Consider the following 72,089-nt stretch of genomic DNA (forward strand, 5'->3'; position numbering starts at 1 on the left):
ATCTGAAAATAATATGATCATGAAAAAAGATTGTAGCTGCTTCTGACCCTAACCTGCAAAACCTTAACCCGCACCTGATCCTACCTGCAAATTATATGTTGCCATTATAAGACTCACATCCAACCAGTACCCATGTGTTCTCACTCTGTTCACTACTTCTGTATGTGCCACTGATTCCGGCACAGGGAATCATCAGAAGCATTAAAGGTATGTACTTTACCATTCTGAGCCCCCTCCAGAAACTGCTCCAAGCCCATGAGGGGGACAACATCACAGTTTGAAATACATTGTCCTGCCTATATATATTTATAAATTTGTATACCAAAAAAACGAATAGGGATAAAATAAAAATAAATTAATAAACTTTTTATCCCTATTCGTTTTTTGGTATACAAATCCTGCGAGTGCCGTCACTTTATACCTTCTATGTATATTTATAAATATATATATAGGCAGGACAATGTATTTCAAACTGTGATGTCCCCCTCATGGGCTTGGAGCAGTTTCTGGAGGGGGCTCAGACTTAGTGCCGTCACTTTATACCTTCTATGAACTATTCATGCATGAGCACCCAGGTTTCGACTATCTTCAGGGTGTGTGGCCCATACACGCTGTTCTTTGTATAAATATATATATTTATATTATAACAGTGGTATGTATTTTCATGTACTGGACTGTTTTATGCAAAAGATTTTTAGTCAAGCACTATTCAGTTGTATGAAATGAAATCAAATGTGAAAAACCAGCTGTGCAAAAATGTGGGTACCCTTCTAATTTTGCTAATTTGAATGCGTGTAACTGCTCAATACTGATTACTGGCAACACCAAATTGATTGGATAAGTTTGTTAAGCCTTGAACTTCATAGGCAGGTGTGTCCAATCATAAGAAAAGGTATTTAAGGTGGCCAATTGCAAGTTGTACGCCTGTTTGACTCTCCTCTGAAGAGTTTATTAAACAATGGACTTTTGGTAGTGTGTTCCCCATGTTGATGTGTATATATACAATATATATATATATATATATATATATATATATATATATATATATATATATATACAATACAGTGGCGTAACTAGTTGTTACTGGGCCCCAAAATATTTTGTTACTTGGGGCAGCTGGGAAATTGACAATATGTCTAGCCCCATGTCAGATTTCAAAATTGAATATAAAAAAATCTGTTTGCTCTTTTGAGAAATGGATTTCAGTTCAGAATTATGCTGGAGCAGCACTATTCAATCATTTTGAAAATGTATTTTTTCCCATGACAGTATCCCTTTTAACACAAGCTCCCTAAATTGAGAACTGAATAGAAATGAGGACAAAGATGTCAATACTGTATTGTATGCTTACTCTGCATTTTACAAAAGCAAATTCTGATTAAAAGTATGGTTTGTTTGTTAAATAATTGTGATGATATACTTTATGGTCTTTGATGAAGTGGGCTGTATATTCCCATTTTCCATGAAAGGTCAGTATACATGGCCACTGTCATTCTGCCCAGCAAGCAATAACAGTATGGGACCTGTTATCCAGATAATGGATCTTTCTTTAATTTGGATCTTCATACTTTGTCTACTAGAAAATCATGTAAAAATGAATTAAGCCCAAAAAGATTGTTTTGCTTCCAATAAGGATTAATTATATCTTGCTTTGAATCAAGAACAAGGTACTGTTTTATTATTACAGAGAAAAACAAAGACATTTTTAAAAATTTGGATTATTTGAATAAAATGGAGTCTATGGGAGATGGCCTTCCTGTAATTCAGAGTTTTGTGGATAATGAGTTTCTGGATAACTGAGTGCTCTCCAATGGCGTGATTTTTATAACTCATAGTAGAAATCCTATAATTGTTAAATCATTAAAGACCGATTGTATGACTTAACAGAGATATTAGCTAATAAAAACTGGAAGAAGAAAGCATTATGAATCTTCAATTCAGCGGGGAAAGACACATCTTTTATGAACTATGAATTTTATGCAAAAACAAAAGCTGTAAAGCAAAAATCAATAAGAGAGAACTAGTAAACAGGAAATTTAATGCATCGGTTTTAAAGGCAAATCCCAACAATATTTACATAAATCAGCAATAAACTAATGTGGCTTGAGAGATGTGGGCCATTAAAAATGGAAATATTTTTGGAGTTGAACGAAAGAAACTCTGGCACTCAAGGCAAGTGAAATGCAGGGTTCCCCCTTGCTTTTATTTCTTGTGCAGACGTGCGACGTTTCGGGGTTACCCCCTTTATCAAGCATACAAACTGACACCAGTGTGAACCATATAAAGAGTGAACAATTAACATAATTAGCATACATAATTGCCAACATTCAGTTTGAAAGACAAAGTTCTCAACCAATGGCTTTATCACATGTGAGAAAAAAAGATTTTTGGAGTAACAGGAGCTGATTACACAACTCACAATGGGCACAGCCTAATTTAATACATTTCATTTGGTTTAATCCAGGCTATTGTATAAGTTTCTCAGACTCTCTCTCTGTCCTGGTTCCATGACAGATTTAGTGAAACAAATTTGCATATGCTAAAACATATTTAAAATGTATAAGATGAGGACGCTCTCTAATTCCTTTAATTTGATCTATTTATTAATAACCTGGAGAAGGCAAATGAAAGCAATGCATCTGACAGCAACCTAGAATCGACCTCACTTGCCAGTGACATCGATTTTACATTTCACAATTACTAGTGAATACAAAAAGTGCATTGCTAGGCACTGTGCAATGCCATAGTGGCCATGCCACTATCAAATAGAAAAAGATAAGCAAATCTTTTATGAAAATGGATCTAGTATACATTCAGCTTTAACAAGCAATGGGTCAGCGATATCCTGTGTTATATTAGAGCAATTCTAACAACAAAATCAGATTTATAAATAGTGCAGCAGCCCTTTCCTCCGACACTATCCCCTGGAGATGCAATTTAGTATTTTCACAGCAATTTATTTTTTTATCTACATACAGCATCCCGAAAATACAGACAACTGCAGATATTCAAATTGTTTGAATACCTCCAAAGTTTCCTCTCTTTAGAACCATACACCTCTCATGCCAAAGCAAACTTTCCCACGGTGTTTGATTCTCTGGTGACTAATAGTGACCTGCCCCAAAAAATGTATAATATACTCCGCTCTCCCCCCGACTCTCTCAGCTATATGTATAAATGGGACAGAGTTCTTCCACCCCCTATCTATTGAAGATCAACATGCATTTGGGACAATATTTGAAAGATGGTCATATGAACCAGACAAAAAGAACACATTTACAATATTTACAATATTTGGACTTTTTGGTATTATATCCTGAATGAACTTCACAAACGTTTCCCACATCAATCCCTTATGGGCCAGATTCAATCCAGTGAGAAAAATGTATCTTGTGGTTTATCAAGTGAACAGGGTCGGACTGCGCCAGTGGGGCACCAGAAAAAAACCCGGTGGGTCCCCGGCTCTTGTGGGCCCGCCGGGCCCAGGTCCGCACCCACATGTGGCTCTTAATGCCGCGACCCCCTTTGTCAGAGGTCGCGGAAGAAAACTTTGTGCGTGTACAGTAGAACCCCCATTTTACATCCCCTGATTTTAAGTTTTCCCTCATTTGACATTGTTGTTTTGTGCTCCCACCTATATATTATACATAATACATTTCCCTGATTTTACATTTTCCTGGATTTTACACCATTATTTTCTGGTCCCCTAAAAAATGTAAAATGGGGGTTCTACTGTATACACTGTCTGCTTACAAAACCCTTAATTTAATTGCAACCATGTTACTATCTTTCAATTTTGTGATATAAACACTAAGGGACAGGTTTATCAAGGGTCGAATTTCGAGGGTTAATAAACCCTTGAATTCGACCCTTGAAGTAAAATCCTTCGAATTCGAAGGTTTTTAGAGCAAATACTTCGATCGAACGATAAAATCCTTCGAATCGAACGATTCGAACAAATTTAATCGATCAATCAAAGGATTTTAATTTGATCGTAAAAAACTTAGAAAAGTGCTGGGGAAGGTCCCCATAGGCTAACATTGAACCTCGGTAGTTTTAAAGTGGTGGTGGTGGTAGGTAGTCAAAGTATTTTTTAAAGAGACAGTACTTCGACTATCGAATGGTCGAACAATTTTTACTTCGAATCGTTGAAATCGAAGTCGAAGGTTGTAGCAGCCTATTCGATGGTCGAAGTACCCAAAAAATACTTCGAAATTCGAAGTTTTTTTCATTCGAATCCTTCACTTAAGCTTAGTATATCTGCCCCTAAGTCCGTTTTCACTTAAATAGTAATGGCTAATGATTATAATAGTCATAGTTCAAAATCAAGTATTTTTACTTCAGCAAATAGCAATATTGTTAAGGGATGCATACCATATTTTATGTTCTATATACCTAGGAACTTAAATAAATTATAAGTTACTGAAATAAATATCTTGGAGATATGTAGAAAATATTGCTTCTCATTATGCATGCAGATTTTTGGTTAGAATGCCATCATCTGGAAACATCCTTACTGTTATCACACCTACAGACATTGCCATATTAACCAGGGGATGTGACTGAAAGTTTCTAACCTTACATTTTGCACAAACAATTAATACCGTATATACCGAGTATAAGCCGAGTTTTTCAGCCCCCAAAATATGCTGAAAAACTCTAGTTCGGCTTATACTCGGGTCAAGCGCAAAAACGGTCGCCGGGCTTATACTCGGGTCAAGCGCAAAAACGGTCGCCGGCGTCTAAGAATAGTCGCCGGCCTCTAAGTATAGTCGCCGGCGTCCAAGAATAGTCTCCGAGAATATTCGCCGACGTCCAAGAATGGTCGCTAGCATCCAAAAATGAGACGCCGGCACCTCCAATGGGAGCAGAAACCCTCAATTTTTTGATTGAAACTTACCAGAAGCTGCTGCATTTCTCACCCTCGGCTTATACGCGAGTCAATAAGCTTTCCCAGTTTTTGGAGGTAAAATTAGGTACCTCGGCTTATACTCGGGGCGTCTTATGCTCGAGTATATACGGTATCCATGACATGAACATATCATACAAAGCCTTTTATCTAACAACAATATCTGTATGTGTATGGCCACCTTAAGTTTATAAAAGATTATGAAAATAGAAAAATTGGGCTCATTTACAATAGAGAAGAGAAGCTTGTGGGGAAGATCTTATTCCCTCACTGAAATGTTAATTCTAGCAGATGAATTAGATAGTTTCAAGAAATTGTTGGATTCCACTGTAGAAAATAAGGAAATGCAAGTTTACTATTATGAATACTCAGATCAATGATAATCCAGGGTCTGCTCCATTTGCCCTTCTGGAAATAGGAAGATATTTTTCTCCTGCTGAGACTAAATGGTCAGTGCCTAATTTGTAATGATAGTGCACTAGACTTAGTTGTTTCTTAAATATATAACTAATACTTTTTAAGGTCAAGCACTTTTTTATGTGTGATAAAACTGCCAGCTCTATCTGAAGAGGATAATTACAGCTACCAGACATATCAGCACTTATCTTGTATCAAGTCTCATTTCTTCTGAATTAGGTATTGCATAACACTCAATGTTTGCCTTAAAGCCACTTAAAATAATTTGGCTCACAACTACCACATACTTAAAAACCAAAAAAGAAGTTGCTATAGCTCTGGTGTTATTTCATAATCCTGTAAATTAATAACAGTTTTCAAAAAGTCTCTACTGATAAGTCAAAACTCAAAAACAGGAAGCAAATAGTCTTTATAAATCAAATTGTATCACAAAGTGCTAAAAATATTACTTGTCTCAGTACCTGTTACTAGGCTGAAAACCATAGCTAGCATGCTGAAACCAAAAATTCATTTTGTTGCCAATCCACCAAATGGATGATGGCAGGTTGTTCCTGAGCCCATTCTGAAACCTAGGGCAAAAACAGGCATCGCCTGGATATCCTTTATCACAGATTCAACATGTTACCCAGGTTCCTCTCATTGTGCTGAGAATAACCTGTGTATAAAGGCAAAAAGAAAGGTGGTCATTTTTTATAATCTATGTCACTAGCAACACTTCTCTTTCTAGTTGTTGTACATTTTTAGTATGTTATAAAATGGCCAATTCTAAGCAAAGTTTCAATTGGTATTCGTTATTTATTTTTTATAGGTTTTGAATTATTTGCCTTCTTCTTCTGACTTTTTCCAGTTTTGAAATGGGGGTCACTGACCCCATCTAAAAACAAATGCTGTGTAAAGCCACAAATTAATTGTTTTTGCTACTTTTTATTACTCATTTTTCTATTCAGGTCCTCTCTACTCTTTTAACATAGTGCATACTTTTTTACATTCATGATTGGAAACTTTGAAGTAAGATAAAAGGAAAGCATCATGAAACTATGATGACTTCCAAATTATTTAAGGAATTAAGACTTTTGACCTTATGTTTTGTTCCATTTAAAGTACATGTCTGCTACAGACAGGGTACTTAAACTTTTTGGCAGGGATTGCATTCACTTATATGAATAGAGCTCCCTTGCTGTCAGATACTGTGCTCCCTCTATAATTACTTTGAGTATCTAGTACAGTAGTTTTAATCAGAGTAGATACAAACAGTAATAAATTAGGGGCAACAAATATAGAAATAAGCTCATGCAGACTGACCCATGGGGATTAAAGGAAAACAACCAATTGGCCCATGTGTCAGTAAGACCTTGTGCTAACCAATCCATTTGTATACTGTAGCTGTCCCACAGATAGAGGTTTATATGTAAACATAAGTGACTAGAAGTCAAGAGAGGAGTTAATATAGGCTTGAGAGTGGGCTGGTCGGATTTTAGTGGTTTTAGAGGAACTGAACTCACTTTCTCTAAAACCTTGAATGTCATGACATTTATTAAAAAATCTGAATGAAAAGAGTACGAACGGGGAAAAGTCTCAGAAAAGTCCTGAAAAGGGCAACTTTTTTGAGTTGTTGCACAATAACTACGGCTTTTTCGTATTGTAGAGACCTACTCTAGTGCTACTTCGCACCCTTATGCCAGACAAATGCCAAGGACCCTGGTCTTGGCTCGGCTTCACCAGTAGTGTGAACACCTTTGGGCTTCGGGAGGAGCCCTCAGCTTAATTGGGTGCCACCTGGACTTAACGAGGGGTACAAGGGGAGGTGTTCTGGCTGGCAAAGGGGCACGACCGGATAGCTAGAGTCTTTGGGCAGAAGGTCAAGGACAAGGCGTCTGGTGGAAATGGAAACAGGACAGACCAGGACAGGCAGATAACAGAATCGTCAGGCAGGCAAGGGGTCAAAACCAGATAATCAGACAGACTGGATAAGGCAGAAGGATGGTCAGACAGGCTGGGTCGAGGCAAGCGGATATCAGAATCAAGGGGTTAAGCAGGAAGAGTTGTCGTAGGCAGGCAAGGGTCAGGATACAGAATGCAGAGTAGTCAGGAACAGGCAGGGTCAAACACGGATAATCAGTCAGGATAGCAAATTCAGGAACAGGTAGCACAAAGGAAACCACAGGATATGAGCCTATAACGGGCACTGGCTACAGGTCTGAATGGGCCTTAAATAGGGATCCAATTGGCGCCAAAACGTGCACAACTTTGCGCCGTTGCGCCTTTAAGAGACACGCAGGCACGCTGTGCACGCCCTAGGAAACAAAGATGGCGCCGGCAAGGGCAGGACAGGAGGGGCGCAGCGGGCATCCACGCCAAGGACACGGTGTGGACCCCGCTGCCCACTAGACCACCAGGGTAAGTTTCTTACACCCGCCTAATGTTTTTAAAAATTAGTGGTGAGCACAACTTTCCCTTGTTTGTTATAGTTAAACAGGAGCAGTGACCAGCTCCATGTTGTAGCTCCCACCCTTCCCAACTATAGTCAGGTGATCCCACTGGTGGCCATTAAAACGGCAGCCATGTTTTAAGTTTTAAGCTTGAAAGCAGCAAGTAAGGTGCAGGTAAATCTTGGTCCCTGTGTAAAATGTATAATGCAAGAATCAGTTGTTATGACTCAGGAATGCTGCTTGTATGGCCAGCCCTCCTCCACAGTGTCGGACTTGGACACCAGGGGCCCACCAAAAACCTTTAGACCAGGGGCCTACTCTAATTATTATTTTATTCCTCTCCTCACTCAACCTCTATTCGCCTATTCTCTTTTCTTTACATCCTATAACCTATTATTCCATCTATTTAGTCTCTTTATTCTTATAGAAATAGGGAATGGCCATGAAATAAGCCAAATGTTTAGAAGCAGGAGGGCCCACTGATACCTGGGCCCACCGGGAGTTTTCCTGGTATCCCGGTGGGCCAGTCCGACACTGCTCCTCCATGTGCCTTATTCCATCATCTATATTTCATGTTCCCATTCCGATTAGAAGAAAAGAGTTTCTGCCTAAATATTCGGAAAGGGTATTTTACAGTGAGAGCTGTGAAGATGTGGAATTCTTTCCCTGAATCAGTTGTACTGTCTGATACATTAGATAGCTTTAAAAAGGGGTTGATATATGATATGCCTATGATTAAGGGCACAAGATCCTGAATCCGAAATTCCACCATCCCAGACCTGTCAAATTCATGTAAGTCATTTGGAGTGTCCCTATCCCCAATTAAAAGATATTGTGGTTTGATCTGGATTTAGCCCAATAATCCAATAAATTCGGGGGTTTTCAGGCAAAACCCAGAAAAAAATCAAGCGATTTGGCGGAAAAAGTCAGAAAAAATATGAGGCTAATTCGGATTTTAGTAAATAAGGACATCGTCTGACACTTTCTGTCTATTTAGCAACTACTGGGGCTGCAAGTGGCTGCACTTTGGTGCAATCACAGAGGATGTTAGGTGTGAGAGTGTGTGCATCAGGGAGCTATATGAGTACCCATGTGCAAAGTTTAAACCCAGGCCACTTATTGCTGTAGTTAAGTTGCTGTTGGAAAGTTCATTACATTATGGACTTTTGGGGGCCGATTCACTAAGCTCGAGTGAAGGATTCGAATGAAAAAACTTCGAATTTCGAAGTATTTTTTGGGTACTTCGACCATCGAATTGGTTAAATTTGTTCGAATTCGAACGAAATCGAACGAATCGAATGAAAAATCGTTCGACTATTCGACCATTCGATAGTCGAAGTACTTCCCCTTTAAAAAAAACTTCGACCCCCTACTTCGGCAGCTAACCTTAGGCTTGCTAACCTTTTTTTGATCGAAGGATTTTCCTTCGATCGTTGGATTAAAATCGTTCGAATCGTTCGATTCAAAGGATTTAATCGTTCGATCGATCGAAGGATTAGCGCTAAATCCTTCGACTTCGATATTCGAAGTCGAAGGATTTCAATTCGAGGGTCGAATTTCGAAGTATTTTTAACTTCGAAATTCGACCTTTAGTGAATCTGCCCCTAAGTATTATGCATTTTTAAGACCTGCTTGAAAGTTTTGTCATTCTTGAATTCCCCTTGATTAAGGCTTATTTCCAAAACGTCTGTGTAATTCTTATTCTGTGGCCAGTTTATCTGCTTCCTTTAGCAAATTCTCTATTGAATACATTAAGGTGGTATGTATTTAAATTTTTTTGCTATGCTTATTGAATTGCCATGTATGGTCTAAATTGCTGAATAGCTTTCTTTATGTAATGTGATTGTTTACTATTGTGAAAATACAATTCATTTTTAAATACCCCCGTGTTTGTGAGTTTTGTGTGTACGCCCTGTTCAGGAACATTGTATGTACTTTATTGCCTTGTATGGGAATATATTCTGGTTTACCGAAACTGTATCTATATTTAACAGACTACTGAGACACTAGAGTGCCCTCCATTGATTTATATTTGTGTATACAAAATAACTGCTTTTTCAGAAAAAAGTTTTATTGCATAAACTGTAGTGTCACAAACACTGAGCCTTTACATGTTTGCAATGTAAAACCCATGGTGCATTCTGTTATTATCCTCTGGTAATTTGTAAATGGGAGATAAACCCATTGACGGAATGAATGGGGATCAAACCGATAAAGAAATAATTATAGATCCCCCCTCTTAATATTACCAAACTGAATGGAGGTATTGAAGTCTTCTAATTACAGGGCTGTTGTGGCCATGTGATAATAATGGCTGCACAGCTTGCACACTTGCTGATCCTACTCCAAATTTATCACTCCTCTGTACCATCTATTCTTTTCCCAACATGTAAATCAAGTCATAGTTTGTAAATCATATAAAGGCTTAAAGGGCATGAAAAGGCAAAAAACATAAAATCCCATTTTTACTTTCTTTAATGAAAAAGAAACCTATCTCCAATATACTTTAATTAAAAAATGTGTTCAGTTTTTAGTAACCTGACTGTATGCAGTGAAATTCTCCCTTCATTTACTGCTGTGGATAGAAATTGTCAGATGGTCCCTAACTGCTGAGCAGGGAAACAATCATACTTATGAACAGCAGGGGGAGCCCTCGTCTTACTTCCCAGCCATGCAGAACTCAAGCAGCTTTGTTTATGACAATCCCTAAGCAGCCCAGATCACACTGAGCATGTGCACAGTCTTGGTCTTGCAAAGATTTTTAACAAAGTTACAAGATGGTGACCCCCTGTAGCCAACTTTGAAAGCATAAATTATTTGTTTGATTAGGCTTGTGGTGCAATAAGTTCATGTTTATATTTAGTATACAAAATACAGCATTTCTAGCCTTATTCTATTTTAGACTTTACATGCCCTTTAAGCTAGTTCATAATCTTAGAATGGCCAAACATGTTGATGATTAATTGTAAAATTATCTAGTTTAGGAGAATTCAGCCAAAAGCAAAATGACCCCTTATGTCTAAAAACTACTACATCATCAAGCTTTCACTGTAAACAATCGGATGTTAATTTCAACAAGAACAATTTTCTTTTTTGCCAAGATTATTATCATACTCCTTGCTCGGTTTGTTTACCCAAAAATACATTTTTAAGTAAACAGTTTAAGTGCATTCCTGAAATCACATGAGAGTTAGAAAGGGCAGACTAGGTAACGAAAGCACACAATATTATCTAGATTGGTTTCAATGAAAGATGCAAAACTTTATATCTGCATATGATATCTGGGACTAACACTCACAAAAAAATACTGGCAGAAAGCAAAGTAGAAGATATATTAAATAAGAGAAGAATACATATCCTCTAATCTAGATCTTTTATTGTAAACTAAGGATGTTGTCCTTGATGGTCCATAAGAAAGAACTGTGATTGGCTGCTAGAAATGTACCCAGCCATTTAGTCATGGAGAGGTGTCTTTATTTGACATGCACGCTTTCATACACTCACTCTCACACTCTTTAGATATGGAAGTCCCGTCTGTGTCCCACAACCTTATCTAAGATGATGTTTCATATGATGCACTGTAGTAGTGTGTCTAAGGGCCTATTTACTAACAATTTAATTTTGATTTTTCTTTCACAAATCTCTAAAAATTCATGGTTTTACCATTTAATAAAATGGATAATTTTATTAGCGGCAGATTTATCACATTTCGAGTTGTGTTTTCCTGAACAATTCTAGTTTCTTGAGGGTAGTTTTCAGTAAAAAAAACCCCAACAAAGTACCACAGAAGAAAGGAACTGCTAAAGAGAGTTATTATGTAGCACAATCTATAACTCAAATTGAGTGTAAAATGAATAGTGTTGTGGTGGAATAAAGTGTGAACAGGGGAATCACATCGGGGTGTAATTAAATATTGTTTACTTCAATTAATAATTAAATTCATATTGTGAAAGAAAGAATTGAGTATTGTGAAAACCAAAAATAGTTAATTCATAGTTAAAGTGTCTAAAGTGCCAATTGTCTGGTACACAGTTCACATTCCACTAATAAGTAAATAACCCAATTAAAACATAACATGTGCTCCTTTAAAAATAGAAAAAAATTGAGGGAAAATTCACATGTTAAAAACACTTGAAATTGATAGATGTATACTGGTCTGGTATATAGATTATTGGGATTACAGCATCTATAATAGATTGATATACAGGTCCCACCCAGATCTTACATCAACCTAAATGCCCTCTAGTTACATATAGTATGTTGTGGGGATCACGAAAAAGTATATGCGGCACAATAAATAAAGTAATTAATGGTGTGTATAGGAGCGGCAGGCGGACCATTCAAAAAGTAATATATCCTTAAAAATACATCACTACAGGCAAGAAAATCCAATACGATGAGCAAACAAGGGTTAACTGCCACTTTGTCCTCTCAGCGGCACCTAAATAGATTTGGCTTATTCCCTATCACTAGTTATATTGCAACACCTGATATTGGAAAGGAGCAATTACCCACGTGAGGAGTCTCTATAATTGTAATGGGGATATGGAAGGTCCGTCCGTCGTGCACCTGCATTTAGAAAAAGAAAGGATTTTCCACCATTCCGCCTCCCCCCGAAGTGCTGTCCCCCCACTGCAACAATCGTTATTGCTGTGAATCTGCTGAAGGAGCTATATGCCTGGTGTTTCGGGAGTGAAGGCGTATAAAAAAACTCACATTTTTCGGGGTGTTATAAAAAAACTCGAAAATACTCCAGCTAAAACCTGTCGAGGTTGTGTAGAAGTCAAAGGGGCAGATTTACTAAAGTGCAAAGAGCGAAAAATTCACCAGAAAGTGATTGTTACTTTGCAAATTCACTAAAGTACAAATATAACAGAACACTACCTCTTTCGACAGAGTTTCCTTCACCAGCTTAGACCAAACCAGCTTAGATGAAGCTACATCCTCCTCAATCTTATGTCAGTGACATCAATGTAATAACTGTACCTGGTGGTCTTGCGGGAGGGGGTCGGCAAGGACACCCGCAGCCCCCTCAGTGGGGACGCCTGCCACGCTGCTCCACTTCCAAGTCCTCTTGGGGTGCACGCGGCGCTTCCTGGTTTGTTGCGCATGCGCGCTGGTGTGATGACGTCAGCACGCAGTGGCACGAAATTTCAAATGTATTTAAAGGGACTTCAGTGTGTAATTCATTGCCGTTATAGGATTTGTTCCTGGTGCTTTTACCTTTGCTATATCTGTTCTTGATCTTGATCCTGACTACCTGTTGTGACCCCTGCCTGTTCCTCTGTATCCTGATCCAATGCCTGAAATCCGACTATCTCTTCTGCTTAATCCATCTATTTGATCTCCCGGTTTTGACCCTTGCCTGCCTGACCCCGCTTTGGCCTCTGCCTGCCCAGACCGGGCCTGATTTGTTTTCGCTCACTTTCTGCCTGCCTCGACCCGGCCTGTTCCAACTACAATTCTGTCTAAACACCTTGCACCATGACCTTCTGCCCAAAGACTTTGCTTACAGTTGTGCCCCTTCGCTTGTTTAGAACCTTTCGCCTTGCACCTCTCGTTTTAAGACCTGGTGGCATCTGAGTAGCTGAGGGCTCCTCCTGAGGCCAAAGGAGGCTGCTACAGGCAGAAGCACAAGCCGAGACCAGGGTGCTTGGCATTGGTTCTAAATTCTGAGTGCCAACCGTTAGAATCATATCCTGTATGCCAGAAATTCATACCATTTATAAAAACAGCTGGTTTTTTTCATTTATTAAAAAAGCTCAAAAGTTCCAACTATTAAAGATTTTTTGTTAACATTTCTTTCCCAACCATTTGAGGAGCATGCTACATTTGTTTTAGGATGGACTCATGTCTAGGTCATTAGAGGATCTGTTTAGCCTTTATTTTGCTTCCTTGGACATTTGTAATAAAAAGTGGCCACTTCAAGCATTTGCACCAAAATCTCTAATAAAGACGTCCTTACGAGCCACATGTGGCGCAAAACTTGGCGTATTGTTTGCTGGCAAAAATGTAGTGAACCATTTGAAGATGTTATTAGTCTTCATGATGCTCTGTTTTTTTCAAAGGGTTTTGTTCCCATGGAAAACTCGATTAATTCAAGTTTTTAACCCAAATTCACTGATTCGAGTTTTTCCATTCAAGTTTTTTCTTTGATAAATATCCCCCTAAGTGTAAAACCCACTAATACAAAACTTTGCCAGGTAAAAGTTGTTGGGGCCATTTAGACATCAATGGTGATGTTCTGATTCTATTGGACTGTTTTAAATCAGTTCTGACTTTTAGAAGTTTTCAGATTTTCTTTTCACTAGGAATTGTCTGAAAAACATTTTTTGAGGGTTTTAGAGGTATTTGTATTTTTAGCACATTATTTTCCATCAGTACTTTTTTTTATTCAGGTCTTTTAATAAATTCCATGACAGTCGCAGTTTTAGAATTTGTGAGTTTAGCCGTGGTTTCACAAACCTGACCTTTGATAAATAGACATCCACATGTATGTCCAACTGCTTTCTAGGGCTGATATTAGGAACATCAAATGTTAGATGTTAATATTTTATTTTATAAAGAAATAGATTCATTAGATGAAACAGACATAATACTATACTTACAAGATCTTGCAATATAAAGGATCCTGTTTTGCAGTTAGTACCAGAAGGCACAGAAATTTGCACTCCCAGAATGGAATTTGCAGTTAAAGGCCATTACACATCTAAATAATTTTAAATGTGTGCATTCTTTTAATTTTGGAGCAACTTAGAAATTACTCTTTGAGAGAGAGAGAAATTACATTTATTATCATAATATATTCCCTAGAAATATTTGCTGTATACTGTAAAACTGATAATTAGAGGTAGATGTAGCCTTCTGAGTTTAGTTCAGATGTAGTTATTACTACTATTAGTAGTGTGATCTTTGTCATGGATTTTTGTCATTTACTTTGTCACTTGTCATTTCACCTATAGGTATGATTAGTTTACACTGTAGTGACTATAGTATAATTGTAAACTGTAAATTGGTAATTATATCCCAGTTGCATAATACATTCACCTATGCATTTAAAGCACCTGACTTAACCTCCTCATCCTTCCAATCAAAATACAAATATTGCAACCAGAAGCAATATGGAGCCTAAAATTATTAAAGAGGCCATGGAATTGCCACCAGATTTTTCTACCGCCCGGGTTTTCAGTGGCTTCATAGCACGATCCCATTGAGTAAAGATGGCCTCTCTGGCTTTTGGCCACTTTCCATGGCCAGTTATCCGATACTGATATGGAGTACATGGACCAAAATACACATTCCAAGCAAGCTTAGGATCTTTGAGGAAGAGATTCCACAAGTCAGGTTTTACACCCAACAACTCTGCAAGCTCATCCATGTATTCCAGGTAGTCCACTTGTATCGTATGACGCTGACTGGCCACATAGCTGTTAAAAACACACACATTGTTAACATAAGGCTACAACATAAATATCACAGAAGGGAAAAATATCAAGAACAATCAATGCAGACATATGTGAATAGGAGTCAGGTTAGGATGTTGCTTCACTACAGATCAAGGTGGTGGGAGATGGAAGCATAGTTAAACAATAGCTGCACATGTTAAATTGCATCAGTGCAGATAGCCCAAGGAAATTATCTGTTATTGCTGACTGACTGCTATTAGTAATAGCACTGTCTCCATTCCTATAAGTATGAATGGCACAAATGACGCAAAGCAGAGCTGCACACTGAAATTCTAAAATGCAATGGAACACACCCATTTGCTGTGGCATTTTTGACCAAGGTTAGTAAATTATCTCAGCTGTATCCCAATGAAAGCTGCAGCTGCCCATGCAAACCTAATGGTACGAGTAACAATGTCATTTCAAAATGGTAAATACACTTTCAATGTAACTTTACCGGTTTTCCATCTCTTCTTTCTTTTTCATGATATCTTCTTTCATGGCACTGGCAGAAGGAAGCAGCTTTTCTCCTAAACAAAAAATATTATGGATAGAGTACATTTTCTATTTGATCTTGAAGAATTGTAATATGCTTTAAAGGGGTGGTTCACCTTCCAAACACTTTTTTCAGTTCAAACGTTTTCAGATTGTTCACCAGAAATAAAGACTTTTTTTTTTCAAAAAAAAATGTCCCTGTCTCTGGTGTTTCAATCTGACAGCTCAGTAATTCAGGTGCAGGCTCTAAACTGCTACAATTTAGCAAAATTTAGTTAATATCGTTTTTAGCAGCAACTCTGGCATATTAGCAACTATTGTATCAATGATAACTACTGCCTGTAATGAAACTCAGGGATTCTGCTCAGCAGGGACAAAGATTAGAAATGTATCAACTAAATGTATCAATTTAGAACAGTTTACAGGGTCTGCGACCCCACTCCTGCTGCTTTAGAGAGGTGAAAAATGTCGCTTCAATATTAGAAAAACGGTCCCATGTAGAAAATAAAAAGGGACAGATTTACTAAAGGGCAAAGTGACTAACGCTGGCGACGATTCACCAGCGCTACCGATTTAAGGCACTTTGCCGATTTACTAATGAGTACAGGCGTCACTTCGCTAGCGAAAGAGATAGACGCTAGCGCTCATTCACACGCTATCGCCAGGCGAATTTTCGTTTTGGCGAAATGGACATTACTCTGCAAATTCACTAAGATGTTACATCACCTCTTTCACCAGACTTGTCTTCGCCAGCTCAGACCAGGCAAAGTGCATTGTAGTGCATAGATCTTCCTCAATTTTTAGTGGAAAAATTTTCTAAGTCCCAAAAAACGCTGGTGTCTTCCTTTTTTCAGAGCGATAGTCTGCAGTCCTTAAAAAAATTTTTGGGTAACCAGGTTCCCCCATACATTTCCTAGCATATGAAACAGTGGGCTCAATTGTAGGGCTTTATAACAACTCTATTTTTTTTTTATTAAGGTTCCCTGGACTTGAGTAATGTAATGTATTTGCTGCAACATACTGTATATGTCCATTAATCTTTATAATTTCCCGCCGTATGCAAAGTAGTCTAATCGAAGACCTGTAATGAAGTTACGCTATTGAACGCTAGCGCATCTTCGCTTTGATTGCTGAAGTAATGCAAGCGAAAATTCACCAGCGTTCGGCTTCCTGGGTGCAACTTCGCATTTTAGTAAATTAACGTTGTCTAAGAGAACCTGGCGAGTGTATCGATGGTTGCGAAGCAATCGCTCGCGAATTTTCACCGGTTAGTGAATCTGCCCCAAAGTCTTTATTTCTGGTGAACTATCTGAAACCAACTGAACTGAAAAAAGTGTTGGAATGTACACAACCACTTTAAAGGGATACTGTCATGGGAAAAAAAAAATTCTAAATAAATCAGTTAATAGTGCTGCTCCAGCAGAATTCTGCATTGAAATCCATTTCTCAAAATAGCAAACAGATTTTTTTATATTCAATTTTGAAATCTGACATGGGGCTAGACATATTGTCAATTTCCCAGCTGCCCCAAGTCATGTAACTTGTGCTCTGATAAACTCCAATCACTCTTTACTGCTGTACTGCAAGTTGGAGTGATATCACCCCCCTCCCTCCCCCCCCCCCAGCAGTCAAACAAAAGAACAATTGGAAAGTAACCAGGTAGCAGCTCCCTAACACAAGATAACAGCTGCCTGCCTGGTAGATCTAAGAACAACACTCAATAGTAAAAACCCATGTCTCACTGAGACACATTCAGTTACATTGAGAAGGAAAAACAGCAGCCTGCCAGAAAGCATTTCTCTCCTAAAGTGCAGGCACAAGTCACATGACCAGGGGCAGCTGGGAAATTGACAAAATGTCTAGTGCCATGTCAGATTTCAAAATTGAATATAAAAAAAATCTGTTTGCTCTTTTGAGAAATGGATTTCAGTGCAGAATTCTGCTGGAGTAGCACTATTAACTGATGCATTTTGAAAAAAACACGTTTTCTGATGACAGGATCCCTTTAATATATGCTGTTATAGGGTTATTTCACATCTCCAGTTTACATGACATGGGGTTCTAAAGGTGTGATATATAATTAACATGCATTGTGACTATGTACAAAGGTACTTGCATCCAAACACTTTAGAAACTCAAGGTGAGTTTGCCTATTCAGCTTCTGCTGATGAATGGCGCAAAACTAAGTACATGAACTCAAAGTAACCCTGGAATTACCTGTAGCCAAGACTGATGGTAATGCATCTGGGCCACAACTGACTTGTGTCTATTTTATCAGACAATAATGAAGTCATTGATGCCACATACCAAAAGAGACGTCACAATTGGCAACTTATTTGCCAAAACATATGCTAATTTTGTGTTGTTGCATTGCATGCACGTTTTGGTAGATGCTGTTTAAAGGGTAGAGACTATTATCCTGCAATTGTAGGGGGACGATATAAATAAGCCCTCTAGGTTATACTGTGAATAGCCTGCCTCCAAAATCTTCCCTTTTTTTTATCAAAGGAAGAATGGTATGTTCTTCAAAAACTAGGGCTTGCACATGGGCACATCGTTTGGGTGGATTCAGGGTGTGGCAAAATTTGTCTTGCTGAGGTTAGTCATGTTGCACTTATTACAGATAACAAATATACTGTCTCCACTTAACAATACATCAATAGATGACTCCACACATAAATCATTCATTACCACAGAACACATAGTTAACACAACTCCTAGGCTCTCTAACATGGTACTACGTAATACCAAAAAGTTTACTATTGAGATCACTTACCATTAAAAATTCTAGTGGCTAGGCGGACTTGAAGTTCTGAAATGGGCATTATAGCTCCGAGTGGCTGTATTAAGCCAATGACAGCTAGTGTTTGTTTCTCAAGTTCTGGTAGGAATGTATATTTAAACAAGGACACCTTGTTGTTTTGAACTTTAAGATCTTCACAAAATGGGAATCCAAATGTATATCCTGTTGCAAAGACAACAACATCAATATTTTTCTCAATGGATCCGTCTTCAAAAATGGCATCTGTCTCTGTAAACCCTTTAACGTTGCATTTCACAACTACTGCTCCTGCAATTATTCGATTTGGAAGGTCATCATTTACCATTGGGTGTTGGCTAAATAATCTAACAGAGAAAACAAAAAAACGTATTTTGCAAAAGTAATAATGTAGTCAATACACACATATTCTTAAGTGGATGCCCACCATACAAACACATTCTACAATTCTTTGAGCCATTACCCACAACTGCTTGAAGCTCTTTATTAAAGCACTTAAAGGGGAACTACAGTGTAAAATAGAATAATGCTAGAAATGCTGTATTTTGTTTACTAAACATAAATATAAATTTACTGCACCAGACGTCTAATTAAACAAATGATTTATATTTTCAAATTTGGCCGCAGGGGGTCATCATCTTGTAACTATGTTAAACAAGACCAAGACCACACACATGCTCAGTGTGGTCTGTTCTTCAGTTGGGAGTTTAGATTTAGGGATTATCATAAATTATCAAAACAACACAAGTCAAATAATTTGTGCCATAAAAGCCGATACAGCAAGACTGATAAATAAACAGAATATGCAGACTGCACTGGGCCTGTGGATACAAATCTTTACACAGTTGCAGGCTGCTCTATAGGGAAACAAACAAAGCTGCTTGAATTCTGGGAAGTAAGGTGGGGGGGCTGCCAGTTAGGGACTGTCTGTTTCCTATCCGACGCATTCAGAGCAAGTAAAACGAGGGGGAACTTCACTGCATACAGTCAGGTTTCTTATAAAAATGGTACACATTTTTAAATTAAAGTATATTGGAGATAGATTTCTTTACCATTAAAGAAAGTAAAAATGGGATTTTATTTTTTTGCCTTTACATCCCCTTTAAGCGTGCAGATTTTCATATGAGTTTAGCTACACGGGAGTTACTGGTTGTGCCAACCACCCACACTTCATTCACTTGATTGGTGGCTGGTGTAAAGAGAATAGTTTTAGAAATGTTGGATTGTCAGTGTAAATGCAGTACCTGCACCAGATGGGGAAAACTAAATGTAGTTCTCCACCTTTTGCAGGGACATTATTTGATCTATACCAGCACTCTGTAGAGTATATGTTTTATCAAGAAGTAAGAACCAGTGAGATGATAAAATCATTTTAAAATGGAGCAAGCCTGGCCTCTTCTACCCATGGTCTCACTATTCACTATAGGGCAGATTTACTGAAGGGTGAAGTGGCTTTTGCTAGTGAAAATTTGCCAAAAAGACAATCTGCAGGGACATTGACAATTTACTAAAAGGGGTAGAGACCAATTCACTAGCGAAAGAGCTCAGTGCTAACAACGTTTTGTGCCCTTTTGCCAGGCGAATTTTCGCTCAGATCATAGTCTGCAAATTCATCATGTGCAAATTTTCCTCTACGTTACTCTTTTCTCCAGACTCTGCTTCTCCAAGTTATACTTGGCAAACTGATTAGACTGATTTCTTTTAAATTGTTTTAACCATTTGAAGGTCATGCCACATTTGTTTTATGGTGGGCTCATGTTTAATACAATAGAGGATCTCTTTTGTCTTTATTTTGCTTCCTTGGACATTTTTCATATCTGTAATAAAGATATATATATATATATATATATATATATATATATATATATATATATATATATATATCTATCACAGTCCAGCGAGTATCCACAACTCCAAGGCACACTATTATGGCTTATATAGCCAGGATGCAAGGTTAAGGATAAATATAAAGTGATATTCAAGAGAACCAGCACTCCCATATATAAAATATTCTCATTTATTTCTGTTGCATCAATATCCAACGTTTCGGTCCCTGCTAGGACCTTTCTCAAGGATGATACAAAAACATTTCGGCCAGTCATAAATAGCCTTACAAATTCAAATCCTCCCATCTGTGCTTGTTATCCAAAACTTGTTAATTAGGTGATTTAACCCATTGTGACCTTCTTTACCCTAGTGTCATAAAAATATTTTTATCCTGATAGTGTTACCATCACAGAACACTCATCCCCTGTACATTATAAATATCATAAATATCATAAATAAGTGTATAAAAACTTGTGTAAGAGACAATTTCAAAAGATTTCTTGATAAAAACAGTGTAAAACATATGTGTACTTGTAAAATTCATTTTGTCCACTAGATGTCACCGATGTGATTTATTAGCTCGTGCTACAGTGTTTAGTTAAAATCCATGTGTTACAAAAGTATCCTAAAGGGAAAAAGAAACAAAACTATAACTGATTTGTATCTATAATACATAAAACATTTCCTTTCACTGTAAAAAAACACTAAATGTATAAAGAAAAACTGTAAAAGAGACTGTCAAAGCTCCAATTGTTCTTTCTTGTTAGCTTTATAGAGACAACTTTTGGATTCACATATTTAAGTCAGAAAACAACCCATGTTGACCTGGCCATTCATACCTTTTGGTGAGACACAATTGAGTTCATAAATCCAAAAGGCCTCCCTCTTCAGGAGCATTTTTCTTACATCTCCTCCTCTTGGAAGTATTTCTACCTGCTCTATTGGCATGCATCTAAAGGAGGAGGCACTATGCTTGGCCTCCGCCCAATGCTTGGCTACCTGCTGTTGGGCTATATCTTGCTTCCGGTCATCCTTGTTTCTATCCTTAGCCCTTTCTGGGTCTAACGCTGCCCTAATGCTTGCCCGGTGCATGCCCATTCTTTCCTACAATTGTCTCACCATCTTACCACAATAAAGCAAACCACATGGACATTTAATTAAATATACAACCAATGTGGATTCGCAGGTCATGCGTTGCTTAACTTCATAACGCTTGCCCGTGTGTGGGTGCGTAAAGTGTGTTCCTAAAATTAGGGTACCACACATAATGCAACCTTTGCACTTAAACACTCCCACACGCAAGCTGAGGTTACTTGTGCCACTTCTCATTGTATACCGATCTCTTGGATCGGACGGACTGAGCTGTTCTTTTAGATTATTCAAACGGGAGTAGCTAAATTTAGGTTTCTTGCTCACTTTGTCCCATAATTGTTCATCTGTACAGATCACATCCCAATATTTTATCTGCTTTACTTGTGTGCTTTTTTGATTATATTGACTAACATAATAAATGTCATTCTTTTTTAGCGCTGTCTTGCATCAATAAAGCATTACGATCTAGATTCATTGCACAATTTTTGGATGCCGTTATCAGCTGTCTAGGGTAGCCCCTTTGGATACATTTTCTCCCATAGTATTCAAATCTTGTCCTTTTAGAGTTTTCACTGTCAATTCAGGCTACCCGTAGCATCTGAGATTTGGGCATGGAATCTAGCAAGTGTCTGGGGTGACTACTTTTGTAGTGGAGTATGGTGTTCCTGTCGGTGGGCTAAGTATAAATACAGGTCTGCAACTTTTCAGCATTTTTATACACAGTTACATCTAAAAAAAATGTTCTTCTCGAGTACTGTAGCTCATTTTCAACCTTACCGGACTGTCCAGCCGGTTTAGGTGATCCACAAACTCTGCAAGGCCATCCACCGGGGAATATGTGGGAATATGAGAGTCAGCACATATTCAAAAATAATGTATTCAAGAGATATGGTGCCTTTTATAGGCACTTTATCGACGATATTTTCTTCATATGGCTAGGACCGGTGGATGGCCTTGTGGAGTTTGTGGATCACCTAAACCGGCTGGACAGTCCGGTAAGGCTGAAAATGAGGTACAGTACTCGAGAAGAACATTTTTTAGATGTAACTATGTATAAAAATGATGGAAAGTTGCAGACCTGGAACACCATTCCTGTAGTCACCCCATACACTTGCTAGATTCCATGCCCAAATCGCAGATGCTACTGGTTGCCTGAATTGACAGTGAAAACTCCAAAAGGAGACAAGATTTAAATACTATGGGAGAAAAATTTATCCAAAGAGGCTACCCTAGACAGCTGATAATGGCATCCAAAAATTGTGCAATGAATCTAGATCGTAATGCGTTATTGATGCAAGACAGTGCTAAAAAATGCACAGGGAACACAGACACTCACAAGAATGACATTTATTATGATAGTCAATATAATCAAAAAAGCACACAAGTAAAGCAGATAATCCTAAAATATTGGGATGTGATCTGTACAGATGAACAATTACGGGACAAAATGAGCAAGAAACCTAAATTTAGCTACTCCCGTTTGAATAATCTAAAAGAACAGCTCAGTCCGTCCGATCCAAGAGATCGGTATACAATGAGAAGTGGCACAAGTAACCTCAGCTTGCGTGTGGGAGTGTTTAAGTGCAAAGGTTGCATTATGTGTATAATTTTAGGAACACACTTTACGCACCCACACACGGGCAAGTTTTATTAAGTTAAGCAACGCATGACCTGCGAATCCACATTGGTTGTATATTTAATTAAATGTCCATGTGGTTTGCTTTATTGTGGTAAGATGGTGAGACAATTGAAGGAAAGAATGGGCATGCACCGGGCAAGCATTAGGGCAGCGTTAGACCCAGAAAGGGCTAAGGATAGAAACAAGGATGACCGGAAGCAAGATATAGCCCAACAGCCGGTAGCCAAGCATTGGGCGGAGGCCAAGCATAGTGCCTCCTCCTTTAGATGCATGCCAATAGAGCAGGTACAAATACGTCCAAGAGGAGGAGATGTAAGAAAAACGCTCCTGAAGAGGGAGGCCTTTTGGATTTATGAACTCAATTGTGTCTCACCAAAAGGTATGAATGACCAGGTCAACATGGGTTGTTTTCTGACTTAAATATGTGAATCCAAAAGTTGTCTCTATAAAGCTAACAAGAAAGAACAATTGGAGCTTTGACAGTCTCTTTTACAGTTTTTCTTTATACATTTAGTGTTTTTTTACAGTGAAAGGAAATGTTTTATGTATTATAGATACAAATCAGTTACAGTTTTGTTTCTTTTTCCCTTTAGGATACTTTTGTAACACATGCATTTTAACTAAACACTGTAGCACGAGCTAATAAATCACATCGGTGACATCTAGTGGACAAAATGAATTTTACAAGTACACATAAGCTTTACACTGTTTTTATCACGAAATCTTTTGAAATTGTTTCTTACACAAGTTTTTATACACTTATTTATGATATTTATGATATTTATAATGTACAGGGGATGAATGTTCTGTGATGGTAACACTATCAGGATAAAAATATTTTTATGACACTAGGGTAAAGAAGGTCACAATGGGTTAAATCACCTAATTAACAAGTTTTGGATAAAAAGCACAGATTGGAGGATTTGAATTTGTAAGGCTATTTATGACTGGCCGAAATGTTTTTGTATCATCCTTGAGAAAGGTCCTAGCAGGGACCGAAACGTTGGATATTGAGAATATTTTATATATGGGAGTGCTGGTTCTCTTGAATATCATGTTTTATATATATATATATATATATATATATATATATATATATATATATATATATATATATCCTATATGTTATAGGATATATATGTTATAAATATAAATGACCTAAGGGTAAGTGTATTAAGAAAGTTTCAGTAATGAATAAAGTAGCGCTACTGAAAGTTTGCATAGAAATGCTCGTGCTGATCAAGTTTCACTGGCAAAACTTCACCAGCGTTCGTCTGCCGAGACATAAGTTTGCATTTTGAAGAATAAGGGGCCCATTTACTTAGCTCGAGTGAAGGAATAGAGGAAAAAAACGTTGAATTTCGAATGTTTTTTTTGGCTACTTCGACCATCGAATGGGCTACTTTGACCTTCGACTTCGACCTTCGACTTCAATTCGAACTAAAAATCGTTCGACTATTCGATCATTCGATAGTCGAAGTACTGTCTCTTTCAAAAATTCTTCGACCTCCTAGTTCGCCACCTAAAACCGAGGCCAATGTTAGCCTATGGGGAAGGTCCCAATAGGCTTCCTAACAATTTTCTGATCGAAGGAATATCCTTGATCGATGGATTAAAATCCTTCGAATCGTTCGATTCGCAGGATTTGATCGTTCGATTGAATGATTATTCCTTTGATCTTTCAATCGTAGGAATAGTGCTAAATCCTTCGACTTCGGTATTCGAAGTTGAAGAATTTCAATTCGGCAGTCGAATATCGAGGGTTAATTAACACTCAATATTCGACCCTAGGTAAATCTGCCCCTAAGTGTATGCCGTGTGAATAAACATCTGACGAAGCTGTGAGAAGTGTGGCGGAGCATTTCAAGGGAACAATTCGCCCTTTAGTAAATTTCCTCTAATCAACTAAAGAGCATAAAGGTCAAAACTTACTATGCTGAGGATGAGTGAAAGTACTGTTTGCTGCTTAATAAAGCTGAGAGAAGGATCACACAATTTCTAACCAGTTTAATCTTATATTGCTTAGTAAGAAAAGCATGCACAATTCATATCTGGAAATACAGAATGGAAATCATTACCTGTGACTTGGCTTTAAGCCATAATTAGCATGATCAAACCGTTTGTTAATCTTAGACTCCCCAATCCAGTTTAACATTGATTTGGGTACAGCTTGCTTGAGATGGTTCAGGAAGCGTGTGACATGCAGCATGTCTATGGGATAACCATAGTCTGAAACACGATTCAGAACCCAGGATCCTCTTCTGGTGCTAAGAAACACCTACAAATAAACACAATCTGAGTTCAACAACAAAATCCCTATGCATTTAATCAATTTATGGTAAAATAATTATACATTTCAGTGAAACAGATTTTTGCAGATGTCCACTGCTAGCTAAAATTCCTTGTAATAGTTATGTATATTTATGAGGATATGTCAATGAGTCTGAAATATGCAACAAAGGCAAAGGCTACATTCCTGCTGCAAGACTATCTAGAACTAACACAGCTATAATGGAAAATATAAAGAACTGGCTTGGGTACTACACATTCTGTGCCAAGAGACCCTTTAGGTTCCATTTACATATTACATATTTTGTTATAGTGTAGTATCTTAACTTACTGTTGGCTCTACCTGGCATTTATGATGGTTGGAGAAGCTTCAGAAGCCACAAATCAAGCCTGCAAGTTGTTGGATATGAGCAGACTAATAGGCATCCAAGTAAATGATAGATGTGGAACAGCTGGAGCCAGTTTGAAAAAGCAATGACTGCCAATGCAATACAGTTGTTGCCAAGAACAGACTCAATGTATCATCCCATTACTGGGGTGAAATCAAGGGCCTGTATTTCAGCAACAACTAGAGGCCCCGGTTAGAAATTACTGTGATTTTGAATATACCATGCAGTTGTTTAGAGGGTCAAACCTGGGATGCAGTCCTGCTAAGTTCCACTGCAATGTCTCCACCAGAATTACCAATCCCAATAACGATCACTCTTTTCCCATTAAACAGTTGTGGGTTCTTGTAATCACGGCTATGAAAATACTTTCCTTTGAATCTCTCAATACCTATCAAGACAGAAAACAGATGTACGTTCCCTCTCTTACACAAATCTTTTATCTCAGATCTCAGGTGCTATATTAGATATTAACTGCAGCATTAACTTGTTAATATTTCATGAATACATAGCATCATACGTTTGATGCATCTCCTACATTTGATGTCACAGGATTTCTACAAAATAAAACATTACTGTACTGTGAAATGTAAACAGTAATAACATTAGCAACTTAAAGGATTCTGTCATAATTTTTATGGTGTAGTTGTTATTTCTAAATTACACTGTTATAAATAATTTTCTCTACCATGTAAAATTTAATTTTCACGTTTATTTTTTTTAGTTGTAAAATTGGTGTGTCATTTTGTCTGGTCATGTGCTTTCAAAAAGAGCCAATGCTGCACTATGGAACTGCTTTTAGGCAAGCTATTGCTTCTCCTACTCAATGTATGTAACTTGTTGAGTCATAGTGGGGCCTGAATTTTTACTATTGAGTGTTGTTCTTATATCTACCACGGAGCTGTTATCTGGTTACCTTGTCATTGTTCTACTGGTGGGCTGCTGGGGGTGAGAAGGGATGGGGAGTGATATCACTCCAATTTGCAGTGCAGCAGTAAATAGTAACTGAAGTTTATCAGAGCACAAGTCACATGACTGGGGGCACCTGGGAAACTGGCAATATGTCTAGCTCCTTGTCAGATTTCAAAATGTCTGTTGACTCAACTAGATTTCATTGCAAAATTCTGCTGTGACAGTATCCCTTTAAAATATTGTTAATATGCTATGGACTTAAGATCAGTCTCATAAGTGATTGGGAGATCACCTGGAAATGAATCCAGAGGAAGATGAGCATTTGTATGGTGTCCAGTGCAAACAAGCACAGCATCAAAAATGGCTGCCTCCTGTTTTCCTTCTTTTTCAGTGACAACTTCCCATTGTCCAGTTGTTGCAAAATCTGGGCATTTTTTAATACTAAGAACCGAGGTCTGAAAAAGAAAAAACAATTATATTAGGTAAAATATATCAGCGAAGATTTTGTTTAGGCCATATCTGTAGCTATATCTCCATTTGGATTTGCATGTAACAATGGTCACACATTTCAGCTTTTTAAGTGCTTTGCATGGTACTTGCCTTCAAAACATCTTGCTACTTAGCACTGATATCATAAGCATAATCAGTTCATTAATCATAATTAATCATAATTATTTAGTTCATAGTTTATGAAGTATTATTTGATTAAAGTATATATATATATATATATATATATATATATATATATTTATATATATATATATATGTATACACACACAGAAGAGTGAAATGTCGAAAACCAAGATGCAGCATATTCCAGTGACACCAGATGGCAGCAAAATGATAAAATGGAGCTTTTATTGCTGTTCATAAATGAAGTAGGCAAAGGAAGACAGAGACAGATCTTCCAATATTAAATCTTACTAAATTTTGAGTTTTTGTAATTGCTTTATGTTTTGTGCCATTAGTGGAGCACACCTATGTAGATGGAGAAAGCCATGCAGAACAAGCTGGCCTTAAAGGAAAACTATACCCCCAAAATGAACACTTAAGCAACAGATAGTTCCTATCATTTTAAGTGGCATATTAAAGAATCTTACCAAACTGGGATATATATTTAAGTAAATATTGCCCTTTTACATCTCTTGCCTTGAGCCACCATTTCGTGATGGTCTGTGTGCTGCCTCAGAGATCACCTGACCAGAAATACTACAACTCTAACTGTAACAGGAAGAAGTGTGGAAGCAAAAGACACAATTATGTCTGTTAATTGGCTCATGTGACCTAACATACAGTACAGTGAATCCTATGATCTCAGGGGGCGGCCCTTATTTTTTAAAATGGCAATTTTCTATTTATGATTACCCAATGGCACATACTACTAGAAAAGTATATTATTATGAAAATGGTTTATTTACATGAAGCAGGATTTTACATATGAGCTGTTTTATGCAATATTTTTTTATAGAGACCTACATTGTTTGGGGGGTATAGTTTTCCTTTAAGAAATGGAATTGATAGTTACATTACATAAATATTGCATAAATAGTTGTCATAGCTCCACCACTCCACAGTATCAGGGTGTATGTACACATACTTACTATAAAAATTAGAGGAACCCTACCATATACTGGATAATTTTATTCCTTTCATGAGTACAAATATTAACAAAGCAATTAAACAGATTTGATGGTTATGTAAATCATGATACCATTCATGCATTCCTCTATTACAATACCTGGAGCTAGCTGTAGGGTTGTGGCTGCAGGGTTTCATTTCAAGATTTTTGACGTGTGACCAAACTCATAACAAAGAATAATCCTGTTTATTTCATCTGTCACGTGAGTACCATGTCCATTAATGCTTTTGTTTTTCACTTTATTAACTTTTCATTAAAATGAAAATGTATTTATAAATATAAGCATGGATCACACAAAACATTATCATTTGTAGGTACCTTAAAGTGGATGTACTTGAACACCTGGAAATGCTCAGCATACATTCTGAAATAATTGAATATTTTGGAATTATGCATGAAGTTGGGGTAATCTTCTGGAATGGGGAAATCACTGTAGCACATCATTTCCTTGGAAGTGTTAATAATAACAGATTTGTAGATACTGGCTCTGCCATCCTCTGGATCATCCTAAATCCGAACAGAGAAACACAGTCACTTGGTTGAAAGGCAAGCATGCTGAATTTTTTTTAAAAAATAAACAATTTAATATAAAATATGTAATTTATCACTGCACTATTGCAAAAAAAAATTTTTATATCACAAAAATGTAATAGAATTTGAGTTTAAAGCAAATGTTAAATAGGCAGGTTTTTTTTCTCTTACGTTGAACCTCCAAAGTCCACCAATGTCATTGGTTCTTTCAAAGCAGGTGGGCTCCAAACCTTCATCCAAGCAAGTTTTAATGGCAACCAAACCACTTGTTCCTGCGCCTATCACAGCAACCTTTTTGGCCATTGTGCCTTCTGCAAGAAAGAGAGGCCTTTGTTAACATGACTGTGGAATTTATTTTACTTTCTGTGCTTACTTACTGACTGATATTTCATGATATTCAGTTTATGGAATTAAGAAGAATATAAAGCAGTAATTTAAACAAATACATGGCAAGATCCCGTCATGTCATTGGTAGTTAAGCATCCTCCACATTCATATGCTCTTTTGGGGTTATGTCATAGCACTAGAAATTCACCCATTTTCTATTCATTACTATGGGGGTTTTTAAAAGAGTATTTATTGAGTGGAATGTATAGTTCACCATCTGGTAAATACAATTGTAAAAATCCCATAGCAATTTATAGAAAGAGGGAGAGTTTTTATTTCGTTAACTCTAATCTCATATTTTGATAAATCTGCCCCTAACTTTGCCCTGGTGTTGTCACCGATAGCAAAAAAATCAGTAGGTAGAATTTACGAGTCATCTGTTTTTTTTAATGGTTGCTATGGGTTACTGCACCTGGGCAAACTTAGATCCTTTTATTACATATGGGGGTATGTCTTAATATGCAGTCCCTAATGTGGAGTATATCCAGCCACTGCACATCAATGTAGTCTTGGGCCACTCGCTTTTCTCCTGGAAGAACCAAGAAGTAGTGCTGACCCTCTATAGCCCTTATTAGTAACTACAACTTTATTGCCCCAAGGCCAGCAGTCCCGCACTCCCCCCTCACACAGCTTGCTTGAGTACACATGAGCTTGACATTTGCTGGAGCACTTGGGACTTGGAGCAGGAGATTTAAACAACTGTCAAATCTCCAGGACACTGAGTGCCAAGTGCTCTGGGAACATGGTGGCCCTAAAATTGTGCAACCCTAGGCCCAAGCCTTTGTGGCCTTTCCACAAATCCACTGATTAAATATGTATAAACCCACAGAGATGAAATGATCACTTTATGGTACTTTATTTGTATTTATTATTTATGGAAAATTACATTTGATTTTTTTTCCACTATTGCCTGTAAAGGTGTGACTGCAGTTTAAGGGATATTGCACTGGAGACCTTTGAACACTGCTTCTACTTGTGTGATCAAAAGGTCAGAGACACATAAAGACACAGCAAAAGCAATGCCTGACTTATTCTGCTTCCCCTGTGTCAATAAGCCTGTGTGCAAATGTAAGGAGTCGCTTTAGGTCCAAGTACCTTTTAATGAATGGTGCTGACTGTGCAACAATTGCAGAATTGAACTTGTTCTTATTAAATGAGTCCTCAATGTAAGCACTCAACAGGTTAATTCTGTATCAGACTGTGTTGGATTATAAACTGTTTCTTTTCCTATTGTACAGGTCTGGGCAGTATGCCAAATAAATGAAATATGTTGTAATTAGCTGAGCATACTAGCAATACACACTGATGTCTGCAAAAACACTTTCATCTTACTCCTGCCCGCCCGGCCCCTGTGTGACACTGTTTTCATTTCAATAACACTGTTATCATGTCAGTATTATTCTCTCATGACTGCACACACACACACACTTTCACTCACTTGGTCACTGCTTGCACATTTCATGCCAACACTTTGTGTATGTACGTACCTTGGTTGGGCAGTTCTGGAATAATATAGCAATGATACTTCCTACTTGTCAGCTTGCAGGACCTTTTAACTGGTTGTTCTGTGTCATTATACAACAGACCGTTCTATTTCTCACAGGCTGTGTGCGAGCCCACTTGAAAGGGACAGCCCTTATTTTCCTCAGCCAATCACAGGCAGAGAGAGAAGTAGGAAACATTTGTAAGAACAGCAACAAAAAGACCTTTGTCATTGTACAAACGCAGCAGTGCACAGGCCTGAAGAAATAGACAGCAAATATGAGAGAAAATGTGCTGCCTGTACCTTCCCAGGCACACAAATAACTGTAACAATGGCTACTGCACACAGAGCTAGTCATAAAGCATTAACCCCAGACCTGTGAACCTACAATGCAAAGCGAACATATTTCTGCTATGTTTGAGCATTGCTCTCTTGAAACAAGATAATTAATAAATTGTGGAATGCTAAAATGAGCGCTTCAAAAATACTTTGTAAAATGAAAAACACATATCAATCATTTTTTCAAGACTTGCTTGAAGTGGACTTCTTTGTCACAAAATAATAATTTTTCCAATAATAGGTACACTGTACATTGGCACATACTAAAAACCATGCAATATTTGATTTGTTGATGGCTAATGAGTGGTAGATACGTTGCTTAATACATTTGCAGGGTCACACACACAAAGTGTTTACAAAAAGCAAAGTGTATGCACATATATGTTTTCATTAAGGAATTAATTACATTCCCATCGCCCATCAAACAAACCTTAGGAAACACAAACAACATGTGAGCCCAGAGGAAATATGGGAACACGGGAATATTTATTTACGGAGGGCAACAAGTATCATGCAGTAATAATCACAGCCATAGGCTGAACTGGTTGGAATTCTAAAGGGAATTATAGTGCAGCTTCTACTTTGCGATTGGAAGAAATTTAAATAACCCTAGAGGGAAGTTTAACAAGATCTTATTCAGTTTAGAACTTGTGTATCCAATATAACCAGAACCAACTCCAATTTTGCCTCAGAACACATAGGGGCATATTCACTAAAGAGCGAATTTTCGCCAGCGAAGGCTTCGACACACTTCACGAGGCTCAAATTCACTACCACTATGCTAATTCACAAAAATGCAAAGTTGTGTCTCGGCAGTCTAATGCTGGATGTTTCCATATCATTAATTAGTCAGCGAGCATTTCATAGCAAACTTTAGCTAATGTTTGTTTCTGCCTAGCGAAACTTCATTACTACACTTGTGCTTAGGTCAATTTGAATAGGGCGGGTACATACTGTATAGGTCGTATATATGTCTTTATTAGAGATGTTGGTGGAAATGCTTGAAGTGGCCACTTATGATTAAAAATTTCAAAGGAAGCAAAATAAAGATAAAAGAGAATCTCTATTGTCCTAGACATGAGCCCACTCTAAAACAAATATGGCATGAGCTTCAAACGGTTAAAACAAAAATTTGTAATAGTTACAACTTTTAAAGACAATCCCGCTTTAAATAGGAAAAAACGCCAGTGTTTTTTTTATTATTTTAATAACTTTTCGGCATTCACGATATGATGTCACTGACATAAGATTGAGGATGTAGCTTCATCTTATCATTTTGCCAGGTCTAAGCTGGTGAAGAATATAACTCAGAATTAGAGTGCTCTTACCCATGCAGGTATAGCAGTCATCTATTGTGATGATAGGTGCTCACTAATAGGACCCAAGCCTGCAACGTGAGACGTATTCATAGACAATCTGAAGAAATAGCGGCACACTAATCGTTGCAAAGCAGTAAAATAATGTTATTTAGCCTTCCTAAATGTAAGGCAGACTGGTGAAGAAAACTCTGGGAAAGAGGTAAAATTCTGTAAATTTGCTGAGTAACGATTTCAACAGTCTCCTTTTCTCGCAAATTGTCCTCTAAGCCTAAAGCTGGCCATAGATGTTGAGATTTTTAAAAGATCCGATCCTCACCGCGAGACCACGATTTTTCTCGGAACGATCGTACGATCCTACAAATTGACCATCAACTAAAAAGACCAATTTGCCAGGAAAACAAAGGGGAGCTGCCTGCTTGGCCCTGCAAACATAGATAGATTGCACTGGGACCGACAAAGATTTTTTGACCTGGCCGATGAATTTCCTGACAGATGTTGGCCGGAAAATCGTAAGATGTACGATCGTTCGAATCCTACTAACCACACGATAATTTCGAAGGATTGGTCGGACTTCCCTAAAATCGGTCGTTCGGCAAGAAGAATCGTCGCGTCTATGGGGAGCTTAAAAAATTGTCGATGTCCCTACAGATGGGATTTCTGGCGAATTTTCATTATAGATAGATAGTTAGGGGAGAACAAGGTGCTTCAGAATTAAATGTAGAGTAACTCTCCAAACAGTGAAAGTGGTCCGGGTGCACCAGCCCAAGACTCCCAGCTTTAGTGAGTGGTACAGCAGAGAAAAAGGAAGCAGGGCTGACACTCGAACGGATCCACAGGACCAGAGATGTTCAGTTAAAAAATTATTTTATTGGTAGAAAAGTTAAAAATATAGCTGCATCTCCATCCACCCTACATGCTTCACACCCCTGTAGGGCGCTTAGTTATAGGCTTAGTCATTAGTGACAGCCACTTCGCCCTTTAGTAAATCTGCCCCATAGTAAGAATAGCTGTGTCATTTTCAAATTTTAATTAGCAATTGCCAAGGGACTCTTTTATTTTTAAATAAATGAACTTCATATAACTAATTAAAAGAGTTGTGTAGTATAAAAATAAAAACTGGGTAAATAGATAGGCTGTACAAAATAAAAAATGTTTCTAGTATAGTAAGTTAGCCAACAATTTAACCTATAAATGCTGGAGTGTCTGGAGGTCTAACATAATAGCCAAAACTCTACTTCCTGCTTTGCAGCTCTCTTGGTTTCCAATGATTGGTTACCAGGCAGTAACCAATCAGGGACTTGAGTCATAACTAAGGATCTATTGCAAACTCACTGAACAGTTATGTCCCATGTGGCCCCCCTTCAAGTCGCTGACTAACTCAGAGTTCGTGAGCTGAAAAGCAGGAAGTTGGGTTCTGTTCTGTTACACATCCAGTCACTCCAGCCTTTATATATTACATTTTTGACTGACTAACTATATTAGAAACATATTTTATTTTGCACAGTCTGTTTATCCAGTTTTTATTTTTTACACTGAACTGTTCCTTTAAAGGTAAACATACAGGTATTTGTTCACAAGTTTGGGCACAAAGTTGGAAACATTGAACCTAGGTTATAGGTAAGGTAAGAGTTTCCACTACTGAGAACTTCCTCCACTGAAAAATGGAGAATAAGTGGCTCATGGGTAAAGGCAAGATATGTTTATTTTAAAATAGCATAGCAATTTTTTTTATCGAGATCCTCACTCTGGAGCAATATACGTGGAAGCATTAATAGGGCTTGGGATACTTACATTATTTCTGTGGAGCCAGGCATTGGGGGTTATGAACCCTGCACAACTTTCAACAAGCACAACATGCCACCTTGCTGTGTCTGGGCTGCTGACAATATGGCTGCATCAGGGGTGCAGGAGGTGTGTATGTGAAGTGTAGTTCCTTCCAAAAGGACAAGGTAAGCCTTTAGTACTGTTTTTTTACCATCATTTAAACACACCTCTTTTTATGCACTGAATTGCTAACTTTATAGTGCTAAAAAGCTCTTTTTTTGTTTGCATTCAGCCGAAATTTGAATGTCTTTCCACACCTCCATGTTACATTTGGTGACATTTCAAGATAGTGGATGCACCACCTTTGCACATGCACCATTTTTAACTCGTTCCTCTGACCCGCTTTAATTGTTTCAGACCTGTAGTGTAGTGGTAATGCGATCATAAACATTTGTATAAACTTTGCTAAATAATTTTGATCATATAATAATGTGTTTTCAGTCTAGTCAATAGTTGTTAGTTTAAAGTCAACCATGACTTGCATCTGCCTTTGTTTACTGCAGCTTTATCTGATACTGTAATGTATGTAGGTAACCTTTATACAGAGTAACCAAGGAGATCATGATTATGAAGCAACAAGATAAGGGAAAGCACATTTATACCAGGAAAGGGCAAATGAAAACCTAGGCAGTTCTGGGAGTTTTAGTCTCAACAACATCATAAGTCACAATGTTAAAGGAGAACTAAAGCTTAACTAAAGAAGTGGCTAGAAATGCTGTGCATTATGTTTAAGGCTTCTGTCCCAGCCCAAGGCAACCACAGCTCTTTAGTAGTAAAGATCAGTGTCTCCAAAGATGCCCCAGTAGCTCCCTGTCTTATTTTCTGCTGATTCACTGCACATGTTCTGTGCTGCTGTCACTTACTGAGCTTAGGGACCCACTCACACTATACAGTACATATAAATGCCACAATATATGGCTGATTAGTAATTAATACAGATAATTACTACATGGCAGCACAGAAACCAGTGCAACTAGCATCAGAATTTAATAATCAGCCTTGTAGCATCGGCTTATATTACATGTCAGACTAATATTCTGCTTGATAATTTGCGACTGATGATGAAGGGCGTGATATTCAGAGACAATTTGCAAATTGTTTTAATTTTTTATTAATTGCGTTTCTTTTAATTTTTTGTCTTTTTATTCAGCAGCTTTCCAGATTGCAAATTCAGTAATCTGGTTGCTAGGGTCCAGCTTTATCTGATGCTAGCAACTAGAGATGGGTGAATTTGGGGCATTTAGCTTCGCCGAAAAATTAGCGAAACAGCGACGGCGTCTCGTTTTTGATGCCAGCGTCCGTTTTTGACGCTGGTGTCAGTTTTTTGGACACCGCTGCAAATTCGCTGGCAAATTTTCGTGGCGGTTTTGCAAATCACAGGAATTCGCCGCAAATTTGCGCCTGGCGAATAAATTCACCCATCACTACTAGCAACCATTCACTGATATGAATAGAAGACTAGAATATGAATAGGAAGGGGCCTGAATAGAACGATGACTAATAAAAAGAAACAATAACAAGAAATGTGTAGTCTTGCAGAGCATTTTGTTTTTTAGAGTCAGTGACCCCTTTATGAAAACTGAAATAGTAATGTTTCCAGCTACTAAAATTTTTTTCTAAATTAACTTAAAGACAAACCACCCCTTTAATGGTACACCTTAGTAAAAGGTATATGTTGACAAGAAAGTCATTGTACTTATGAAAATTCATGTAACTGCTTATGCTTGTGTCACACAATTATTACTCTATCTGACCTTTTATGTTACAACCATGAAGCAAAATGTAAAAATACTGTACCTTTGGGAATTCTGCAGCAAATGCATGTATTGCATGTATCTGATATCTTCACTAATAAAACAAAGAGTTTATATTTAAAGTGTAAAGTTTGGGCCAAACTCTGTACTAGTGATGGGCAAATTTATTCGCCATGCGCGAATTTGCGGCGAATTTGCGGGATTCGTCACCAACGAATTGATTTGCGAAACGCCCGCGAAAATTCGCCCGAAAAAATTCACCAGCGTCAAAAACGAGACACCGGCGCCGCTTCGCGAATTTTTAACAATTTCGCGAATTTCTCGCAAAATTCGCGAATTTTTCGGCGAAGCAAAACGGCGCAAATTTGCCCATCACTACTCTTTACTGCAAAACCTACTTTTTCAACATCTAGTCTACTTTTATGATGACGCTATGTTCTGTACACCTACTTCTCAAGTGAATTGGGTATGAAATGATGAAGTAAGGATCTCACATTAAGAATCACCTGTACACTCTGAGATTTAAATTGATCTACAGATTTTATAATTAGAGGGGATTAGGTTATCATAATCAATTATGGCGGCAGGATTTTAGGGGGGGACAGCATGCTGCCCAACCACACCCACATTGGTTCAAAAACACTGGGGATGCGCTGGAGATACAATCATTTTTTAAATTTCCCATGAACCAATCCCCATTGTTCAGTGTCGGACTGGCCCGGCGGGACACCGGGAAAAAACCCGGTGGGCCCGACCCTTAATTGGCCCCCGCCGGGCCAGTCCCCTCTCCTGATCAGATTCGGGGGAAAAAAACGTTTTTTCAGGCGCTACGCAGCGCCGCCTGTTAATGCGCTCAGCACCTGTTGATTTAGGAGCGTTGCGGCACCTTCACACAGGCGCGACGAGCAGCGCCTGCATCCATGCGCGCTCGACGCGTCATATAGGGGCAAGGGGTCGGAGGGGGCCCTGGACATTAGTCCGACCCTGCCATTGTTCCAGTCCAGATGAAAATTTGCATGAATAAAGGGGAGGGGACGGGGCTACGAATGGAGTGGGCCTAGCTGCACCCACAATGTAATGACTTTCACATTACAGTACTATAGTCAACATTGTGGACCCTTTAAATGTCATTGTGAGCAGAACCTACTGGTTTTCTTGGAGATGTTTGTGTCTCCCTGAATTTTGTATCATTAGAACAGTGATAATAGCTACAATAAAACATTCTTTTATTGAGTTATAAAGCCATTTGCTTTTGCTATAGACAGATTACTGATTACTTTACTTTGGTCTAGTCCCTCTCTCTACATTTCCCCAAAAATGTCTTATTATTTATTTCCTTTTTTCCACATTGCTTACAATGTAATACAGTTCATTATTTAGGATTATGTCCTGTTGATTTTCCATGTCTAGTCATGTATATTGTTTTTACTTGAGCTTATATTTATTACATGGAGAAGGTTACTTGTTATGGTATTTGAAATACATTTATTGAAAGCTACACCTAGATGATAACGTAACAGCAGATTGATAGTTATAGAAATTGATATTTAAAGGGGAACTCCGGCTTCCAAACCAAAATTTGATAAAGAGGCCCACATAACACATGAAAACCCTATATACCCATCACATTTACCTTTTATTTTTCAAAAAGTATGAATAAATGCAGGCCCGGATTTATGGAAAGGCCACCTAGGCCCGGGCCTAGGGCGGCAGGATTTTAGGGGGGCGGCATGCTGCCCAACCACACCCATATTGATTCAAAAACATTGGGGATGCGCTGGAGGTACAATAATTTTTTAAATTTCCTGTGTGCCAATCCCCATTGCTTCAGTCCAGATGATTTTTGCACGAATAAAGAGCAGGGGACAGGGGCGACGAACGGCAGTGGGCCTAGGGGCGCCCACTATGTAAATCCGGCCCTGAATAAATGCCATTTTCTATGCTGGAATCCAGCTGTTTAACAGTTCTTCTCTTTCTGCATCATTTGAAATCCTGGCAGGGAAGAAGGGACTAAACACTGATTGTAACAACTTCTCAACAGTTTACAGACAGCATGCAGGAACTACATAACCCACAATGCATTGCACTGTGATGTTCCGATCATTATTGAAATCACGTGTGCAGGGAATTGTGAGGGTTTGGAGGATGCAGGCTAAGGACAGCTGGCTGTTGATACAAAGTAACAGTAGTCAGCCAGCTCAGCAAAGTAGCCAGACAGATCAGCAGGAGAGCAGGGGGCTTCGGGAACTGCCAGAAACCATTGAAAATCATGAAAAGTCTGCATACAAGTTATGTTTTTGTGGAGTCTCCTTTATGAAGCCCCGTCTGCAAAACAGCACAGCCCCGCCCCCAAAATAGTACAACTCTCCCCCATCTCTGACTCATCCCTACCCTCTAAGTCACTGGCTGGTAGGGCCAGAAGAAAAAGTTGGCAACTCTACAGACAATATGGCATGGGAGAGATACCTCTAAAACTGCCACTTCTATGTTGGAGCTCAGAACTGCCATTTTTAGCTCAACCCTTACTGACTTACACTCCTAGGGGCAGATTTATGAAAAGGTAGAGGTGTATTATGTAATGAAAAAAATTCAAATTTCGCGCAGTCCAAATTCGATTAGAATTTGAAAAAAATTAAAAAATTTGAATATCGAAAGGTACGGTTTCTTTAAAAATTCAACTTCGACCATTCACCATCTAAAACCTGCCGAATTGCTGTTTCAACCTATGGGGGACCTTCTAGAGCCTATCTCGTGTCAATTGGTGGAATTTGAAAAATTTAATTTTTTTTGGCAAAAACTTGGAATCAAATTCAATCGAATGCACTTCGATTCATACAATTCGAAATTCGGCCGAATACGGTCCCATTCGATCGAAAACGGACCTATTCGACCAAAAAAAAGATTTAATTTTGGTTGGTCTTTTTGAATTCGACTTTCAAAGTTTTTTCAATTTGAAATTCGAGCCTTGATAAATATGCCCCCTAGAGTATACTGATACTGGAGCTACACCTGCCACTATCTAATGCCTCATGCTCAGGCTCAAAGCAGACATCCACCCTGCTCCTAAGGTGGAAGGCAAAGAGGAAGTGCCACTCCGTTCCTGTACCTTTACATGGCAGTGGGCAACCAAAGGATTAAGTCCCCATCACATGGAATTAGCAAGCAATCAATATTTCCTGTCACATTAGCTCACCCCGAGACCAGCAGGGTTTCTGGCCTCTACCTGATGAAGCTCCAGGTCCGGGTATTTCTACCTGTGTGAGTTCTGTGAGGGTCCAATCTGGACCATGGCTTTTTGTTGCCACGCATCGCAGTCGGCCACAAAAGCCTTTGGGCATGTGCGTGATAAGTCAATGTTTTCCTCCATGTGGTAATAACGCAATGTGGATAAGGGCTCTCCTCACTGTGCACTCTACATGATAGCTACTTTAGGGATTGACTTTGGGGGATGTTATATTTGGGTGATTCCAGATGCCCCAGAGTGCTTATACTTCATTTGTCTCCCCCAAGTGTTAAATAACGAATATGGGCAGGCAGGGGCGATCCTACCCAATTTGCCACCTGAGACGGCCTTCGTTTTTGCCGCCTCCCCAGGGCACTCCCCTTCAGCGCCAGATGGGGGTCCATTTTTGCCGCCCCTGGGGCTCTGCCGCCTGAGGCGAGTGCCTCAACTCGCCTCATTGGTGGAGCGCCCCTGTGGGCAGGAGAAGTGGGTGAGTAAAGGAGCATCTGAGTTCCTGGATTTGGACAGACCCCACAGAATCCTCAGGGTAAAGTTCCATTCTTTTTTCTTGACAAGCCACTTGAGGCTGTGGGGGGGGGGCGGTTGGCCTGTGTTGGAATATCAGTGCTGCTCATTACCATTGCAAATTATGCTGCAGTTATCTGAATTCAGGTGGGCTGTGTTGATAAAGTTGTAAGAGGGTGATTTGGTTGTGTGCTGAATATGTGTACATTGTATGTGTTAAGTAAATGTTTGAATGATTTCAAATGTTAAAATGATTGAAAATGTTGAATGTTTCCCATGGAATGTATTTCTACAACCTTGAGTAACACGATGCTGTTGATGTATGTTATACTGAATGAAGCTGTACTGATATGAACCAGTTGAAATGTTCTGTACTGATAATGATATTTACATTATTCTTTGTCAATGTATCTAATTTTGAAAAATAAAAGAGATTATAAAAAAAAAAAAATGTTGAATGTTTGTTTTATTGTAATGTGTTTTATTGTAAATGCGTACCACCAATTCCGGTCCTCCATCTAGTGTTCCCGTGTCTCCGGTGGAGCAAGAGGTAATTGCTCGAGTAGACTCCTGGTTGGAACCTCAGAGCGAAGGGGTGTCGGAAGGGGCCCCATGGGAGGAGGACTGGGAGGCGGATTAACAGGAGTCAGAGCTGGAACCCAGTACTCCTGTTGCAGTTATACCCACAGTAGTGGAGTTCACTGAAGTGGTGCCGGAACCGGGGAGGTGCCGTTCGCCCCCGGTGAGTGTATTAACCATTAGTGCAAGCTCACGGGAGAGTTTCTACCGTTGACCCCATACCTTAATGGTGAACGATGAAAGTACCTTCTGGGTGTTGCCTGGGAAGGCTTTGCAAAAGGAGTTTTGTGCAGTTTCACGAGTGCAGAAGAAAATCAACCTTGAGGTCAGTAAGCAGTGGGGCTTCTATTTGCCCTACGCGCCCGAGTATGTTTATACGGAAGTAGAGAACAACCTGGAAAGGTGGGTCCGGCAGGACATTTTGTCATCCCTCAAGCTGGACGAGTATAGCCTGGTGCACCAAGATAGCACCACCAGGAAGGAGGCCAAACAAAAGTTAAAAGATGCTGTACCCTTGTGGTGGCAAGGGCATACAGTGCTGCAACATCATGTGCGCAGCATTACCAAGCGGGCCCCAGAGCGCCACCTTAGTCTCGATGTGCCCTTGGAAGATGGGGGAAACGTGGAGAAGCCTCATCCACGCTATTATATCTCGTTTGAGCACACCAAAAACTGGTTTGCCCGAATGATCTGAATCTGTTGGTGTCCGGGACTGGTTCTTTTTCTTTCTGGTTGACCCATCACTGTGACTGTTCCATAATGGGTTTGGAGTTCAGTTATTGACCTCAAGAAGGGGACATTGAGGAAGATTACCCAGTCGGGGTAATCGTTGTGATATCTCTAGTTATGGTTATGTGTGTGTATTTTCTTACAAAGTAACTACCTCAATCAAACTTTTAATGACCTTATGGAGGTAATAAGGTTTCCTAAATTTAGTTATAAAAAAAAAAAGTTATTTTAGCAATGCAAATTTTGTGTTTGCTATCATTATTAATGTGTGATTTAAAAGGTGTCGAATGTAAGAGTGTGATTTGGTTGTGTGCTGAATATGTGTACATTGTATGTGTTATGTAAATGTTTGAATGATGTAAAATGTTAAAATGATTGAAAATGTTGAATGTTTGTTTTATTGTAATGTGTAGAAATCACTGCAAGGTGGCAGTGGTGTCAACCCTATGGTTCAGGAGGTTCCATGCTGGATAGCAGAGGGAAGGCACATGCACAAACGTAAGAGCAGCACATGCAAGGTAAATGTTTAAGGGATGGCTAATTGAGAAAGGTATAAAAAGAGAAACAAGAAAAAAGGACCGCTACTGCTCCCCACAGGTACTCCTCCAGGTGCTCTGTCAAGCAGTATCCGACTGCTAAGCATACAATAAGTTGAGGAACAAATTGACGGCACTTCTGGAAAAGATTTATTACTGCTGTATGTCCTGACGCGTTTCGGGAATTAATCCCTTAGTGACTAAGGGATTAATTCCCGAAACGCGTCAGGACATACAGCAGTAATAAATCTTTTCCAGAAGTGCCGTCAATTTGTTCCTCAACTTATTGTATAAAAAGAGAAACCACATTCATGGGTTGTTGGTGAAGACAGCTGGAAGTAGTTAGTGCTAAGGATACGTGTTAAGTACTAGGTACTTGAGATAGTGAGGTAACATCTAGCATGGGTAGCTTTGACCCCAACAAGGAGATAGCGGCTTAGGAGCTAAGGCTTTGCCAGTGAGGGCAGCAGTGTTAGGAGACACGGACATCCTGAAGGAGGGGCGAGAAATTCCTGTCTGTAGTAGGCCAGAGGGGCATAGGACATATGCCGGACTCAGTGGCGGAACTACCGGGGGAGCAGGGGGTGCGAGCAGGCCAGGGCCCGCACCCCCTCAGGGCCCCCCGGCAGTCCGCGCGCCACTTTGCGGCACATATTCCCGGCCAGTTCCGGGACCAGTGTGGACTTCCATCTACTGAAGAAGAGTGGTTTCCATGGTGACAGAGTTAACCCTTTCCTACCCTTACAAAGTGCCTAATGGATCTGGGGTTGTTTCACCTAAATGTAAAGTGCCTAATACAAGAAAAGGATGGACACAGAGTGGTTAACCTGCTGTTCACCTGCAAAGCAGATAAGCCTAATGTACATTCATTTTAAGAGAATAACTTCTAATAAAAGAATAGGTTAGTACAGCCTGATTTATTCCTGTTATGGCTTTGAGTTTTGTATGCAGCCTGCAAGGTCTCCCCAACCTTCCTCCTCTGCTGTAATCCATGCACAAGCTTCTTGAAGAAGATAAACTTTATATTTGTCTATTAATAGATTATCTCCCAATTTGGCTAGATGTACTTATTCATTTCTAGCATGGGGGTTGCCGTTTAGTGGTTCACCTGCAGCAAGAAAGTCTGTGTAACTAAAGCCCTGTGTTTAATGAGTGCATAAGCTTTAGAAGCAGATAGGATCTGGTTGCCTACCAGAATCTGTGTGCCTGATTAATCAAGTATATTGTCTAACTACACTATCCTTAAAAAGGAAATCAGGTAAGCAATTTATCTAGGTTAGTCTCTAAAACTGGCCATATATGTAAAGATTTTTTAAAGATCCGATCATCATCGTGAGACCACGATTATCTCGAAACCATTGTACGATCGTACAAATTGTTCATCAACTAAAAAGACCAATTTGCCAGGAAAACAAAGAGTAGCTGCCTGCTTGGCCCTGCAAACATAGATAGATTGCACTGGGACTGACAAAGATTTTTTAACCTGGTCGATCAATTTTCTTACAGTTGTCGGCTGAAAAATCGTAAGATGTTTGATCGTTCGATTCCCACTAACCGCACGATAATTTCGAAGGATTGGTTGGACTTCGCTAAAATCGGTCATTCAGCAAGAAAAATCTTTGCGCCTCTGGGGAGCTTAAGGAAAAAATCAGGTAATCCAGTTAGGTCTCTTTCCTTTGCGGACGGTTTATACGCCAAGGAGAGTTTGGGCAACCTAATTAATTTCCAGCCTACTATGACTTATTCAATTTACCTGCAGCCTGGTAATGCCCGGAGAACAGAACTCCCCTGATGTATAGGGGCACAGAAATGAAGAGATTGACAGGTTATCCAGCAATTTAAGCATGCTATTATATGAGGAGTCATGTAATTTATCAGAATACTTTTTCCTCTTCAGGGAATGGCTCCGGCCAGGTTGCCTAGGGCCCTTGGTTGGCTTAGCCTGGCAATGCTCAGCAGATCATTTGGTTTGTTAAATGTCATTGTTATGCAGAATTTTAATACTTATCATTTAATTATACAGGTTGGGTATATTAATATGTGCAGTTTATTTTCATATGCCTGCAGTTCATTGCTATGCAGGTTCTATGCTATGCTAGTGTGTAATAATACTATGTGTATTGTACAGCTTTCATTTCTTTTGCATAACCTTAAACATATGGACTTCTGCAGTTCACATCTACCCTTTTTGCAACCATTAACCATATGGTTACCCGAATACATTCTGTAGTTTTTTTCACCACGTAACACTGTGTATATTCTGCAGTTCATAGTTACATTGTTGAAACTATTAAGTGTAGAGATCCTGTGTATTTTTCACGTTTGTTCATATTTGCATTGTCACAGCTGATCAGCGTATTAATATATGCGTTGCTGCAGATTACATTTACTTTATTGCAACCTTTAAGCATATAGATAATGAAAAGCAGTGGTAATGTAGACAGCACAGAAACACCAGGTCCCCAGTTCAACTCCAGGCAGGTTAATATATTACCCCCCTCTCTGGGGGGGGGGCACTGGACCCCCTAGACTTGCCAGGAAAGTTGTCATGTTACACATGCATTATTGTTTTATGGTTTGCCTTTGCTTGTGTTGTCCCATCTCCCCTCCTGTTATCCCCTCTGATCTCTGTTCTTTGGTTTACTCCACTGGTCCAGTAGTTTATGCTAGGCTCCATTTTAAACTGCATCTATATTGCTAGAGTGCACCATATTATAGTCTTTTGACCTATTTGGATGTTCACTGCTGTCAAGATCCTCACATCATGAAATAAACTACTCAACGATCTTCAGGGTGTCATTCTGATTGAGTTCAACTGTCTGCTGAAATCCCTTAGGTTGTAAGTTATTGTTATCTCAAGACAACTTGATGAGTTAAAGAGATCACACTTTCAATGCTTGGGAAGGTAAGAAGTTAAAAGCACATCACTGCAGTCCTTTTCGAACATTGTACATACTCGGCATACTAATACTGGGTTCATTTCTGTAGATTATAGTTGCACTGCTGCAAACAACTAAGTGTATAGATCTTATGTGTCTGTAGTTCTTTTTACAATATCACAGATCTTAAATACATTACTGTATGCATCTCTGCAGATGACATTTGCTTCATTGTAGTAATTTAGCATATAGTTACTGAGTGCTTTTTGCAATCTTGTTCTCCATGTTATAACAGCTCAGTGTATTATTGTGTAAACCTCTATTCAATATATCATTTCTGCTAATTAGCATAGTTGTTCAAAGTGGTATATGGCCATACCACCCTAGAAGTGCCCAATCTCGTCTGATCTCAGAAACAACTGGGTCAGGCCTGGTTAGTACCTGGATGGGAGTTTGATGTGTTCTCTGTAGATCTTCTTACAACTTTTAATCATTCGGATGCTATGTATATCTCTGCAGCTTAACTTTTCCATACAATTCACAAATATCATATAATTGCAATAGCATGACTTGGGGCAGCTGGGAAATTGACAATATGTCTAGCCCCATGTTAGATTTCAAAACTGAATATAAAAAAATCTGTTTGCTCTTTTGAGAAATGGATTTCAGTGCAGAATTTTGCTGGAGCAGCACTATTATCTGATTCATTTTTTAAAAAAAAAATTCCCTTTAAGTATATTAATAATGTATGTATGCCTATAGCATGTCAGACCACATATAAGTCAATGGGAGAAGTCCCAATGATTTATTGATGTGCGCTGGGTTTCGGGCAAAAATCTGAGTTTTCAGGTGAAAAATCTGAAAAAATCGTGAAAATCTGATGAAAAATCAAAAAAAATCATGAAAATGAGATTTTTTTTCCCGCAAAGCAAATTTACAGGAAAATGTAATAAGTGGTCACGCTACCTGCTAGCCGATAGCACACATATGCAAATTAACTTACTTAGATACATTCCATTCTGCCCAGCAACTAAGGGAACTTAACTTGTAGGGTTTTAAAACCAAAGGGGCTAGTAACCCTATGCATCCCTACATTAATATTTACCAATACTCTTACTGTCTTGTAGCCACATGGTGAGGTTCCTAAAGTAATGTATGTCTGTGAAGGTTCTCATTCATCCAGTTCATTTTATATCTATGGTAATAAGTCAAATCAACTGGACTTGTATTTTTTTTTCTTTCTTGAAGTTGTTTCACTAGTCATCTGATTGGCTTTCTGAGTTCTGAATTGAGAAAGCCAGTCTGATGACTAGCAAAATGTCTTCTAGAAAAACAAAAATACAGCAGGTCCTATTGATGTGACTTCATAATTATTTAGTTTGCCTGTCAGTGAAGCATAGCTCTCAAACTTCACTTCTAAACCTAAAACCAAAAGACTTCTAAGCAAAATAATAAACAGCACTCCACTGAGTTTTGGTAAAGAATGAAAAATATAAAAGTGAAGAGCTTTACTCACAGACATATTCTGCCCCCGTGACTGAGTATCATTGGCTAAAGTTCAAATAGATTTACAACAATTGACAGAGGATCTTTCTGCTTAAGTGCTGAAGTTCTGCATTGGTGAGGTTTTTTGATGGCAGTTGCTTGAGGTTGTTTGTTATTTATTTTTCTATTGACTACCAGGAGGAAGACATGAAATTCATACAGGCAAAATAAAATGTATGTATCCATATTTTAAGCACACCATCCCAGTAATTAGGGGTCAGAGTCCAATTCAATAAACCAGGTGTCAAATAAAGTCTGTTTCCAGCTGGAATGTTTGCAAGTCTGTAAGGTAGAATTGATTTTAATACCAATCTTTAGTGACACCCTGTGGTCATTTGTGAATATTTTGAAACAATAACATAGGAATGGAATGGAAGTTTGCAAAAAAAAAACCATTACATGTCATTGATGAATTAATGATGGTTAGACACTAGTTTACTGCAGGGTTGTATAATTTCATGACAGCTCACTTTTTTTAAGACCTGTCTAAAGATGGCGTTTGAGGGTGGCATACTTTTTTGTTGCAAAATAACTTGTTTTATTAAGAAGTTTTAATACATACACCGCACAATGATACCAATGACCAAATAATCTTTTCATATTGCTGGGTAAGTCACTGTGTAAAATGCGCAAAGGAAAAATTGTCTGTGCAGGGAAAAATGATATGTATTGTGTGCATTCACAGTCCTTGTTTGTAATTATACCACCAAACATGCATCCATTCATTCTGACACTACTCTGACATGGGCCAAAAAATTATTTCTGGGCATGCTTTTCTGGGACTGCCTTTGATTTTATATGCTGTTTTATCAAGAACCATTGTGAGTGTATTTTAAACAATTTATTAAACACTGTTCAACGCTCCTGCACTTTTTATTGCCTACAGAAGGATTTGAGAAGACCGCAAGGGGGATCAAGTACTCTTATTCTGATTAACGCCTTAATCTGATGTGCTTTTGTGAGTATAATCAACTGCTAAAATCAACACATTTATTCTACTTTAATCCATTTTACACACAGTTACTTGTTGCACGTGTGATGTAACTATATTCACTTCACATTCTATACCTATCAGGGGCACACTGATTAAAGCTCCTCTGAACACGATGGGTGTGAATGGTATTTAAGATACTACACTTTATTATTTTTCTATTTTTTTTTCCCCCACTCATTAATGCTGGTTATTTGAGGTGTATAGTGATCCCTATTGAAATTCTGCTGATTGCAGGTTGAAGAGAGACCTACTATATCGGTAGACTGGGGGAACACTGGGTTTGAGATTCACTTTTGTATTACTGCTAGTAAACCATACTAGCCAAGCAAAAATGTCCTTTCAGGTAGCCAATTAATACTGATTGCTTGCTATAAGTTACTAGGCCAGACACAAACGTATTATATTAGAATCCCCTAAGAAAACCAAAAGATTAATTTCTTCTAACCTGTATCTTTTTTATCTTTTTCATAATTTAAACTATTATGATATGAATTGAATATTTCTGGTGAAATGTTAATATTCCAACCCTGCCATCCCAAATGACCTGTGTGCTTATTTTCAGGGCTATAGGCTTCCTGACTTTCTATTCCAAAGTCAATATGTAATGCCTCTAGAGAAGTTGCTGCTCGCTCTATGGGATTACTGGCAACCCAACTGCCTAAAGAGCTCCTTAAGTTGTTGTGCTAGTATTTTTGGACTGCTGTAGAACTGCAACCCCATTTACTTTGCATCCCTCTAAGGATTGGGCACCAAGGGGACCCTTAGTTTAAGGAAGGGAATCATTCCACTCAAAGAGCAATCCTCCAGGCAGTTGTCGTTAAAAAGTATTTATTGAAGTGTAAGGGGCAGATGTATCAAGGGTCGAATTTCGAGGGGTTAAATCCCTCATAATTCAACTGGGGAATAGAATTGAATAGGGAATTCTGGCAAATTTACACACTGGCGAATAGTCGAATGGGCGAATATTCACCCGGCGAATAGTTGCACGATCGAATATTCGATCGAAGGATTTTCATTCGATCGAATGCCTTTTTATTCGATCATAAACGTAGAAAACAAGCCTGTGGGACTTTCCCATAGGCTTTTAAAGCAATTCGGTAGGTTTAATCTGGCGAAGTAGGCAGTCGAATGATTTTTAAAAGAGACAGTACTTCGACTATTGAATGGGCGAATATTCGCATCGTTTTTGCGCTCGATCTATTCAAATCATTCTACTCAGGCAAATTTACGTCAATTCGATAGTCGAGGAGCACAAAAAACTAAACTCGAGTTTTTTTCCCTCTATTCATTCACCCGAGCTTGGTGAATGTGCCCCTAAGTATGGATTACAGCCTTATGCGTTTCGTGTTCTCGCAACACTTAATTATAGGCTACTGGTCAATTACACTTACAGGATATTTAAATTGTTATCTACCAATCACATTTGTACTTAATTAACCAATCAGAGGGTATTACAAAAACTCTTACCAATCTAAACAGAGGGAAGGGGGAGTGGGAGATAAGCCTATCCCACTGCAATGGCATATGTCACATGACATACTTGAGGTGTAATTTACCAGTAGCCTATGATCTAAGTGTTGTGAGAACACCAAACATGTAAAGCCTGTAATCCATACTTGTACTTCAATAAATAATACTTTTTAGCTACAACTGCCTGGGGGATTGCTCTTTGAGTGCCTACCCTACAAACAATACGGTAGTAGGGAATGACCTCTTTCCTTAAACTAAGTGTCCCCTTGGTGCCCAATCCTTAGAGGAATGCAAAGTAAATTGTGATACATTTATCAGTCCCTTACACCAATATGTAAGTTTTTTGTTTGCACTTCTACAGCAGTCCAAAAATACTAGTACTCAATACTGCTCAAGCTGAAAGCTTGGGGCAGAGCACCTGGGCCTCCTCATACATGTTAAGTCTCACGTGGTGAGAAATATATATTTTTATATAAGTTATTCCCCAATTCCTGGGTCAGTGCACTAGATGGCCCTGTGTTATACTATTTTATTTTTAAAAGCTGAGCACACGTGTTCAGAGTCTAATTTCTTAATCGAATTACCTAAGCAGGCTGGTAGGGTGAGGTGGAACCTAGGAAAGGTCAGGTCTAGTAAGGATAGACTAACTCGCTTTCATAGTTCACTCTAGGAGTGACAGATAGTTATGCTATTTAGCCGAGCAGCTGAGGCTCCACCAAGGAGTGTGAGTGGGATTATGATCCCAGGTACCAATTGCCTAGAAGTAGGGACTAAGTTTTAGAGTGTGCTCCACTTAGGGTAAAGTCTGAAAGCTGGGTGTACCTTATAGACACTGTGTATGCTATCGTCGCTGTGGGGACTTTATTGACCACTGATGCTGTGAGTATATGCCTATCCACTGTTGTTCCATGTTCATGTTGATCTCTTATTGAACTCCTTTGTGAATGCTGTTCTTTAATAAATAGGTTCCCTGTTTAAGTTGCAAGAACCACTGGCAGTCAATTATTGTGCACTGCACACATTTACAGTTATACAACACACAGCATCCACACTGTTGCAAGGGCTCAACCCCTGGGAATTGAGGTCTCATCCGGAGCAGATTATGGGGGTAAGGCTCATAGTCAGAGCAACAGTGCACTCAATTTACTATAGGCTTACATTAGTATGCTCTGTTCCTGGGTATGGCACTGTTGAAATTTTGAATCATATCTGTATTCCTTTCAAGTAAAGCATGTCATGTCTCTTTCTAGAACATAGAAAATATTGGCTCCTGTTGTGTCTGTATTGTCTGCATAGTGACTGTCATCTACTTGTTTTTTAATCCACACATACTGTATATTCACATTTACAAAGTATTTCTCCTGGTCTTTAACCAGTTTTACAAACATTTACAGTGACTTGTCAGGACATATTGTTAGAATGCTTGCATCATTTTATTGAGCAATAACTTTTATATTAACTCCAGTTTTACTGAGCAAGAAAAACAAAATACAAAACTTCTACTTTTCCATATCCATTGCAAGTATAGGCTTTAGCAGGTTCATGGAACATGGTGACTGCAAGTTTAAATTAACAATATACAGACAATTATTACTACACAATAAAGGCTATAGATTAAATATTAAATATAAATAAGACAAAGATTATTGACATGAATGAACTATTCAAGTTTTTGGCAGAGACCTGGAAGCTTGGCAATGAAAGGCAGGAATTTATAGCAAGAGTTTGCAGTAAAATTCATAATAACAGGCTCACCCTCCTTTTCTCTGCAACTGATTTTCTAATGTTTGGTTGTGGCATACACCTTAAATCGTGGCATACATAGCGACAAAAACCATCAAGATTCCAAGAAGCTTAAAGCCAAAAGGAAAAAGAAAGGCCTGAGTCATGTCATCATTCTTCAGGACTCTTGTCTTTGTTGGCTTTATGATACGATCCATCTGAGTCAGAATGGCTTGCCTGGCACCTTTCCACTTCCCTGGTCCAAACAGGCGATACTGGTAGGGGGAGCAGGGGCCAAAAAATAGTTCCCAGCCCAGTTTAGGATCATTCAGCATGACTTTTTTTACGTCTGGCTTGCAGCCTATTTCTGTAGCAATTTCATCCATGTAAGATACATAACTCACTTGCAAGGTGTGGCGCTGACTTTTGAAGTACCTGGAAATATGATTAAAAATTGAAATGTCACTACAGAACTTTACTTTGGTTAGACAGTATTACATTTTGTTTTATTGGTTTGTATTCTACTTATGATACACAGTAGTAAACCATAAAAGCAATAGTTTTTCTACTCTGTGATGCTTATTTTTATCGATAAATAATAAAATATATCGGAATTGTAAAGTATTATTTGTCTGTCCAAGTATTTACGGACTTCAGTGAAATAGCTCCCACAAGGGACCCCAAGACATATTGTACAATTTTTGGCAAAAGTGGTTGGACACCGTACTAGATCTTCTTATCAGTAAGATACTTTGTTCATTTAAAATATATTATTTGCACAGCTAAAGAAGGTGGCTGAACACTAAACTGTGAGTATTGCTCAAGCAAAACGTGTAACAGGCTGAAAGCCAATATTGAGTTAATACCTTCCACCATCTGGCTAACATTCAGGATATTTTAAAAATAAAACAAGGAAGAACTGAGTGGCATCATATTGATCCTTCAAAATGTTCCACTAAATAGTACACTAGCATGTATTTCCAAAGACATTGGTTGTCCCGGATGAAAGCATTGTTATTCTGTAAAAAGCATTGATAGCCCCCAACCTATCAGTCTGATCCAAGTGTTCTTCTTTTTTGTTTTCTATTAGTTTGTATGGGAAATCAACTGAACTTAAGGAAAATGGAAGCCACACCATGCAGTAGATCACTTAAGGTGGCCAGTTCACATTTTCAAAAAACAAATGTACACAAAGGTTTAACTGAAAACATTCAGTGAACAGTACAAGAACATTGTTATTTTTGTAAGTCCCCCTGCTACACACCAGCAGAAAGGGACAGGGCAGAAAAGACAGAGACTACATGGAGAGCTAGTGGCAAAGAGTCACGTAGATAGCATTAGCTATTTCTCTAGTTTTTTTTACTAAATTTTACTTTCCAAGCAATACAAACCTGTTCTGTATTTTTTGTTTTCTTTCTTTTATTTCCTTCATCATTCCTTCCACTGATGGCAATTGGTGAAGACCTAAAAGACAAATAAGTATATATCACATTCACATAAAGGTTTATTTAACGATTCATACACATACATCATAGGTCATTTTATAAAGTATTATTATAATAATGCTTCAATAGGAGGCACTATGTTAAGCTTAAAATTATTTCAGTTACCTTTGAACACTCTGGTTGCCCAGCGTGCCTGTATTTCTGCTATGGGCATAAGGGCTCCAGTAGGCTGAATGTACCCAATGCATCCCAGAGTTGGCTTTTCCAGGTTAGGAGGAAAGATCATTTTGAATAAAGAAACTTCATTATTTTGGACTTTCAACACCGACTCTTCCAAAAATGGCAAACTGAAAACATATCCTGTGGCAAAAATGACCACATCGATATCTTTCTCTACTGTCCCATCTTCAAAGATCACATCCGTCTCCGTGAAACGCTTCACATTGGTTTTTAGTAGCACTTTACCAGCGAGAATGCGGTTGGGTAGATCATCACTGACTGTTGGTTGCTGGCTGAGGAATCTATTGTTTTATAAAAGTAGAGAAAAATCAGTTAGATGTTGTAGAAATAACATGTTTATTATATAAACAGTTTATGATAACTTATTACCTGTGCTGGGGTGTAAGACCATAGTTGTCATGGTTTACCCTTGCGTTGACTTTACTCTCAAGGTACTTGTTTGTGAGCACTGGAATCATGCCCTGGACAATGTAGTTAAAACGAGTGGACTGGACTGTGTCCAGGGGGAAGCCATTGTCACACACACGATTTACTAACCATGCTCCTCTCCTGGTGCTGAGGAAAACCTGGGAAAAAGAACAAAAATGGTTAACGTTTATTAATGATGGAGAGAAATAGTGTTAAGCTGTTTAAAAGCTAGAGCAAATCTTAATTACAAGAATAGAAAATACTTGCCATATTGTAAAATAGTAATGATTAGTGATGGGCGAATTTGCGTCGTTTCGCTGAAAAATTTGCGAAACGGAACTGGCATCTCGTTTTTGACGCTGGCGTCCGTTTTTTTTGACGCATCATCCAAAAACACAGGCGACAATTTTTGACAGCGAATTTTTTCGGGCGTTTCGCGAATTTATTCGCCGGTGGCGAATCGTGCAAATTCGCCGCAAATTCACAAATTTGAGTAAAATATTTGTTAGTCTGTTTGCTTGCTCAGATAGTGGCCTGACAAATACCCCAGTTCCAGTATGGGTATTTGGATTCCACTATGGCATTTCTCTGCATTTAATAATGGTTTAACCATTTCTTGTAGGGATACACCCAATACAGGATTCGGTTCAGGATTTGGCTAAGATTTAGTCTTTTTCAGCAGGATTAGGATTTGCCCAAATCCAAATGCCTGGCCAAACCGCATCCAGCAAAATCACGTGATTTTTCATCACACAAACAAGAAAGTAAAAACATTTTTAACCCTGTGCTGCACTCACAGTTCTCTCTCCCTTTTCTTTCCATAATTTCCATAAATTATAAATTAGGGTATACTTTTCACAAATGATTCAGGATTTGGCTGAATCCTAAAATAGTGGATTCTGTGCATCCCAAATTTCTTGGCATTCCTGGTGCTTTACCAGCTCCCACTAACCTTTACACTAAATCTAATAATAGGTTTAAAATTGTTCCAGGTTAAAAACCAACAGTAACTAATCAGGTGGAAGTCTAAAAAATACCTGCTGATTAATTGCTATGGTTTTTGAGACCTGGAGTAAAATTGCTCCTGTAACTGTATTGGCATTTGCTGTAATACATGATACAACTAACTGCAATGCAAGGGCTACTTCATCATATTGCCAAGCTCTATTGTATTCTGAATTTTGCTAGCTTTTAAAATATGGCTCTCATTACTATTTAAGTAAATAATTGGTATTTTATGTTTCTGGTTATTCTCTGCTATCTATTATGTCCATTATGTAATGTACAGAACTTAAGTAAATGGTAAATTATTATTGCAACTTCACTTGATTACCTGTTTAGCCACAGAACTTAGTTCCACAACTAGATCAACAGCTGTATTCCCAATGCCAACAACAATAATCCTTTTGTTCTTGAAAGGATGGGGAGTTTTGTATTGTCGACTGTGCAAATATTGGCCTTTGAACTTCTCAATGCCTGCAAGGATAAAAAAAGTTAATGGAATATAATCACATTATGCTGATATTTTAACAATTCTAATCAGATTTTTCCCTAATGCATCCTGCAGGAATGAATACAAATTCTGACTATGACATCAGGTAAGTTTGTAAGCACACTGTCACACTAGTATTATGTTATGCTGCAAAGACAGTGGGATGGTGCAGTTGAAATTTTAATTCAGAATTCGCATTGCAGCTCCAAAGCAAGTCAGTTAATGCAAGTTCTGGTTGCCCCATGAGCCCCTGCACCCAGTTTTATATTCATGCATTCATTCTGACTGCAATCACATATAAATAACAGTTATTCAGAGGCCTAAATGAGGCCATACACAGACTGATCTCCTCTGCTATTCCAACCAAAAAGACCATATGAGGGGCCAGACACAGCAGATGTGGCCTTAGGTCGATTGGGTCCAAGTGGGCCCCAAGTCCCCCAACACATATGTATGCCTTTCAATTTTGCTGCCTGCAGTCCTGGTTTGGCAGCTAAAGAGTCCCTCTTCTCAGCTGTGTCGAAGTCAAAACAGACACTCTCACTCGTACTCTGTGTGCTCCAATTTCCTCCCTCTCTCTTGTACTCTGTGTGCCCCTATCCCCCCTTCTTTTTCCCTGTGGCCATGTTTCCTCAGTCCCTTTTGTGGCTTGTGTTCCCCTATTTCCTCCCTCTAACTCTTGTGCTTTGTGTACCCCTATTTCCTCCCTCTCTATATAAAATGCTAAGTGTGTCAGTAACCAGGGACCACATTGTGCCATGAAATGTTTGGGGCCAATGGGACAAGAGAAGGAAGTGAAAATGTAGGGCAACCCATGCCAGCCACCAACTTGCTAGGGAGCCCCATCTAAATCATTTCAATTGGGCCCGCTGTTTATAAGGCAGGCCCTGACACACAGTATGTCACCTTTGTAACGTTCTGAACTGTATTCATATTTCTTGCAAATCACCAGACCCTAAGTACCTTTTTCAAAATGCACTGGACTGTAAACTCATTATGTAGATTCCATGTAATTTGCAGCAATTCCTGTGAATTGTTAACTAGGACATATCTATTTACTCTGTCAGCAGGATCATAACAGGATCCTTGTCTACAATATAATGTATGCACTAAAGTATGCAGAAATATGCCTCTTTCCATTGCATTTGCTCTTCTGTGGCTGTGACCTGCATTGCTCTGGAATGGCCTACACAAACTACAAGCAGAGGATCAATAGAAAAGTTTGAGGCAATGATGTTTTAGAGGCAATATACCACTATACAGCATTCTAACCCAATGTGCCTTCCCTTTACACTTTCGAGGCTGTTACCTGGAAAAGAATGAAGTGGCAGGTTTTGGGTACAATGATGTCCAGTGCAGATTAAGACGGCATCAAATATTTCTGTTTGTTGTTTTCCATTGCATTCTGAAGTAACATCCCATTGGCCAGTCATGCTGAAGTCTGGGCGCTTTCGTATGCTGCAAACTGTGGTCTGGAAAGTAAAATGGACCAAATATGAACTAAAGATGAGCCCTGGGTCTTCTCAGGTCATATTGGTAGCATTTAAAATATTTATGTAATAGATACAGTAGTTGTATGTATATGTGAAAAAGCTTACATACACCATAAAACACTGATCCACTCCTTTCTATACCTAATCTACTACTCATGACACTTGCATGTGAAATGTATTCCAGGAGGCATCAGTTGTATGTTGACAACAACAATGTCTGGTCTAAATTCTAAGCCACAAAAAGCTAACATTGACTATGTGAAAAGAAACCAGTTGCTCAAAACTATTGGGTAGAAGACCTGCTTGACAAATATATATTTAAATTGCATTTGGAGCAAATTAATGCTGCATCTATAGTGTTGCCCTGGCATCCTTACTTAATCAGTTTCTGTTGGACTTACCTTCAACCGAATATACTGCAAGAGTTTGAATTGTTCCACGTAGAAACGGAAGTACTGCAGCAGCTTTGAATTGTGCATGTAATTTGGATAATCCTCAGGAATTGGGAAATCACTATAACATGTCATTTCCTTGGATGTGTTGCTAATAACAGAATTGTAAATGCTGGCTCTTCCATCCTCAGGATCTTCCTTTAAATTATAAGAAAAAGACAAAGGATTGTCAAATACTGCAATGTTTGTAAAACTGGCATTGTCTACATTTCTATGCATGCTTTATTGGTTCAGGTATAGGGTAGAATACATAGTCAAAAACTTCCTACTTGCACTATGAAGGTATATGCATATATGTGTATGTTTTTACATTGCTTTGGGGAGGGGCAGTATATTCTCTATAATAATTAGAGGCTTGTGGGGAGTCTTGCAACCACTTTCATATGCCTATGTCTGTATCTGATTTTTTTTTTTCACATCTATGTACACAGAAGAGTACATGTGCAATTCTTTTTAATCATATGAATGATCTATCCTGCATCTCTAACATATTTCATCATTTAGTCAATCCATATTATCCAAACCCAACACTTAAGTCAGTCTCCGTACTACTAGAAATGCTGGCAGGTAGATCTAGTTGTTGGTGAATGAGTGTATGACCCATTATAGGGGTTGTGAAGGAAAAGTATAGAATATAATGGGTCTAGTTATCTCTAGAATTAGCTGGCATTGTAATGTCTACTCTGTAAACATTCAGCTCCAGAAAAATCCACTACCTTAAACCTCCAGAGTCCTCCAATATCGTCAGTTCTTTCAAAGCATGTTGGCTCCAGTCCTTCATCTAAACAGCATTTAATGGTAGGCAAACCACTGCAACCTGCCCCGACCACTGCTACCCTCTTAACCATTGTATTCTTTTCGGCTGACCACAATGAGTACGAAGGCTGTGATGAAACAAAAATAAAGATTGGTGAATTAGGCAGTCAATGTTCATCATTTAAGATAATATAACCATTTTCATATCATTTATAGCTTCACATTTATATTTCATATAACGGTCCCAGCCAAATAATTTGTCTCTAAAAACATTTTCTATACAGCTTTACTTGTACAGTCTGTGAGCAATTGACAATTGTTTAAATATCAGAGCAGAGACAGGCAAAGCTTGGGACTCTAGATGTTGCAGAACTGCAATTCCCTGCATCCCTCACTTGCTCTAGGAACTGTATTTCTGCAACAGTTGACGCTGCATATTTTCTCATATTTTGGCTTAGAACAAAGGAAATTTCACCTTAAAACACTATAAGAAGTTTTGCATGAAGTAAGCCATTGATAACAGCAAGAAAACGGTCTTCCTTTTCTTTACATTAGTTTGACTTAGGACAAAAATGTAACATAGGTTTTCAACAATAAATATCTCTCACTATAGCAATATGCAACACATTCTTGTTGTAACTATTACTTCAAAAAAGTTGACTATATATATATATATATATATATATATATATATATATATATATATATATATATATATATATAGGCTTGAGCACACACTTAAATGGACTTATACCTGGGTGCAAGACAGAAAAATTTATATAATAATATAATGCTGATGCACACCAGGATTCTTCTTTAAAAATTGCTTACTTTATTTGATCGACGTTTCGGTCCACCTTTATCAAGAAAACATTATATAGGGACTGGTGGGTGAGTCCCTATATAATGTTTTCATTTGTACTAAGATGTATCTTGATAAAGGTCCCAGAAACGTCGATCAAATAAAGTAAGCAATTTTTAAAGAAAAATCCTGGTGTGCATCAGCATTCTATTATATATATATATATATATATATATATATATATATATATATATATATATATATATATATAGCTCCTATCTGTAAGATAAAGCAGTGTGGTAGCAAAGCATATACCCCCATGTACTGAGCATGGCTAAAGGAAGAAGACTTGCCTGGTGGTTCCAAGTGAAACTCTGATGATTCTCTGTCAGATGGGAGCTCCACTTATAAGACTCAGATCCAGAAGCCCCTCCCATTCCTATAGTTTATTTCTGACGATTGAAGATTGAGAAACAAACTTGGCAGTTGGTTGAACCTACATTTTTTATTAACGTTTGCAAGTTAATAACCTGTAACTCCTGCCTACTGGGCTGCAGCAAGCATAGATACTGGAAAAAACAGCTTTGCAGGTGCTAATTGTGAAATGTTAGCAGATTCCACAAAGTTCCACAATGGATTAAGTAACAAATTGAATCCTGTGGGGTCTACCATACAAAAGCAATAGATTCGTATAATTCCTATAATTTTTCCACAAAATAAAGGAATACTTGTGATACCAAAATACTTAAAGGGGAACTGCCGCAAAATGAAAATTTAATATAAGCTGTCTCATACGGAAATTATAAACTTTCCAAATACAATCAATTAAAAATTCTGCATTGTTTCTGAAATAACCAAGTTTTCTTTTTACTATTCCTCTCTCAGCATCTGTTTTTTTGTCTTCACGCAGCAGTTGGGTGTCAGATGAATGATCCAATATATCTTATAGGGGTCACTCAAATAACTGATTCCAGTACAAACAAACTATAACAAAATAACTGCCTTTTGCACAAATTCTGCATGTAGAGAGACAGGATTTCAGGTGATTTAGGTGAGCTCAAATACATCTTAAATGCAAAAGGAGCCCCTCTATAATATACAGTACATTGGATCATTCATCTGACACCCAACTCCTGAATGAAGACAGAATGAGGAGAAACAGATGCTGAGAGAGGAAAAGTGAAGATAAACTTGGTTATTTCAGAAACAGTACAGCATTTTTAAATTATTTCAGTATGAGGAAGCTTATATTAAATTTTCATTTTCTGGATAGTTCCCCTTTAAACAGTAAAGATAAATATTATAAAAGACATTCATCTTCCTGTAGACGCTAAAGTACATACTATATTTTTGCTTATTACATATAATAACCAAATATCATTTTCTAATACATTTCTTTAGAAAGAATTTTGTTCCAACATATAACCAGATCGACCTGGAATTAATAGATCAAGTTAAAGGTACATGTTGGTCAAATCTTAAAAATAATGGCATATTAATATGACAGTGATTTGCCTATATGTAGGGCAAATTATTTCTAGACTTTATACGCCTGCTGGAATGAAAAATCGCCCGCAGCATGGCACTCGCGGCACTTCATTTTCCGAAGTTGCCCAAAGTTGCCTCACAAGGAAACTTTGGACAACTTCGGGAAACAAACTGCTGCAGGCGATTTTTCTTTCTAGCAGGCGAAGACAGGGGAAAGCAGTTCAGGGAGATTAGTCGCCCCAAAGAAGAGGCGATTAGTCGCTGGGCGACTAAATCTCCCAGAATCTTCCCGTGTGCCCCAACCCTAAGGGACAAAGCAGATGCTGAAAAATAAACATTACATTTTTTATCGACTGACCTACATTTTCACATGCAAAAGGAGAGTCCCTACACCATGTAATGTCATATTACATGAAATAATTGTGATACACCCTCTATTCTACAATTGACTGGAATAACAAGGTACATGAAAGGTTTCCTGGTTTCCCAATCACAGGGTGTATATTTATTAACCAAATTATAGACAATCGCACAAGCCTTTAGTAAATTCCCATTTCCTGCTGAAGCTGGCATTTACTCTCTACTGACTTTAGTTCTTACTCACTATCCCAGTGAGTGTTTCTGTGGTTCTGTCAATCAAATGCATGGGTTCTCTATTAATTTAAATGTCTTCTCATACACATCCAGTGCCATCTTATTAGTAATTTATATAAACTGTGTATATATATATATATATATATATATATATATATATATATATATATATATATATGTAGTCCCACAGTACCAGCACTCCAATCTTTAAACAGGTTCGTGGTGCACGATCAAATACAGGTTATATAGAACAAGAAGGATCAGCACTCACTGTATTGATGTGAAGAAAAGTTTTGCGTTTATTGATTTACAACATAATCCGACGTTTCGGTCCCACCTGGGGACCTTTCTCAAGGAAATATATATATATAAAGATTTTCGTTGCAGACAGCACCTCATGTCAGGTAAGCCATTTTGTGGCTGCCCCTGTGCACGGAAAAAATTAGTGTATACTCCAATCAAGAAAAACCAGCACCAAGGGACATATGTTTTAAATACAACTTTTTTTCATACTCAAAGTCCCTTGGTGCTGGTTTTTCTTGATTGGAGTATATATATATATATATATATATATATATTTTTTTTTATATATATATATATATATATATATATATATATATATATATATTTTTTTTTTTTTTAAACCATGCAACATTTTATAGGTGATATCACAAGTTATCCTAAGTAACAGACCACAACATCCAAGGACAGAAATGAAAAAAAAATCAACATCTGCAGATAGCTTAATGTTTATATGCTTTCACTAAAAAGTTATCCTTGACATATACCCCACCATATCTCACCGAAGGTAAATACAGTTGTGTAGTCCTTTTCATTTCTTTCTGCTTTAGATGTGTGGAATGTGTCCTAAATTAGTCCTTAGATTTTTAATAGGGCAGATTCAGTTCAAGGTGAAAAACTTTTCTTTAAAAGTGTTCACCTTTGAATTAAGATATAATATGATGCAGAGACTGATATTTTGAGACAAATAACATTTGGTTTAATTGTAATTATTTGTGGTTTTTGAGTTATTTAGCTTTTTATTCAGCAGCTCTCCAGTTTGCAATTTTAGCAGTCTGGTTGCTAGGGTCCATATTACCCTAGTAACCATGCATTGATTTAATTAAGAGACTGGAATATGAATAGGAGAGGCCTGAATAGAAAGACGAGTAATAAAAAGTAGCAATAACAATACATGTGTAGCCTTACAGAGCATTTGATTTTTAGATGGGGTCAGTGACCCCCATTATAAAGCTGGAAAGCGTCAGAAGAAGAAGGCAAATCATTTTAAAAAAACATAGAAAATAAATAATGAAGACCAATTGAAAAGTTGCTTATAATTGGCCATTCTATAACATACTTAAAGTTAATTTAAAGGCGAACCACCCTTTATGTTCCAGATTTCCCCATAAATTTTGATAGAAATTTTACTTAATAAATCATTAAATTTTTTTCACCAAATGTTTATTTTCTGACTCATAAAACAGTGTAGCCGAAACAAGACATACTGACTTCTGCAACATTGTTTCAAGAGTTAGGACCAGAAAATGAGCACAACAGGGCTAAACAAATACTGACTTCATTGAAATACTGAAATCACTAGTTTTCACAAATTATATTCCAAAATTGCAATTACATTTTATTTCATAATACAAGAACAGTTTTTTGGGTGGAGATCCTCTTTACGTAAAGTGGTCAAACGGTTATGGCAATTTTTATATTATATTAACTTTTGTTTTTACCTTAAAGGGCATGTAAAGGCAAAAAAATCAATTCCCATTTTTACTTTCCTTAATGAAAAAGAAACCTATCTCCAATATACTTTAATTAAAAAATGTGTACCGTTTTTATAAGAAACCTGACTGTATACAGTGAAATTCTCTCTTCATTTACTGCAGTGGATAGGAATTGTCAAACGGTCCCTAACTGCTGTGCAGGGAAACAATCATACTTATGAACAGCAGGGGGAGCCCCCGCCTTACTTCCCAGCCATGCAGAACTCAAGCAGCTTTGTTTTTTTCCCTGTAGAGCATTCGGCAACCATGTAGAGATTTGTATTGGATTTTATTGTTGCCTTTACATCCTCTATACTGTTTCCCACTCCAGCTGCAGGGACAAAGATCATTGAGCCAGATTTAAACAGATAAACTGGGACTCTATTTTGCTGCAGCCACTGGTTCTGCAGAGTTGGAGAAAGTTTGTATTAAACAATACAAAAACTATAAAATCCATATTAGATTACATCACACCACACAACCCAGTGCAGTCTGTATAATCTGATTATTAATCAGTCTTGCTGTATTGGTTTCTGGCAGATATTATTTGACTTGTGCTGTTTTGATAAAGCAGCCCAGACCACACTGAGCATGTGCACAGTCTTGGTCGTGCAAAGATGTTTAACAAAGTTACAAGATGGTGACCCCCTGTGGCCAACTTTGAAAAGCATAAATTATTTGTTTGATTAGGCTTGTGGTGCAGTAAGTTCATGTTTATGTTAGGTATACAAAATGCAGCATTTCTAGCCTTATTCTATTTGAGACTTTACTTCCCCTCGAATACTTACGGAAGAGCACTGGGGCCAGCAAAAAAAAAAAATTATGGTGAATTATGACTTTTAAAAGTCATAATTATGACTTTAAATCTCATAATTATGACTTTTAAACTCATAATTATGACTTTTAATCTCATAATTATGACTTTTAAACTCATAATTATGACTTTAAAAAGTCGAAATTATGACTTTTAATCTCATAATTATGACTTTTATTCTCATAATTATGACTTTAAAAAGTCGAAATTATGACTTTTATTCTCATAATTATGACTTTAAAAAGTCGAAATTATGACTTTAAATCTCATAATTATGACTTTTAAATCTCATAATTATGACTTTAAATCTCATAATTATGACTTTTAAACTCATAATTATGACTTTAAAAAGTCGAAATTATGACTTTTAATCTCATAATTATGATTTTTATTCTCATAATTATGACTTTAAAAAGTCAAAATAATGACTTTTAATCTCATAATTATGACTTTTATTCTCATAATTATGACTTTAAAAAGTCGAAATTATGACTTTTAATCTCATAATTATGACTTTTAAATCTCATTATTATGACTTTTATTCTCATAATTATGACTTTAAAAAGTCGAAATTATGACTTTTGCAGTCCTGCTTGCAGCTGAGCTTTCATCTACACAGGACATTACAGGCAGGGCATTTGGCTGCAAGCAGGACTGTAAAAGTCATAATTATGAGATTTAAAAGTCATAATTTCGACTTTTTAAAGTCATAATTTTACGGAAGAGCACTGGGGCCAGCAAAAAAAAAAAAATGATGGTGAATTATGACTTTTAAAAGTCATAATTATGACTTTAAATCTCATAATTATGACTTTTAAACTCATAATTATGACTTTAAAAAGTCAAAATTATGACTTTTAATCTCATAATTATGACTTTTAAACTCATAATTATGACTTTTATTCTCATAATTATGACTTTAAAAAGTCGAAATTATGACTTTTATTCTCATAATTATGACTTTTAAACTCATAATTATGACTTTAAAAAGTCGAAATTATGATTTTTAATCTCATAATTATGACTTTTAAACTCATAATTATGACTTTAAAAAGTCGAAATTATGACTTTTAATCTCATAATTATGACTTTTAAACTCATAATTATGACTTTAAAAAGTCAAAATTATGACTTTAAAAAGTCAAAATTATGACTTTTATTCTCATAATTATGACTTTTAAATCTCATAATTATGACTTTAAATCTCATAATTATGACTTTAAAAAGTCGAAATTATGACTTTAAATCTCATAATTATGACTTTTAAATCTCATAATTATGACTTTAAAAAGTCAAAATTATGACTTTTAAATCTCATAATTATGACTTTAAATCTCATAATTATGACTTTTAAATCTCATAATTATGACTTTTGCAGTCCTGCTTGCAGCCAAATGCCCTGCCTGTAATGTCCTGTGTAGATGAAAGCTCAGCTGCAAGCAGGACTGAAAAAGTCATAATTATGAGATTTAAAAGTCATAATTTCGACTTTTTAAAGTCATAATTTCGACTTTTTAAAGTCATAATTATGAGATTTAAAAGTCATAATTATGAGATTTAAAGTCATAATTATGAGATTTAAAGTCATAATTATGAGATTAAAAGTCATAATTTTGACTTTTTAAAGTCATAATTATGAGAATAAAAGTCATAATTATGAGATTAAAAGACATAATTTCGACTTTTTAAAGTCATAATTATGAGATTTAAAGTCATAATTATGAGATTTAAAGTCATAATTATGAGATTTAAAGTCATAATTTCGACTTTTTAAAGTCATAATTATGAGTTTAAAAGTCATAATTATGAGATTAAAAGTCATAATTTTGACTTTTTAAAGTCATAATTATGAGTTTAAAAGTCATAATTATGAGAATAAAAGTCATAATTTTGACTTTTTAAAGTCATAATTATGAGTTTAAAAGTCATAATTATGAGATTAAAAGTCATAATTTCGACTTTTTAAAGTCATAATTCACCATAATTTTTTTTTTTTGCTGGCCCCAGTGCTCTTCCGTATAATTTCGACTTTTTAAAGTCATAATTATGAGATTTAAAAGTCATAATTATGAGATTTAAAGTCATAATTTCGACTTTTTAAAGTCATAATTATGAGTTTAAAGGTCATAATTATGAGATTTAAAAGTCATAATTATGAGATTTAAAGTCATAATTATGAGATTTAAAAGTCATAATTATGAGATTAAAAGTCAAAAATTCGACTTTTTAAAGTCATAATTATGAGAATAAAAGTCATAATTATGAGATTAAAAGTCATAATTTCGACTTTTTAAAGTCATAATTATGAGAATAAAAGTCATAATTATGAGATTAAAAGTCATAATTATGAGATTAAAAGTCATAATTTCGACTTTTTAAAGTCATAATTATGAGAATAAAAGTCATAATTATGAGATTAAAAGTCATAATTTCGACTTTTTAAAGTCATAATTATGAGAATAAAAGTCATAATTATGAGATTAAAAGTCATAATTATGAGTTTAAAAGTCATAATTATGAGATTTAAAGTCATAATTATGACTTTTAAAAGTCATAATTCACCATATTTTTTTTTTTTTGCTGGCCCCAGTGCTCTTCCGTAAATACTAACTGACTGAATATCGAAGAAGAAGTTTAAACACTGTTTGTAACTTTTAGCAACACAGGTATGGGAACTGTTTGCTTGGGACCTGGGGTTCCGAGATCAGGGATCTTTCTGTAATTTGGATCTCCATACTAAAAAAAATCATTAAATTGATTGTTTTGCTCCCAATAAGGACTAATTATACCTTGGTTGGAATCAAGTACAAGGTACTGTTTTAATATTACAGAAATAAAGGAAATCATTTTTAAAAATTAGAATTAGATAAAAAAAATCAGCCCTCAGTTCTTTCAAAGCTGGTTACCCACCAAACACAGACTTTGGATTCTAAATTTGCAAGGATCAAATTTACCTTATTCTCCATAGAACATATCAGTAATTCATAAGGACAAGAGGACCATTTTAAGATGTTTAGATTCTGTGAAACCTGGATGCTAGGAATGATAGGTGTTAGTTATGGGTGAAATTGTCGTCTGGTTTAGCCATGAAAAAAACACTCCTAGACTCCGATGTATTATGCACAGATAAAGTTGCTGCAGATTGGAAAAACGTCGCTGTGAAAAGACACCCTTGACTTCAATAAAAAAAAAAATTTTAGTGAAGCGAAATGGACAGATTCAATTAACACTAGGTTTGTAAAGCCTGGGTGAAAAAAGACTACATAAAATAGAACCTACCCTGTCTTATGGGTTTTGTAGCATTATCTTAATGATTTTCAACAGCTGCATGATTAAATACTATAGAACTCCCATTATATGTTTTTCAGGGACCGAAAAAAATGCTGTAAATTCCTGGAAAATGTAGAACCAGGGAAATGCATAATGTATTGGTGGGACCACAAAAATGAGGGGAAACTTAAAATCAGTGGATGTGAAATTGAGGTTTTTCTGTATATCTCTTTTCCTTTGGTTACCAATAAATAAACAAGATTGGTATTTTATAGCATTTAGTTTACATTGGATCATTTATTTCCTGCACCCATTGAAGTCGTGAGAGGTGGAAATTAATAGTTAATACTGCTCAGCTATTAGAACTTTGTTCCTAATTAATTTTTTAAGCTTTCTGTAGATTTGATTCTATTACGCTTTTAAAGTTAATTAGTAAAAGTAATGTTTAATGCTCTGTTAAGACTACAACTCCAAGACACGTATTCCTCTTTCACTTATTCCTCTTTCCTGGTAAATGGACTTTTCCTTCTCTTGTGAATGTACAGAATTTGCACTGTAGTAGCAGATAGAAGTGCCTTGGTTATGTATTAAAGTACAAGTAAACTTAACATGGCGACCATCACAATGCATAGCAGCTAAGGTCAAAGAAAATGTGTCCATCATGTTTCCACTTACACAGAGATATTCCCATCTACTGTATGTCTATCAACCAGGTAAATATAAACAAACACGGCATTCAGTGCAGCCATAACCAAGCAATAAAAGGGGCTCTCCATGCAAAACAATCTTTGCATAATAATAAAAAATGTAACTCTAAGTAACTTTGCAATATGCAGTACAGGTAAGAAACAATGAAACCTTATTGGAGGCAAACTATCCAATTGGGCTTATAAAACATTTAAATAATTTTGAGCAGATTTAAGGTATGGTAATCTAAATTACAGAAAGACCCCTTTTCCCGGACATCCCAGGTCCCTAGTATCTTGAAATATGGCAGAATATAGCAATTCACATGTATAGCCAACCAGGGCTGCCATCAGGGGTGCACAGGGGGTACATTTGTACCGGATCCAGCTGTGCTGCATTTTTTTAATTAGCAGGGCCCCCTTGATGCCGCAAAAAGACCTGCCGTTGAAGTCCTGACGTTCAAGACCCGATGCCATGAAAGGAGCAGAAGCTGAAGATGTGAAAGCCCTGAAGCCATGAAAGGAGCCTAAGGTAAGTTCCACTGAACACCAATGTCTGTGTGTGTTTTTTTTATTAAACCCCTGGCCTCCAATGTTATATTTTAATACTATATAGGCCCCTGGGCACCAATGTCCTGAACATCAATGGCTTTTTATAACTTGTGTGTGTGGGGGGGGAGGGGTTACAGTTTTTAAGGCTGTCTTTGTGGCCTTTTTACTGTGGTGTGGGGTGGGCAGGATCTGGGGGGCTGGGGTGGGAGGGAACCAGGGGGCACCGAAAATTCTGTTGTACGGGGCCCTGTGATTTCTGCTGGTGGCCCTGTAGCCAACCAATAGTTCATTGCGCACAGTACCGGGAACAAGTGCCCATTATTGCTGAAATACTCAGGGCCCTTAACTTCTTATTCCGGTGTAGCAGAACGATTTCCTAATTGATTTCCTAACGATTGAGTCACCTATTAGCATAAAAGATTTATAGCTGCCAGATCTGTCATCAGCCTGTTTTCACTATTTATGGAAGACTCTTACTAACTGGTATTACTTAAACAGTAGCCACCCAATGAAAAACTGAATACACATTGCTAAATTTATGTTAGAGCTTTCTATAAAACATGAGAAATAAATCTGTAAGTAGTAATTTTGAGGATTTAATAACGTAGCTTCCTCTTTGTACATTGTTAAGGCCATTAAACAAATTATAACGTAGCTTCCTCTTTGTATATTGTTAAGGCCATTAAACAAATTATTATGATTATACTGATGTGGTTTTTCCCTTGGGGAAAGTTCTTCTTGTGAAATATTATGTTTCTGTGCATAAGGATACTGAGTAAACAAAACCCACAACATCAAAGGCATTCAAATCATTGCATAGGTGTGTGTGGCTTGGTGTATGCTTATTTAATCCACAACAAATTAGCATTCTTACTTTTCTGAAAGAAAGAGGTACTGTCTCCTTAACTTTCCCTAAAGCTGGCCATACAGGTAGAGATCCGCTCTTTTGGTGATGTCGCCAAACGAGTGGATCTCTCCCCGATATGCAAACCTTGAGGTGGGCAATATCGGGCTGATCCGATCGTGGGCCCTAGGGCCAAACGATCAGATCCTAACAATGGGTAACTGGCGGTCGGATCTCGGGACCGCATGAACAAACAGATGCGGCCGCGATCCGACTGGATTTTTAGTCCCGTCCGATCAACATCTGCCCGACTTTCAGCCAATAAGCTGCCAACCGGGTCTGTTATCTTTTATCAGCCCGTGTTTGGCCACCTTTAAGTTGTCAGTTAGTTTCAATTGGTAGTTACAATGTAAGAATGTGTATGGACTGGGCCAAATATTTCCAAATATCAGAAAAACTGATTTATGCAGTGCTGAAGTTCTGTTAAATAGCATCCCCTTAGTGGGGGGGGGGGGGCAGGGTGAAATAGTTTTGAATCCTGGAACTTTTTTATTGTAATACCACAGAGTTGTATTTTGCTTCTTGAATTGCTTAAAATATATAATTTGCATGGCTGCCATTTTCAAACTTCCTACATCTAAATAAAAGAGCAAAAAAAGACTGCAACTGCTCGCCGCTCTCCCCTCAAACCAGGTGCTCAGTCAAACAGTGTCCCCAATGTGAACGCTACAAAACTCAAAAGGCAGACGGCATTTCTGAAATGGGGTTTATTGGAGTTTCTGCTGGAAAAACCTAACGTGTTTCGGGAGTTATCCCTTAATGACTAAGGGATAACTCCCGAAACGGGTTTTTCCAGCAGGAACTCCAATAAACCCCATTTCAGAAGTGCCGTCTGCCTTTTGAGTCCTACATCTAAATGGTGTGTCTTTTTGCTCAAAGTGTAAAGCTGGCCATAGATGTAAAGATTTTTAAAAGATCCGATCTTATTGTGAGACCACGATTATCTCGAAACGATCGTACGATCATACAAATTGTCCATCAACTGAAAAGACCAATTCAGACGATATTGCCAGGAAAACAAAGGGGAGCTGCCTGCTTGTCCCTGCAAACATAGATAGATTGCACTGGGACTGATAAAGATTTTTTAACCTGGCTGATCAATTTTCTGACAGATGTCGACTGAAAAATCGTAAGATGTTCGATCGTTCGAATCCCACTAACCGCACGATCATTTCGAAAGGATTGGTCGAACTTCGCTAAAATCGGTCGTTCGGCAAGAGAAATCTTTGCGTCTATGGGGACCTTTAGTCTCAGTACAGCTACACAGGGATTGGATAGGCTGTAATGTTTATTTTATACAATTCTATCCAATGCCCATGACCATACCACGACGCTTCAGGTTACCTGAATTAGGTCCTGGGACCAAATAGCAGTGAAAAAAAGAAGGGAATGAAAATATAAAATTGAAAACAGAGAAAGAAGAAATGATGAATATAGATAAGAGGGTTGATAGCAGGATAAAATGGTGGGGAAAAGTAAAACAGAAAAAAACAAGTGTTTATTCTGCCATACCACATAGGTGCACATAACAACCCTCCATTTTATTCAACCCCATTCAAGCACTGGATATATGTGACTAAAACAGATCTTGAGCAGACAAACTGAAGATCCATAAATTTCCACACCTGCTGCAGCCTTGCAACATGTCCCTAGTAAATATAAGCTGGGTGTGGAGGTGGATATATGATGAACTGTAGACGGAAACTTAAATTAGAGTGATGTGAATCACAAGCAGAATATGTAGGGGGTGTGTATAATGAACTGCTGTTACTGCAGAACAAGAGGGCTCATTTATGTACTCTTATCTTAGTGGGTAAGTTGTGCTAATACCCCCCTTGTGAGTTGTGCCTTAAACCACTTTAAAGGAATTTGTGTCAAAATGGGCACTAGCCTCAAAACTCCTGAAATACAGTATATAATCTTGTGCTGAATTACTCATTGTATCCAAAACCATAATCTATTGGACCCTTTACAATCTGGATTTTGACATGCATGCTTTTGTTTAAAGTTGTATGGATGTTGAGCTGGAGGCAACAAGTAATGTCCAGCAATTTAGGACAGATTCTGTGTTCAGAAAGGGGGCTTGTGGCTGGTGAGATATCATCATCTTTGCCCACATTTTTATAAAGTTCTGTGTATTCTTAGTTATGTCTGTGGTATTCAGGTTTGTTATATTGTGTTTTCAGCATATAGTTCTTGGTCTGGTATGGCTACTGTTATGGATTTTGGAGTAGGCTTTGGGTGAGAGGTAGAGTCACTGAAATACAGGTGAAAATCACTGAATGCATTTACACACAGGGGAATGAGACACATTTCAGATTACCTGCAGAAAGATCAGGTACATAACGTGGAGTCCTGTTGCCTTCTGTATACCTTAGCTGACTCCCACTCACAACACTGTTACCACCTGAGGGATCGTAATAAACACTTAGAGGCAAATAAACGGATGTTTCCACATGATCCTTAGTTGAACTCAGGAACATTTCTTTATTATTCATTAGCATGGCTTCCAGAGTAATATTTGCCACACACAGTCTCCTCCTTGATTCAGGGATGCTGTACACTTGAACAGACTTTCAGCACTATTCTAGTCCCCTCTCTTCTGAGTCCCTAATCTGGGTGAGGTACCGCCAGGACACTGGACCTTCTCTCTCTTCTCATTGGAGCTCAGCTGCTCAGTTACGCAACCTACACCTGACTCTCGCTGACTACAGCAAGCTCCACCAAGCTACCTTACCACTAAATGACAACCTAATGCTTCTCTCTAGTACCTCTCTGAGGTGGCAGGCCTAAGGCTCTCCAGTGTCATCCCCTTGATCTTCATATTAGCCAAATAGGAAGTTACCTCCTGATCTACCCCTTATATAACTTCTCCCAGGGAATTGCCTTCAAATCAATGAAATGTCTTTGTCTGAGTAAATGGACTGTGCGGCATTCTATGTGTATACAGAATTGATTTTTCAAACCACAAGCTCAGTATTCCTTTTAAACAGAGCATCATATTTGCAACATGTCCAATCACTATGTGGGAGGTCACCTAATAGTAGAATCGAGAATACCTTTGTTTTCATAGGAAGAGATATAAAGCATAAGAAAACTAACAAATTAAAGTTCTTCTGAAAACAGATCGGGTCACTGGCAGTATGAATACTGCTATTTCCTATTGCTGTGTATCCAATGTGCCTCAGCAAATATAAATGCAGTTCAAACCAAAAAAGTGAATATTTCATGTACAGTCTTTCCAGTATTTTCTCCTAAGCTTCCCAAGCTTCACCATGTCCTCTCATTCTTCCTAGTCCCTCCTCTTTATCATAGATGATGAATCATTAATGTCAGCACCTGTGCTGGTTTCTCAAACACTGTTATGCTCCACATCTGCTCTGTCTAACAAAATATATACCTTCCCTCTAGTGTGCCACAACCAGCATATATAAGGATATCCGTGAAACAGTGATCACTATTCAGGTTTTCACTTAGTAAAACAGTTTGGAACATTACAAAAACAAGACACAAACAGCTCAGACCACCTCCCTTCACTCAACCTCTAATATTGCAGAACTGGGGCATTTGTTTGTAATGTGATGATATCTGCCGTGGCAAGAGCAGTTATGTTTGATGAATGTTGTCACATTTATGATGTGATGACATCATAAGCTCAGGGTATGCAAATTGGTTACCAGCATTAACTGGGATTTGGATATTGCCTTTGCACACCAATTGCATGGTTTGCATATGGGCACCAGTTTGACCTGGATTTAAAGTCTGGACCCTAATGTGAAATGCAGATTGGAGTTGATCTGTGGTAGGTGAGGATTCCTAAAATGTGTCTCCTGATGCCTTGAGATTTTACTCTTTTACTATTTATATGTATAATATATTCTCAAATTGTGACCATTCGATATCTAATGTTACCATTGTATAATGTATAATGCAATTTTTTTGTATGTTTTTTTAAATAGTTTGTCCTGGATTTTAATTTATGAATTCAATAAAGTATGTCTTTGATATCAGTATGCCTGTGTGAGCCCTCAGTATAGGTATTTCTTTGTCTTTTGTATGTCTCTCAACCCATATTGCATGGGCCTTAAGCCAAGCTCATTAAAACATAATCACTCCTATGAAACAAATGCAATTCCATGGCCCAATACTAAACAAAAATATCTTGAGGCAGAGCTTCTTATAATGATCTCTAGGGAAAGTTAGTTAAGAATATACTCTATATTTGTGTTCACTTTTGCATCGGGATAGATTTGTTTCTAAATAATAGTATATTGTTAGGGAAATTATATTTATCTAAGGGCTATAGCATACCTGCTTGAATCATTTCATGTTCACTGCACTCATGGCAGTGGATCACCTGTATGTCTGTACAGGGCTGCCATCAGGGGGGCACAGTGGGTACCTTAAGGGGGCACAGGGGTACCCTGAAGGGGGAAATAGCAGGGACCCCCTTGACAGTGCCGAAGCCATGCCGCCTCTGAAGTCCCGAACATCTGGAATGCAGAAGTGCTTGAAGTCCGGAAGCCGCGAAAAGATCCGAAGTCAGGAAAACAGCCAAAGTTGAAGTTCTGAAGCAGGGAAAAGAACCAAAGTCACAAAGACAGCTGAAATTGTAGTCCTGAAGTGGGGAAAAGACCCAATGTCACTAAAGGAGGCAAAGTTGAAGTCTTGAAGACAAGAGTTCCCGAAAATGTTGTTGTACGGGGCCCCGTGATTTCTAATGGCGGCCCTATGTATGTATATGTATGTATATAGCTATTGTGGTACATATCTCAGAAGGCTCTATGAGACCCAAAATATGATCAAAATAACTGTGAGAAC

General features: G+C 37.8%; 2 protein-coding genes across 3 annotated transcripts; both read right to left on the reverse strand.

Annotated features, from left to right (window-relative positions):
* Window positions 1-14,528: 14,528 nt before the first annotated feature.
* On the reverse strand, window positions 14,529-30,768 carry LOC494799 (uncharacterized). 2 transcript variants are annotated; one of them, XM_018256853.2, is made up of 9 exons: window positions 30,664-30,768; window positions 28,961-29,100; window positions 28,577-28,765; window positions 26,912-27,074; window positions 25,956-26,098; window positions 25,111-25,310; window positions 18,472-18,821; window positions 15,658-15,730; window positions 14,529-15,182 (listed from the first exon to the last, which is right to left on the reverse strand). In XM_018256853.2, exons 2-9 carry the CDS (start codon window positions 29,090-29,092, stop codon window positions 14,846-14,848), a joined length of 1,587 nt encoding a protein of 528 aa, XP_018112342.1. In that variant the 5' UTR covers window positions 29,093-29,100; window positions 30,664-30,768; the 3' UTR covers window positions 14,529-14,845.
* A 19,016-nt stretch (window positions 30,769-49,784) lies between these two features.
* LOC108714417 (flavin-containing monooxygenase 5) lies at window positions 49,785-56,534 on the reverse strand. Its single transcript, XM_018258625.2, has 8 exons — window positions 56,344-56,534; window positions 55,577-55,765; window positions 54,992-55,154; window positions 53,524-53,666; window positions 52,152-52,348; window positions 51,708-52,063; window positions 51,489-51,561; window positions 49,785-50,532 (listed from the first exon to the last, which is right to left on the reverse strand). Exons 1-8 carry the CDS (start codon window positions 56,473-56,475, stop codon window positions 50,181-50,183), a joined length of 1,605 nt encoding a protein of 534 aa, XP_018114114.1. The 5' UTR covers window positions 56,476-56,534; the 3' UTR covers window positions 49,785-50,180.
* Between the last annotated feature and the right edge of the window lie 15,555 nt (window positions 56,535-72,089).

The sequence above is a fragment of the Xenopus laevis genome, chromosome 4L (assembly GCF_017654675.1).
Source record: "Xenopus laevis strain J_2021 chromosome 4L, Xenopus_laevis_v10.1, whole genome shotgun sequence".
Classification (NCBI taxonomy): Eukaryota; Metazoa; Chordata; class Amphibia; order Anura; family Pipidae; genus Xenopus; species Xenopus laevis.

Coding starts and splice junctions, on each gene's coding strand:
- LOC108714417 (XM_018258625.2), bottom strand. CDS start 56,475: ATGGTTAAGAGGGTAGCAGTGGTCGGGGCAGGTTGCAGTGGTTTGCCT. Junction 55,155..55,576: donor TGCAGTATATTCGGTTGAAG/GTAAGTCCAACA, acceptor TTTACTTTCCAG/ACCACAGTTTGCAGCATACG. Junction 52,349..53,523: donor TAAGTTCTGTGGCTAAACAG/GTAATCAAGTGA, acceptor TCTTTTTCCCAG/GTTTTCCTCAGCACCAGGAG.
- LOC494799 (XM_018256853.2), bottom strand. CDS start 29,092: ATGGCCAAAAAGGTTGCTGTGATAGGCGCAGGAACAAGTGGTTTGGTT. Junction 28,766..28,960: donor GTGGACTTTGGAGGTTCAAC/GTAAGAGAAAAA, acceptor GTTCGGATTTAG/GATGATCCAGAGGATGGCAG. Junction 25,311..25,955: donor TTAGCAGGACTGCATCCCAG/GTTTGACCCTCT, acceptor GTTTATTTGTAG/GTGTTTCTTAGCACCAGAAG.